This window comes from Brassica napus, chromosome A3 (assembly GCF_020379485.1).
Source record: "Brassica napus cultivar Da-Ae chromosome A3, Da-Ae, whole genome shotgun sequence".
Lineage (NCBI taxonomy): Eukaryota > Viridiplantae > Streptophyta > Magnoliopsida > Brassicales > Brassicaceae > Brassica > Brassica napus.
Genome location: NC_063436.1, coordinates 36,198,432 through 36,270,520, shown reverse-complemented (window position 1 = coordinate 36,270,520; position 72,089 = coordinate 36,198,432). Strand labels below are relative to the sequence as shown.

The following is a 72,089-nucleotide window of genomic DNA, read 5'->3' as shown; positions in this document are numbered from 1 at the left end:
TCTCAGATATCATTGACTCCTCACTTCTCAGATGATGCCAGGATGTCCCGAGTGAGATTACACAAGTCTGTGGGAAAGAAGGGGAGAAATCGGAAGAAGCGGAAACGAACCAAAGGAGGTTCTCAATTACCATTGACTCCTTACTTCTCAGATAGTATCAGAAAATCAAGAGTGCGCAGCAGATGCTTCTCACAGCCTTTTGCAAAGCTCAAAGCACTCCTTATTGCTGAAATGATAGACAAAGGAGAAGGGTATATGGAGGAGGCTTTCACACAAGAATGATAAAGCTTCAAAGAGTAGACATTGAGACTTGATTTGGAGCAAGTTCTCATTCTCATCCGGACTTAATCAGATCTCCAGAAGTCAAGCTAATGACTAAAAATAAGCGCTGAGTGGGAGGCAACCCACTGTTAGGTTTGTTTTAAATATGGTTTAATTTTCATTTATTACTGATTTTTCTTGTTTTCTAATGATTTCAGGTAAAAATAATAATAATAAAAAAAAGTATTAGTTAATTGGTTTTATTAGTTACATATTACTAACTTTTAGACTTTTAGTGTTTTATTTATGTTAGGTACAAGGAAAAGATCCAAGGAAGACGAGTTTCCATAGAAATCAACGATGGCTAGCTAACATCAATCGACAGAGTATCAAGGGTATCGATCGCCACTTAACTGTGTTGGTCAATATTCACATCAAAGTTAGGTACATTGTTCTTCCTTGTTAAATATTGTCCTTATGATTTATTCTCCCACCGATCTTAGGTTGAATAACATTGGTCACAATGTTATTTAAGTCTGGGGAGGTTATATTAATATTAGGTTTAAGTTAGATGTTTAGAATAGGGACCCAAGTAAACGATTGCCATGATATCGACCGATGAGAACAAGTCGATATCGATCGACATTGCTACATCTTCCACGACCGATGACAACATGTTTACATCGATCGACATCCATTCCGGTCAGGTATATCATTCTAACTTGTTAAATTGAGTACTTATGATTTATTTACACCATAACTCCGACTGGATATACACTGGTCACAGCGTTATCTAAGTCTGGGGGAGGTTCTACTGATATTGCGTTTTAGTTAAAAAAAAAAAAAAAAAAAACAGATCCGAGTAGACGATTGCTCAGCACATCGACCGATGACACCAGCTCGATATCAGTCGACAGCGCTTCATATCCAACAATCGATTGTCTCTTCATTGTGTCGAATGATTGATCTAGCCATCGACCGATGAGACCATGTCACTATCAATCGACAACACTTCATCAACATCGATCGATTGTCTATTCATTATGTCGATCGACACTGATGTCGAGCAGGTTATCGTTTTTACTTATTAAATTGTCTACTTATTATTTATGTTCTACCCAGGCCTGGGCGTTCGGTCCCCCGATCGGGTTCGGTTCGGTAGAAACGGGTTTTCGGGTTTTTCGGTCCTAGCTTAGACGCCCCATTCGGATTATATACACTTTCAGTTTGGATTCGGTTCGGAATGTAACGGGTTCGGATCGGACCGGTACTTCAATACATGATCCGCTAAGTTCCGAAGGTACAATGGATCCGGTTCGAGTCCGGGTTTTGTAACCGAAAGTAACTGTAATTAACCGAAATAAACTGCATTGAACCGAAAATAACTCATAAATCCGATCATATCCGAAAACAAACATTCATAATTAAACAACAAAACATAACTTCCTTGAGTTCAAAATGTGGAAATCGAAAACCAAATTGAAAAACAAACCATAGCACTAAAGAAACAGATGCAAGAGTTCAAAATCCAAACACAAAAAAGGGGAAACGAGTACTGCTTGAGCTTCTTGAGCTTCTTGAGAGTCTTGACTTAGTCTGCTTCAGGGACCTGGTCTTCTTGAGGGACTGTAGCTGTTTCATTCTCTGTAAAAAGAAGTAAAGAACTAAGCATTTGAATAGAATCATTTATAACATAGTAAATGGCGAATGAAATATTTTTTTACCTCTTTCAAGCTTGTCAACTTCTTCTAGATCAGACAGAACCTGAGCATTTGTAAGCTGCCTTGACTCCATCTTCAAGTCTTGTTTCATCCATTGCTCAGTACACATAAGAACCTCCACCATATAATGAGTTAGGCAACTCCTATGCGGGTCAAGAATCCTACCACTAGTGCTAAAAGCACTCTCAGAAGCAACTGATGATACTTGCATTGCAAGAACATCCCGAGCAATCTGAGATAGGACAGGAAACTTCAGAGTGTTTTTCCTCCACCATGAGAGCACATCAAACTCCACTCCTATCATCAAATCAGGGTTCTCCACACTTTCTCTGAGGTAAGTTTCCAACTCATCCCTTTTCTCTCTAACACCAATCTTGTTTAGCTTTTGCTTGTACCTAACATCCATCCTCTTATAACCAGCACAATCGTCAACTAGGTCCATCTTTTCGATACACTGGTCTTTTGACTTCTCTTTGGACTGAGATGAACTTTCACCCGGATCACCACCACTGCCATGTCTTGCACTGTATTCCTTGAACAAACTTCTCAACACACCCATCAACGAGTCATGCATCTCCTTGTACTCGACACTGTCTGCTCCATACAACTCCTCAAAACACATCTTTGCAAGCTCCAGCTTGTTGGAAGGATCAAAAACAGTGGCAACCACCAACATCATGTTCATATTCTTGAGACCATCCCAATACTTGTCGAATTTCTTGAACATCTCAGACGCCTTAGACTTCAAATCAGGATCTGAACTGCTGCTGAGACTTATCAGATTGGTTGCTATCGTCACTATCTCACCATAACATTTATGCGCGTTGAGAGAGGTTGAAGCTGATACCACCAGGGTCGAGTTGTAGAAGATCATGAGGAACTGGCATAGCTTATCAATGGCTTTCCAATCCCTAAACTGAGGAGGACCGACCCTCTTTGCTCCATTCTCTATCTCGCCGAAATAATCGTTGTACAACCTGTCTTCTGCCTCCATCTTGTCAAATGCCACCTTGAACTTATTGGCTGTTGTCAGCATCAGATAGGTGGAGTTCCATCTTGTCTTGACATCCAAAGGTAAGCTGCCTCTTGTAATCTTGCCTGAATCAACCTTACACTCAAAGGACCTTAACCTGTTTGTGTGTGACCTGACATATGAGATAGCATTCCGAATTGCAGCCACGCTGTGATCTACCTCAGCCATTCCATCTCTGACAATCAAGTTAATTATATGCGCGCTACATCTCATGTGCAAGAACTCACCATCTAACACAAAAGCCTGGTCAGAAACTAAGGCAAATGCAGTATGAAACTTCCTCAGAGCAGAACTATTAGCAGAAGCATTGTCTACTGTTATACAGAACACCTTCTCGATTCTCCATTCAGCCAAACATTCTAGTAAAACAGAAGCAATGGTCTGACCTTTATGATCTGTGATGTGCTTGAATCCTATGATCAGCTTGTTCAACCTCCAAAACTCATCAATATAATGCACAGTGACAACCATATAACTAGCACCTGCAAAGACGATACAGAGAGATTAATATCAGTGCAAAAGGCTAAGGTAGTGACTAACACGTAAATACATATGGACAGATACAAAGAAGATACAAAGCTATTACCTGTTGTTTGGGAAACCCAAATATCAGTAGTGATAGACACTCGTTGTTTATTACATGAAAACCATTTTTTCAGTGCTTCTTTCTTTTCAACGTACATCTTGACAATGTCTTTTCTCGATGATCTTCTTGAATGAGGAGTGTAGTTTGCCTACAAAAAATCAAATCACACCAGATTAATCATAAGAAAATGAAACACTAGATGAACAACATATATAAGAAGTATTTAAGCTAACCTTGTTACAAAAATGCTTCCAAGCCATGTGGGAACCGAAATTCGCACTGTCGATTTCCGTTTAAATAAGGAAACTAAGAAAACCCTAGTTTCCCAGAGGACCCGGATATCTGTTAATTACCACACGTCAAGCAATCAGAACACGAGAATAACAACGATAAAAATAAGAAATCGAAAAGAGAGCAAAGTAGATCTTATTCCGAATCTGCGTATGAGCGTTACAACAAGGTATAAGCCTGGGCTCGAGAGCTGTCGGCGAGATTCCTAGTTCTAGCAACCCTAAGACGGCTAAACCAAATTGAGTCGCAGCTCGAAATAACAAAAACAGAAAGTTGCCTAAATCGCTCTAAGTGCTAAGTTTGCTCTGAAAAAGTTCTCCTCTCTGCTCCTCGCCTAGGACTCCTTATATACTAGCTCCAAGGTCGGTTTACGCTTTTACTCTTCTGCCCTTAAGCCGTCATAGCATAAAAATGGAGATATTCCATTTTTCCCGATCTTCACAATTATCTTCAAAACTTCCGTATTTATCCGCGGAAACTTGACATTTATCCTTCCTCGTGGGCCAAGCGCGAACCATGCTGTGGTTCACGGGCTTTTCGTTAGGAAAAATCGTAGGATGGGCCTCGAGTCGTGTTTTAGGTCCCTTTGGGCCGTCTTCCGACTCGACACGTTTACTACGAGTTTTCCGCGGTTTCTAATCCGCGAAGTTTGATCGATGAATTAGAATAGCGGGAAACATAGACTGAGCTTGCTACGGTCTTCGGGAGATAGCATTCGAAGGTTTGACGAGAATGCAAGGACTGGTGTCGTATCGATGTTCGGAAAGGTTCAATCGCTACACAGCGACCGAACTTTGGCTCGAGCCCGGTCGCTATGTAGAGACCGAGCGAAACGAGTGCTCGGTCGCTACGTAGCGACCGAGCTTCGGCTTGAGCTCGGTCGCTACGTAGCGACCGAGCGGGACGATCGCTCGGTCGCTACGTAGCGACCGAGCTTTGGCTCGAGCTCGGTCGCTACGTAGCGACCGAGCTTTGGCTCAAGCTCGGTCGCTACGTAGCGACCGAGCGGGACGATCGCTCGGTCGCTACGTAGCGACCGAGCTTTGGCTCGAGCTCGGTCGCTACGTAGCGACCGAGCGGGACGATCGCTCGGTCGCTACGTAGCGACCGAGCGGGACGATCGCTCGGTCGCTACGTAGCGACCGAGCGGGACGATAGCTCGGTCGCTACGTAGCGACCGAGCTTCGGCTCGAGCTCGGTCGCTACGTAGCGACCGAGCTTTGGTTCGAGCTCGGTCGCTACGTAGCGACCGAGCGGAACGATCGCTCGGTCGCTACGTAGCGACCGAGCTTGGCCGAGCTCGGTCGCTACGTAGCGACCGAGCGGGACGATCGCTCGGTCGCTACGTAGCGACCGAGCTTGGCTGAGCTCGGTCGCTACGTAGCGACCGAGCGGGACGATCGCTCGGTCGCTACGTAGCGACCGAGCTTTGGCTCGAGCTCGGTCGCTACGTAGCGACCGAGCGGGACGATCGCTCGGTCGCTACGTAGCGACCGAGCTTTGGTTCGAGCTCGGTCGCTACGTAGCGACCGAGCGGAACGATCGCTCGGTCGCTACGTAGCGACCGAGCTTGGCTGAGCTCGGTCGCTACGTAGCGACCGAGCGGGACGATCGCTCGGTCGCTACGTAGCGACCGAGCCTTGGCTTGAGTTCGGTCGCTACGTAGCGACCGAGCGGGACGATCGCTCGGTCGCTACGTAGCGACCGAGCGGGACGGACGTTCAGTCGCTGCGTAACGACCTGTTTCGAGCTTTCGTCGGACGTCTCGATTCTTTCTTCCGCCAAGCTTTTTCGTAAGGAAGAATCTATTTCGAAAAGTACTCTTCGGAGAAACTCTTATTTTCTTCTTCGGACGTTTTGAATGTTAAATTTGTCGTAACCGTTTTTGACCCCAACAGTTAGCCCCCCAGCCCGTTAGAGTTGTGACTCTAGCGGGCGGATAGATGACTTTGACAAGGTTAAGTGTATTGGACGAAATTTACAGTTAAAACTCCGCGGAAAAAAGTTGTCGAGGCGACATTCCGAACCCATACTTCTATAAGTAGTGAGCTCTTGTCATTCATTTTCTTCACACCTTTCCTCCTTCATTTTCTTCAAAAACCTCTCTAGTTTCATAACTTTCCTTTCAACATGTCTTCCTCCCAAGGTGATAAGAAGGATTCCGACGTCGAGATGGGTGAGGCCACTTCTCCGGCTCCGGTTCCAACTTCTCCGGCGGAAGTGCCGGCTTGTGTTGCCGGTCATCTTTCTTTCCGAGAGAAACTAGTTCGTCGCCAAGCCGAGAAAGAATTGGCTCAGACTGGCTCCGAGTTTCCGTCTTCCTCCGCGCAGGTCGTTGCCCCGTGTCATGGGACCGGCGTCGCGGCTCCTCCCCCGCAAGTCCTACCTGCGGGATCTTCCACGACTCCGATCCTCGTCGAGGACAAAGAGAAGGCCGCTGACTCTATGCCTCCGCCTCCAGCCAGAAAAGAAATCGTTCTGGCATTGCGTGCTCCTAGCGCTGTCCAGGCTACTCAGCCTAAGAGTCGGAAGAGGAAACTGGCCAAGAGCGGTGACGGGGAGACTTCGCAGCGAGGTGGGTCGAGCCTAGCATCGGGACTTCGCGGAAAGGTTTGTTTCTTGTTTGAATTCTCGATCGTCTTTCGTGCATTCTTTTCATGGACTTAGTCTTAAGAATTTTTACCGTTCGCAGTTCATATCGTTGATCGATGGGATGATCAGCGAATGTGGTTCTGAGACCAGTCGTCTTTCCGGGGAGTTGGTGGAGCTTCAGGGCAGATGGTCCGAAACCGAGGCTATGTTGACGGCTGTCGAGGACTCTCACTCTGCGAAAGTGTCGAAGCTCGAGGTTGCGATAGGAGAGCTTGAGAGGGACCTCGGGAAGACGGCGAGTTCCTTGCTTAAGGAAAAGAAAACCAGGAAGGCCAAATCCTCGGAGGTGCGTCGACTCCAGCGTCAGATCGAGAGTGACGCTGGACTAGCGCGCCGCGGGATCCAAGAGGCTACGGATGCCCTTCGTGCGGAGTTTCAGGCTCGCTTGGCGAAGATTTCTGCTTCCCTGGGTTCCCTCGAGTGTATCCGGAGCAGGGATTTCGCTTTGGCGACGATTGAGGGCGGGATGGCCGTGGTTCGGTCGTTCCAAAGTGAGACTCCCCCGACCTTGGAGGCCGAAGAGGCCCGACTGTCCGGCTGCAAGGGAGATATGGCGGCCGAGGATGGCGATTTCGGTCTCATCCTGGCCGACCTAAAATCCGCTTGCTTCCTTCCGACGTGTCCAGAAGACCCAGAGGGGAAAGATCCGATGGTCGGAGAGAACGGAAGCGACGCGGCTCCAGGCTCGGACGAGGCGGCGGGTGAAGAGGGAGCGTAAGTTCTGAGGGTGACTTGGGTTAGATCTCTTGCGAGAGATTTGTTTTTTTTTTTTATGTCTTTATGCTTCGGCCTTGAACGGCCTTGTTTGTATTTCGGGACTGGCCGTGTGTGGCTTTGAATCCCTGCCGCTCCGCGGCTTTATGGTATGATAATCGGATAACGTTTTTTATGAATTTGTGAATAGTGGGGAGGAAGGTGATGAGTTGTCGTCTCATATCCTTCTTCGATTGTGAAATGTTTTATTCGAGACCTGTTTCGAGAGTTCTTCCGCGAGATGTGAACTCTGCGGGGGCGCTGAAGGTATCGAACGTAAACATAGAGGCGTGGTTTAAGAATCTCTTATCTTTCGATATCATGCCTTTGAGATGTTAGAGACCAGTGCGCTGGGTTTAGGGCAAGACCTAGGTTTACTTTCGGTTTAAGGATTGTGCGGTGACTAACCGGCTATCGTTTTTCCTGTCGCGATTTCTTCCTGATTCGTATCGATGTAAAGTCCGCGAAAAGTTCTCGGCTTATACGACTTGTTTGATACGAATCGAGCATCTCTCCGGAGACCGGAAGTGCTAGACCAAAATTTCGGATTTCTTTTATAGCGCTATTATCCTTGTGTCGGATGTAAGAGAGTCATCTCCATGAGATGGCTATGTCTGTTTAGGACGTTTGTGAGTTCGATGTGATCAGCATCGGACTTGGTGGCGTGTGCCGTTGTTTTGATTAATTTGCGCAAAATAAATGTTAATGTGTGCATATATGTGTCTTTTTGCGGAGATTTCGTTTGCTCGGAAGAAACCAATTTTGAGGCATCTTTTGCGACGTCTCGCGATGCTAAAGGTTCGATTCTCCCAAGCGGCCGACCAATTTCCGAAGACCTCGTTGCGATTTCGCGGGTGAGGATGTTTTGATAAGTCGAAAACACCAAAAGTGCGGTAAGAAGTTTTTCGATTTTTTGGGAGTATACGAGTATACGTACCCACTCCCCCCCTTTTTAATAAGGGAGGACAGCTGAATTTGCCTTTCGGCAAACTGCCTACGTACTCCTTGCGGAGATCAAGCCGTCTCGTAGTTCAGTGATTGCGAGTTGGTTCGTTTAGTGATAGTATTTTTTGAGATGCATCGCATTCCAGGTTCTAGGGATTTTTATGCCCTGCATGTTGGCTATTTCGTAAGAACCTGGTCGGACGACTTTTTCGATTTTATAGGGACCTTCCCAGTTTGCTCCGAGTTTTCCCGCGTTTCGTTCAGCGGTGTTTTGGAAGACTTTGCGAAGGACCAGATCTCCCTGATTGAACCTTCGGTTCCGTACGTTGGAGTTATAGTATCTCGCAGCGGCGTGCTGGTAGTTTTGAATTCGGATGAGCGCTCGATCCCGGCGTTCGTTAATGAGGTCGAGATCGTCCAAGAGCATAGCATTGTTGAGTTCCTCTCGTTCGGGTAAGAACCTTCTTCGAACACCGGGAAATTCTACTTCCGCGGGAATCATGCACTCCGCGCCGTATACCAAGGCGAAGGGAGTTTCTCCCGTTGCTCGCCTTGGGGTGGTACGGTGAGACCAGAGGACTCCCTCGAGTTCGTCGGCCCATCTACCTTTTTTGGCCTCCAAGCGTTTCTTCAGTCCGTCGAGAATGGTCTTGTTGATTGTTTCAGCCTGTCCGTTGCACTGCGGATATCTGGGAGTTGACTTGTTGAGTCGTATCTTCCACTTTTCGCAGAATGCCTCGAATCGGGTGGAAATAAATTGAGACCCGTTATCGGTTACGATTTCGTAAGGAACTCCATGCCTACAGATGATGTTTTTCCATACGAAATTCTCGACTTGGACGTCTTTTATACTCGCGTACGAGTCCGCCTCTACCCATTTTGAGAAGAAATCGGTAAGGACTAGAAGGAAACGCTTTTGCTTTGAATTATGCAGAGGTCCGACAATATCCATGGCCCAGCGCATAAAGGGATAAGGCGACGTGATGGAGGAAAGAACTTCGGCGGGTTGTCGGATAGTTGGCGCATGCCTTTGGCATTTTTCGCATTTTCGTGCGAATTTTTCGCAATCTCCGATCATTGTTGGCCAATAGTACCGTGGCGTTTGATTTTCACGGCTAGTGATCTTCCGCCGGAATGGTTGCCGCATGAGCCGGAATGTATTTCCTCCATTACTTTCCTCGCCTTTTCTCCTTCCAGGCACGTCAGGAGCGGTCCGGAGAATCTCCACTTGTAGATTTCGCCGTCCACTGTTACGTAGCGTGCGGCCTGTGTTCGGATCTTGCGAGCTGACCATTTTTCGGCGGGCAGTTGCCCGTCGATAATGTAGTCTCGAATCGTCTGAAGCCATGGGGTATCACAACCGTAATCGGATTGCTCCGATGGTGGTGGTATCGTAATCTCTTCTTCCTCGTCGTCTTGACCCTCTATGAGATTGACAACGACTGGGGGTCCGATACTCGGATGTTCGATGAACTCGACCGGAATTACCCTTTTGAGTCCTGGATCGGAACTTGATGCTAAGGCCGCGAGGGCGTCCGCCTGGACATTCTCGGAACGGGGGATCCGGGTAAGGGCGAAACAGTCGAAGTCTTGAGCTAGACCTTGGACCAGTTTGAGGTACGCGTCCATCCGTTCGTCTCTGGCTTCATATTCTCCGCTGAATTGACTGGCCACTAACTGGGAGTCGCAGTAAGCGTGGAGATTGCGTATTTTTAAGCCGTGAGCCAAACGTAGACCTGCGATCAATGCTTCGTATTCGGCCTCGTTGTTTGAGGCATGGAATTCCAGTCTGAACGATTGTTCCAGGATCTCGCTTGTTGGAGATGTGAGACGGATCCCGATACCCGATCCTTGCTTGGATGAAGATCCGTCGACGTGGAGGAGCCAGGTGGAATTTGGTTCCTCGTTGGTTATTGCTCCCGTTGGAAGTTCGACCAAAAAGTCCGCGAGCACCTGTGATTTTGCGCTCGTCCTTGGTCGGTATTCGATGTCATACTCGCTCAACTCGACCGCCCACTTCGCCAATCGGCCTGATTGACTTGGGCTATGCAAAATTGTCCGTAAGGGAAAAGTCGTGAGGATAACAATCGTGTGGGATTGGAAATATGGTCGTAGTTTTCGGGCCGATGTTACGACCGCGCATGCCAATTTTTCCATCAACGGATACCTAGATTCGGCATCCAGCAAGGTTTTGCTTATGTAAAAAATAGGTTTCTGCTCCCCGCGTTCTTCCCTGATCAGGACTCCGCTTACGGCTGTTGCCGATACCGCGATGTACAAGAACAAAGGCTCTCCTTCCACGGGTTTTGCGAGGACTGGAGGAGTAGCTAAATAACGCTTCAGCTGTTGGAAGGCGTTTTCGCACTCTTCCGTCCATTCGAATTTTTTATTTCCTCGCAGGACGTCGTAGAAGGGCAGGCACTTATCTGTTGATCGTGAGATAAATCGGTTAAGTGCTGCGATTCTGCCGGTCAGTCTTTGGACTTCCCGTTTATTCTTCGGCGAAGCCATCTCGATTAGAGCGTTGATCTGTTTTGGATTTGCTTCGATACCGCGGTTGGTGACCAAGTAGCCGAGGAATTCTCCTGATGCCACGGCGAATCTGCATTTCGTCGGGTTGAGCTTCATGTTATGGGAGTTTAGTTGTGCGAAGCATTCTTCGAGATGTGACACGTGATCCCTTGCTTTGAGGGATTTGACAAGCATGTCGTCGATATAAACTTCCATCGTTTTTCCGAGTTGTTTGGAGAACATTCGGTTCACGAGTCGTTGGTAAGTTGCTCCAGCGTTTTTGAGGCCGAAGGGCATTACCTCATAGCAATAGGTTCCGCGATCGGTAATGAACGCAGTCTTCTCACGATCGTCGGGATTCATCCTAATTTGATTATAGCCTGAGAAAGCGTCCATGAAGGATAGGAGTTCGTTGCCCGCCGTTGCTTCTACCAATCGATCGATATGTGGTAGAGGGAAGCTATCCTTTGGACATGCCTTGTTTAGGTCGGTAAAATCTACGCAAACTCGCCACTTCCCGTTTTTCTTTTTGACTACTACGGGGTTGGCGAGCCAGTCGGGGTATCTTACTTCCGTTATCGACCCAACTTTAAGCAGTTTTTCGACCTCATCGTTTACTGCGGTAGCACGTTCGGGTCCCAGCTTCCGTCTTTTCTGTTTGACGGGTTTGAATGTTGGGTCGATGTTCAGCTCGTGACATGTTATGTTAATGTCGATTCCTGGCATATCTTCCGCAGCCCACGCGAAAGTATTAAGGTTCTTTTTAAGACAGGTTATGAGTTCTGTCTTTAAAGGCTCGTGGAGATTGGCTCCGATCTCGACGCAGCGTTCTGGGAAGGCTTCGTCGAGACAGATCGTTACCACGGGTTCACAAGTTGGCTCGCGTTTTTCATCTAGAGCTGCGAAGATACGAGATTGCCAGAAGAATTCCGCTGAATCCTGACTTCGCGTATCTTTGCTGGAGGTCTCTTTCTCCGCTTTCTTAGGAGTAATTTCGAGGATCGGTCTCTTTCGTTTTAGTTCCGCGGCGAAACAAACCTGAGAAACTCTTGGATTTCCCCAGATTACCTCGACTCCGTTAGGGGTCGGGAACTTGAGGCAAAGATGGTAGGTTGATGGGATTGCGCGCATGGTGTTCAGCCATGGCGTCCCCATGATAACGTTGTAAGATGCGGGGCGGTCGACGACTAGAAACTCTGTGATGTTTGTCACGGTTCCGGCTTTGACAGCGAGTCTAATCGATCCGTAGGCCATGGTCGTTTCCCCCGAAAGCCCTAGCAGTGGGCTTGGGCATTTTGCGATCTCGGATTGACTGATCCCCATCTTTTCAAGAGTGTCTTTGAAGATGATATCGGCCGAGCTTCCGGTATCGATTAGTACTCTAGCGACGTCGATATCTCGAATTGTCAACTCGATAACAAGGAGATCGTTCCGAGGTTTGGCTCGATCGACCGTTTCTCCCCCCCTGAATGAGATGACATTCGCGCACGTCGAATCTCGCATGTCTTTCCTGATCGTTGAGTGGTTTTTGCGGGTTAGATTGATCCGTAAGTCCCCCTCCTTCTAGCGCCAAACTGTGGGAACCGAAATTCGCACTGTCGATTTCCGTTTAAATAAGGAAACTAAGAAAACCCTAGTTTCCCAGAGGACCCGGATATCTGTTAATTACCACACGTCAAGCAATCAGAACACGAGAATAACAACGATAAAAATAAGAAATCGAAAAGAGAGCAAAGTAGATCTTATTCCGAATCTGCGTATGAGCGTTACAACAAGGTATAAGCCTGGGCTCGAGAGCTGTCGGCGAGATTCCTAGTTCTAGCAACCCTAAGACGGCTAAACCTAATTGAGTCGCAGCTCGAAATAACAAAAACGGAAAGTTGCCTAAATCGCTCTAAGTGCTAAGTTTGCTCTGAAAAAGTTCTCCTCTCTGCTCCTCGCCTAGGACTCCTTATATACTAGCTCCAAGGTCGGTTTACGCTTTTACTCTTCTGCCCTTAAGCCGTCATAGCATAAAAATGGAGATATTCCATTTTTCCCGATCTTCACAATTATCTTCAAAACTTCCGTATTTATCCGCGGAAACTTGACATTTATCCTTCCTCGTGGGCCAAGCGCGAACCATGCTGTGGTTCACGGGCTTTTGGTTAGGAAAAATCGTAGGATGGGCCTCGAGTCGTGTTTTAGGTCCCTTTGGGCCGTCTTCCGACTCGACACGTTTACTACGAGTTTTCCGCGGTTTCTAATCCGCGAAGTTTGATCGATGAATTAGAATAGCGGGAAACATAGACTGAGCTTGCTACGGTCTTCGGGAGATAGCATTCGAAGGTTTGACGAGAATGCAAGGACTGGTGTCGTATCGATGTTCGGAAAGGTTCAATCGCTACACAGCGACCGAACTTTGGCTCGAGCCCGGTCGCTATGTAGCGACCGAGCGAAACGAGTGCTCGGTCGCTACGTAGCGACCGAGCCGGAAGCGACCGAGCGGGACGATCGCTCGGTCGCTACGTAGCGACCGAGCTTTGGCTCGAGCTCGGTCGCTACGTAGCGACCGAGCGGGACGATCGCTCGGTCGCTACGTAGCGACCGAGCTTGGCTGAGCTCGGTCGCTACGTAGCGACCGAGCGGGACGATCGCTCGGTCGCTACGTAGCGACCGAGCTTTGGCTCGAGCTCGGTCGCTACGTAGCGACCGAGCGGGACGATCGCTCGGTCGCTACGTAGCGACCGAGCTTGGCTCGAGCTCGGTCGCTACGTAGCGACCGAGCGGGACGATCGCTCGGTCGCTACGTAGCGACCGAGCTTGGCTGAGCTCGGTCGCTACGTAGCGACCGAGCGGGACGATCGCTCGGTCGCTACGTAGCGACCGAGCTTTGGCTCGAGCTCGGTCGCTACGTAGCGACCGAGCGGGACGATCGCTCCGTCGCTACGTAGCGACCGAGCTTCGGCTCGAGCTCGGTCGCTACGTAGCGACCGAGCGGGACGATCGCTCGGTCGCTACGTAGCGACCGAGCTTCAGCTCGAGCTCGGTCGCTACGTAGCGACCGAGCGGGATGAGCGCTCGGTCGCTACGTAGCGACCGAGCTTTGGTTCGAGCTCGGTCGCTACGTAGCGACCGAGCGGAACGATCGCTCGGTCGCTACGTAGCGACCGAGCTTGGCCGAGCTCGGTCGCTACGTAGCGACCGAGCGGGACGATCGTTCGGTCGCTACGTAGCGACCGAGCCTTGGCTTGAGTTCGGTCGCTACGTAGCGACCGAGCGGGACGATCGCTCGGTCGCTACGTAGCGACCGAGCGGGACGATCGCTCGGTCGCTACGTAGCGACCGAGCGGGACGGACGTTCAGTCGCTGCGTAACGACCTGTTTCGAGCTTTCGTCGGACGTCTCGATTCTTTCTTCCGCCAAGCTTTTTCGTAAGGAAGAATCTATTTCGAAAAGTACTCTTCGGAGAAACTCTTATTTTCTTCTTCGGACGTTTTGAATGTTAAATTTGTCGTAACCGTTTTTGACCCCAACAAGCCACGCTTTCAACAAATGCTAAAGGCAGTTGTCCCAAAACAAGCATCTCATTTGTTGCTTCTCTAAACATAGAATCCGTGAATCTAGCCTTCTTCAGCTTCCCTTCCTTGTCAATAACATCCTGTTTATCAGCTTGGCCAGCTTTCCACGCCTTATGTTCCTTGCAAATTTCATGATGCTTCTTCAGGTTTGATGTCCCTGATGAGGTGAGACACGAGAACTCCTTCTGGCAGTAGTTGCATAAGCACCTGTCTCTGTCCTCCTTAGTCCTTGTGAAATGCAGCCACATGTCTGATCTTGCTGGGAGCATCCTTTTACCTTGACTTGATTGAGAAGCCTTCCTTTTCACTCGGTTACTGTCTGGAGTTTGCAAGTCTCCCTCATCATCTTTGTTACGAGTTTCTTGAGTTTCTCGATTAAAAGAAGAATTTGAATCCATTTGTGATTGATTGTTAGAGGATGCGGATGGAGTACAAGACTGAAAGATTGGGATATTTATAGTGGCCATTGTGAAGCTTTTGCAACGCATGCGGGATTGAATCGAGGAGCCTCGTTTGGGAACTAGGGTTCGTCGCACGGTAGAGGAAGAGGAAGGGCTGAAGAGGAGGAGAAGTCGAGGAACTAATGACACCTCAGCAAAATTATTAAACATATAATATCGGTTTTCAACGGTTATTAATATGGATCATGGTTATCCACCGAACCGACCCGATGTCCAAATTCTTGGAATGTAGCACCCAACCGGGTATTTCGCCAGAACCGTTACCGTACCGGTACCGACAGTTCGGATCGGGTTAAGGATCGGGTTTCGGTTATGGTTAATTACGCCCAGGCCTAGTTCTAACCATAACTCCGACTAGATATACACTGGGGACAGTGTAATTTAAGTCTGGGGGGATGTTTACTGATATTTGCTTATCTTATGAGTCTTATTTAAAATATTTTCAAAATCTGTTTTTTTTTATTGAGTCAAAAAGGGGATAATGAACTTATTAGATTCATGCTTGTTATCTAACCACTCTTTAGCACCATTCTAGACTTACTGATAGCAGATAGTACTAAAGATACTAAAGTGGATCAACCTGTCAACTATGTTCACACTTGCTGAGATTGTTTGAAGGAACCGAAGCTGACCTCCAACCTAATTTGACTTAACTGCTTGTCTTGGGGCTTGGTATACACTGGATCGGATTCCTCCTTCAGGCCTGAAAGGTAAAATTCTGAGTGATTTTGGTTTCCTTCTCTCCTCCCTTTGGCATCCTAATAAAATAAAATAAAAGATTGAGATGATTTCTTGCGGTTTAGAGGGGTAGGTACATTACCGATGACCCCATTATTCTACTCTAATAGAATGATCACACATTGTTGGAAGCGAGGGGTAGATACATTACCGATGACCCTACTATTCGCCTACACTTTGTCAAGAAAAGAAAAAGAAAAAAAAATAATAAAAAAATAAAAAAAATCGAAAAGAAGGTGAATAAGATGGAATTGAGATAAAAAGGATTCAGAGAAGGGAGATATAGAGTAAAAGAAACCAGAACAAGATTACCTTTTTACTCAGATACCTGTTGGGGTAAGAGTCCATGTGTCTTGTGATCGATACTCCCAAGGTAAAGCATACACATTTATTTATGTTAAGAAATGAGGTTGGTAGAGAGGAATGTCAGACATGATTTGCTAAGATGTTGGCTAGGTAAATTTGGTTGCTAAGCTAGGATATTGTATAATGTGCTTCTGTGATTAGGACTTCTTAGATGTGGATTGCAATATTGTAGAGGTGATGATTCTAAGTATTAAATCATGTGAGTCCCTGCTGTTTTCAAAACCTCTTTCAGAGAGACTGCCCGTCTGTTTTGCTTGAGAACAAGCAAAAGGGTAAGTCTGGTTGAGTTGATATACCATATATTTTACCCATTTTTAATCATGGTCTATAAGTGTTTTAAGATACAATTATTATGTTTTGGAGTCTATTAGAGTATTTACAGGTTCAGGGAAGTTTAGGAGAAATATGGTGATTTTGGAGTCTTTTGGAGCCTTTGGAGGTGCAGAGTTGCACAGACGCGTCAGATGTTTAGCTATGGATGGAGAGCTTCCGACCGTTAGATTGGGCCCATATTTTGACACAAGATAGAGCTTTGAGTTAGCTTTCCAATGCCACCGGTCTCAGGTCAATCAGCATCCTGTACCAGAGGTTATTCCTGTTTTACTGAAGAGTAGTCAGTCTGCCTCGCGAGAAGAAGCTGCCGAGAAGAGAAAGCCACGTCGATCGATGCAGCACTCTGGACGTCGATCGATGGAGATCCCAGATCGTGGGCCTTGTATATATTATGACTGCGTGAAGCCCAGAAGCCACAAATTACCAGAATGCCCATGGACGACCAGAAACCCTATTTATGTCATTTCTAAGCCATTGTTGACGGCTACGCTTTCTAGACTTCTTTAGCTTTCATTTCCATTGTTTCTCTGAGAGGAAAGAAGGGAGGAACTCCTATCAGAGTCCTCCTGGAACTCTATTGGTTTTCTTAATCATTTCTATTTCAGTTTTACATCTATTCATCTATGATTTATGTGACAAACTTCATGTCTGAATAGATCCACCTGTTAGGTTTAGGGTTCAGATAGGTTTGTAGGATTAGCCCCAAACTATAGATCTACCTTGTTGTGATATTCATGATAGATTTGTATTCATTGCTTGTTTTAGAGTAATTAACTAGAACTTGATCATAGGATTGCATACTCAAGCACCCTTGTTATCCCATCATGACATCTATCTATCATATTAGGACTGCTAGAGAGGGCTAACCGCCAATTTAGTATCTTAATAGGGCATATCATACTCGCGCATAGGCCTGGCTAGAACCCGCCGATCGATGTCCTCAACTGACTATCGGTCGACGTAGGTAAAGGTGTATCGGTCGATGTCCCAATAGGACCATCGATCGACACTCTTTCGTTGTCAACATACTAACCGTTGAGACACGAGATCTAGCGAGTTAACCAGTGAAACATATCATGCATGCAACAAATAGGTACCTATGCATGCAACAAATAGGTACAAACAGCTGATCACTGAGTTAAGCGGTTGAGCTCTAACATATCATGCATGCAACAAATAGGTACCTATAGGAATTATAATCTCCAACACCTGAATAGAAACCCTAGATCTAGCAACCATCCTTCCATCCAACTACTCCTTGCCAAGCTGAACAATTACCTTGTTCATCTTGTTTATTGCTTTATTTATTACTTGCTTTATTTACTGCTTTAAAACCTATTAGCCTAGCTTAATCATAAAACTATTAGATCTAATCAGTTCCCTAGCTCCTAGTGGATTCGATCTCTAAGTACTATAACTCGACCTCTTTTGATGAGAGTAACGCTCTTTAGGGTAATTTGAGTGATATCAATCTCATCACACAACCATCTCATAATTCACTAAATCTGACATGAACAATGTTTTATAAGTTTTCTGGTTTATCATTTAATAAACCAAAAAGTTATTAGTTTATACATATTTTACATATATTAGAATGATAAAGTATTATATATATATATATATATTTATATTTATATTTATCTGTATACTCTTAAGTAACTAAACCTCAAAAACGTAAGTTAATAACATAAGTAATTTATTTTGTTGTTCTAGAATTCAATGATTTTTAGACTGAACTGGTGAATATATACTAGACATACATTATATTTCGAGTATGCACTTATATTCTATAGCAGCTTGATATATTAGATTTGAACACTAATATGTGAATAGAGTTTGCCGGTGATTTTTTCAGAAGTTTGATTCTTAAATATGTATCTGGAGTGGAACTATTTTTTACAGATATTTATTTTTTAAATTGACACTTATGTAATTCACCGAATTTACATAAGAAGTTTAAAAAAAACTGATATCAGTGAGACGAAAACGAGAACGAAAGCACAATTTTATAGAAGTAGAAAATGAAATAACTTAAGAGTCAATAGTAAATAAATCGAGAGCAAAAAACCTAATCACCTTTCGTCATTTTATAATCGATGTTGTTTATATTGTTTTTGTGATTTGTGTCAGCCGCAAAACCTAATTTTGTTTTGAGCATATGAAGTCTTAAAATAACTAAAATGAGTTGTAATACATTAACTCTTCAACAACGATGATACATTTATGAGATCAACATTTGGTTTCGTCATTTCACAATCGATAAAGATTGTAGTGTTGCAAAATGATAAAGTCATTTAGTAAACCAACAATAATATAAAAACTCACACAGCTCATGCGCGCGGGTTATCATCTAGTGTAATTTTATTAGTATAACAATTTATTATTATATGAATTACTAATTGAGATGCAAAAATAATATATTAATGTCCCGGCGATGAATTTTTTTTCTGTAGACAAATATTAATTAACATTATCTTTCTTTCTATATTTCATTTTTGTAACATTTATTTATACATATTACACATATATTCTAGCGTGTTGTGCACATATAGTGTTAAATCGAGCATGTATGCAAATATAGTAAACTAGGGTCGGTACGCGCTACGCGCGGGATATGAGTATCGTGTGATATATATTTCTATATAATTGTATATTTTCATTGTATGTATTTCAAGTTTGGATTTGCAAGAGGATGCATAATAACGTTAATGGTTTTCAAGTTTTTTTGGGTGTAGAAGGTTTATAAATGTTAAGATGTATTGCGTTAAATTTTGATGGCCGTGTTCATATCAAAAAATTGATGCATATACAATACTATATAGTTCACCCATATAGTTCGGGTGAGGTGGTAGGAATCTGAAAATGTAAGTTATTTAATACATTTGATATTAGTGGTAAGCGCTATTATTGTTACTTATTAACTTTGCTTTCATCTTTTTTTCGCTGTAAATGTCTCGCATCGTGCAAATTCATGGTGTTTCACATATGTAAGATCAAACACCTGTAAATGTATAACCACCATGAGCTCACAGAGAATATACAAAAGCAAACAGAAACAATGCAAGCTATACACAACAATGCAAGTTATAACATTTCTTTTTTTTTCATGGTAAGAAAAGTTGTAATCTTTCAAGTACCAAGAAAATTTGACACATGAATCTGAGTTTTTAGAGCCAAAACAATGTTTTCCAAATTTGAACAAATTAGAATCTAACATTTAAAGAAGGGAAACACTTAGATTAGCAGAAGTAGATTAGCAAAACAATGTTTTCCAAATTTGAACAAATTATGGTATATATGGAAAGGTCTGAACAATAAAGTTTATAGTAATCTGGATATTGATCCAAGGGAAACACTTAGATTAGCAGAAGTAGAATCGACACTTTGGGCTGAAGCACAGGTAATCACTGATCAAAGAAGGGAGAGGCAAGTGCAGACCATACCTATATTAGAAACTACAGGACGATGGTGTTTTATAGATGGTTCGTGGATAGAGAAGGAACTATTTTCGGGACAAGGATGGTATAGTACCTTACCGGGTTTTGATGGTTTATTGGGAGCAAGGAATGTAAGGGCGTGTCTATCACCTCTTCACTCGGAGGTGGGGGCGTTGATTTGGGCAATGGAATGTATGAAAAACTTACGACAATTTCAGGTTACGTTTGCAACGGATTGTTCTCAATTGGTGAAGATGGTTTCGGAACCAGAAGAATGGCCAGCATTTGAAAGCTACCTGGAAGATATCAAGCTTTTACGAAGAAGCTTCATCAACTCAGACGTCGTCCATGTACCCTGAACGGAGAACCTAAGGGCGGATAGCTTGGCACGTTGTGCTAGGAAACAACCGTCTTTCGTCGTTCATATGGATGCAGAGTTGCCGATTTGGTTTACAGAGTCAATATGAGTCTGTGAATGTCTTGCTGTCAAAAAAAAAAAAGCATCTAACATTTAAAAAAAAAAAATCTAATGTGTTTTGTTTTATATCTAGTTTTGTAGTTATTTGAATATATTTTTGTGGAATGTTATATATTATCATGTCTGAATAATTCTGTGACACTAAAATTCCGTGTCTCTTGTATCCCTTTAAAAGGTTTAGTTATGTTATATATATTACTAGAGCTTGACCCGCGCACCCGCGGATATTCATTTTTGGTTTGCAAAAAAAAAATATTTATCTTATATAAATGGTAATATATGTTTTTAAAATTTATATATATATTAAATAGTTATTTAATATATTTCTAAGCACAATTATTTTAGAATTTATAATGAATAATTTTATTTTATTTTTTGATCCGTCAACTGTTACAACTTTATTTTTAAAATATAACTCGTGTGTTCGTGCATATGTATTTTTTATGGATCAAAATTTTAATGTAAAATAAAATGGTTATCTATTTTTATATTTGATTTATACGATTAAATAATTCAATATATTATTTAAAATTTTGTTGTTTATATTATGTATTTTTATAACACTTTTATGTTTTTTAGGCGTAGTTAATATACCAAAATAAAAAATAACCACTCTGTAATAATAAAATCTTGTTATATTTTTGACATTGATTAAGTATAATTTATTGTTTACCCAGATTATATGAAACATTTTTTAAATAAATAAACATAATTTGTTATACTTTATTTTAGGAAAATGCATTAATTAAACTATAAAAGACAAGAATACTAAAAAGTAGGTAAATTTATTACTTCAATGGCATTCAAGTGTAAATAACTTTGAAAACTAAGGGGCCATATGAAATATGGGAAAAAAAAACTGATTTCATAGTTTCAATCAGTGAGATAACTTGTTTAGCACACATATGTCTTTTCCAAGCATCGAGAATCTCAAACAAAAGTGACCCACCAAGAATCGTAAGCTTCAATGGCTCTATGAACCATAAAAATTTTAGAATCAAAATTTTGGGGTTTTTGGATGAATATGGAGAGAAAGTGAAAGAAATGTTGTTTTTAGTTCATAAGAATTGAGAAAGAAAGAGTGTAAATCAATTTTTAGGTGCATTAAGAGTGTGGTTGGTGTATTGATGGCAATTGCAATATTGTGAATTCTTGAGGAAGATGAGGGTGATAGAGTAAAATTTGCATGTTCGAAAGAAAAAAGTGATGGCATTTTCGTGAATAATATGAACTTTGAGGGTGAAAGAGGCAAGTCAAAGTTCTAAAAAAACATGGGTTAGTTTTGTGTTTAACTTCAAGTTTTGAGTCATATTTGCAAAAAGCCCATTAAAATATGTGGTATCAAATCACGACTCAAAAATATTATTCTGATCTTAACTAATCTTTATCCAGAACAGAAAAACAGAATCAAATAAAGACCAAAAAAATCGAAACAGAACCAAGAACTGTATGAGTACACCTAATTTTTATAATATAGTTTATATACTTATAATCATCAAATTTTAAAATAATAAAATATTATTTTTAAATCGAAATACCAAAAAATAGAATTACAAAAAAAATTATCTGCAATATTTAAAATTATTTTAATTATAGAAAGTTTTATCCCAAACACGAAATTTGATATTTATCAGAAAAACAAAATTTCTAACTTTTTAAATATTTAACAAATACCGGAACCAAACTGATGCCGTATGTTGCTCCAAACGGGTTTACAAGTGTTTGTGAATAAGAATAAACTAATCTAATGAAGATCAAGATCCAAAACAAGGCCGAAATGTATAGGGAACTAGAGCTCGAGGTCGATCTGTGAGTGTGTATGCGGATATGAATGTGTCTCCCCCTCTTGTTCTCTTATCCTTTTATACTGCTCAAAGTTGTTTTCAAACTTCTAATATCTTCTCGTTTTGGTAACTTGACTGCAAAAATATCGGAATTTCCTTTGACTTGGTTGAGATTGAGATCGAATTTGATCGTGGACCTCGAGCCTATTCTTCATCTTCGGTCCTAAGGCTCATATTGAGTTATAAGCCCTGTTCTTTTGTCAACCGCGGCGGCAGCGGCAGCGTCAAAAAAAAAACGAGCAAAAAGAAAAAGACGGAGTTATCATGTATCGCTTAATTAAGACGCGAGAGACATATTACACACAGAAGATGACGCTGAAAATAATGGTGTCCATTAGAGAAGCCTTGGATAGCACCAGCGATCGTTTCTGGCGGCTGTTTCTATTTCTTCCATGACTATTTTGTTCTCTGCTAACGTTATTTTTCTAGACGCTGCCGCTGACGTCGCGGTTGACAAAAGAATATGGCTATAATCATTCTTGGGCTGAGCTGACCGCAAGATTAGGTCCCAGCAGTAAGGGTTATATTGAATTTTAGTAAATATATATTTTTGTAATACAACATAACTAGTGGTCACTCCCACTTACATCTCAGTCTTTGAGTATGTCTAAATAAACATTTAACCAACAAAACTCCATCTGCTCTTCTCAATCCAAAGCTCTCCACCAACACATAACACCCAAATCTCCTCCATTCTCTATTATTATTACCATTCAAATCTCTAAAATCTCTTCTAGAAACACCAATTTGTTCATCTCTCTCCACTCTTACCACTTTCCTCCCTCCTTCCACCCATCCTCCTTCCTCCATTACCCTTCTCATTCTTTCCACTACCACGAAACTCAGTCCCACCGCAGATCCGGAACACGTCTTCCTCCTCCTCTCCCCCCGTCCCCGCAAACCTTGAACCGGTATATACCAATAAAACCCTCCATTCCCTTCTTTCTCTTCCTTAACCGCCTCTATACCCTTCACATAATTCGCCTCTCTCAACACATTCGCTTCTACCCTCACCAGTCCTTCATCTTCATCATTGTTTTCGTCGTTTGTGTCACCCAAGTTATTGTTTTCACAATGGTAGATCCGTTCCCAGTATTGAGATAGTGTCATCCTATAAAACATCGACTTCTTCATCTGATAACTTACACTACAATTCTCCTTCACAAACATAAATGGGCAATACCATTCTCCTACTATCACACTCCCAGACCGAATTGTTGAAACTGAGAATCCAAATTCAGGCAGACGGGCTCTTAGCTCATCGTCTAGGCCTAGAGCTTCTCTAGGTCTCCTCGGATGCAAGCTCCTAGAGGCTCGTAGTTCCCACCCTTTCTTCTTGAGAAATGAAGGTGGTGTGCCATCTGGGGCCATAGATTTTGCAAAGAACGTCTTGTCATGATGCCGGTTGATCTTCACGGTCTGATAAATGTTTCTTGGATCCAAAGGTTTAGGTTTTTTTTCATGCAAGATATCCGGGAAACAGCATAGACCTTTCTCTATCTCCTTAGAACACACACAAACTTTCCTGCAAAAAAAAAAAAGAGAGAGAAGAAGACTTCACTACACTCGCTCCTAATTTTATTTATGCTTTTTATCACCAAACGGCTAAAGACACCAACTCAAATCTTAATTTAACGCCTCTGACTTGGATTTTTGTGTTTTTTTTTTCTTACCCTTTATGTCTGCCTCTTGCGTGAACAACATAATACCGATTCGAAGACAATGGTTGATCGAGAGCTGGTATGAACAAGACCTTCTTAACCGAAGTATCTCTGTTTCCGGAACTGTCTGTGTGAACAACTGATAAGATCTTGTCTTGAGGGAACGGAAGCTTCTCTATTTTTGTCCTCTTACACATGCCGAAACAGAAGGTATCATCTGTTTCTGCTTCTTCGTCTGTGATAACTAAAACACCGGAGAATGGACCCTCCGGTGACTCCTCCGATAGTGTCTTCTGGTATTTTCTGAACTGCGACAATGTCCTCGTCACGTACATTGTTTGTGCTTGAAGATGTATGGGAATTGTGATTATGTTTAGGTTTTAATATCAATTTGATGGGTTTTATCATAGTATTTTATGAAATTTGGGGGTGAAAACGACAAGATTGTAGTATAGTGGAGTGGCTCGGTGTAACTTTTGATAGTGGAGGGTAAAGTTGAGTAATCTAAGTTTTTGCTGATTGGAGGCAAGTCGTTCCTTTTTTTTTTTACTAAAGAGAAAACAAAAGATAAAGCGGAATATAACAATCACAATCCACTCTCTCAGTCTATCAGACAGGATTTTACTATTTAAACTTCAGAAACTAAGTTTTATCTTTCAAAATATTAGAAAGTTTATTTAGTTTTGTCTCTAATTCTTACGACCAGCTAAGCTCGAAGTGTTATATTCCGTAAATCAGGTTGGAGTATCAGTTAAGGAAAAATAACTTTCTATTAAACTATTAAACGAATTTATTCAGAACAAAAGAAAATCGTATCGATAATCTTTACCCACCCATTCGAAATAGCTTTTGATTTAGTGGATGAAGTAAGAAATGATAAAAATAGGAAAAGAAAAGAAAAGAAAAGAAATGAAAAGAAAAGAAAAGGAAAAAGGAATAAAGTTACAAGACAGCTATTTACAAGAAAATTGTGCAAATAAATCTAAAGTCATTCCATCTTTAAAATTTTATATTTATAAAACTTTTTACCGTAATTTATAATTTTTATTCAAATTACTAATGCTGGTGGTTAAAAAATTTGCTATTTATTATTTTACATGATACAATATAATTTTATATATATTATCTATGAAGTGATTTTGATGACTTTGCCATGGTCTCCATGATTTCAATTAATTTGCTTATTTGTCATATTTTCATAATTTTAGATAATTTGCTTATTTTTTATATCCTTAGTAATTTTAGTTTTTCTTATGTTTCATATTTGATATCGTTCAAATTATCATAAAGAGTGACTTTACTTTCTCAAATAAGAGATTCAGTTGTAATACTTAGCGAGCGAATCCACAAAAAACAAAGATACACAATAGGATCTAAAGCAACAATGATTAATCTAGGCAAATAGGTTTAAAACAGTAAATAAATTAAAACAGGATAAACAAACAATTGTTCACTTTGATTGAGGTTGTAAACACCTAATAGATATAGCTAGATCTAAGGTTTCAGATAATCAATATTATAGCAACAAGAATGTTTAGGTTAACAACCCTAGAACTCAAAATCTAATGCAAAACGTTTCCAGCTTCCGTTGTGAATCAATTCTATTGATTAAGTCCAGTATCTCAGCTGTCGTTTGTTGATACGGATCGAGCGTCGATCGATGTTATTGACTTAGCGTCGATCGATACTTCTTTAGGCAAGCGTTAGCGAGTTGATCGATAAGTTTACTAGTCTTAACTAAATCAGATGCCGCTTGTTTCTAGCAATCATATCTCAAGTGAATCTATTCTAGTGCAGAACCTACCGTCGTAGTTGTCCACATTTCTAATATCAAAATTCTAGTTAGCTACTCTAAAACACAAGCATTACAAGAAATTCCTTAAAGGATGTCTATCACCTTCGCAATTCTATAGTTTTGGCTAATCTTTCATTACCCTAATTGAACCATAAATCTAATAGATGAATTACTCAAACATAGCAAAACAAAACATATCAAATATCTGAATAAACTGCATAAATAGAATAAGGTAGAAAAACTGAAATTCCAATACAAAGCTCTCAAGGAGTCTTGGATCTTCTCTCCAAACTAGTAAAACCCCTAAACTTTGTGGTATGAAAATAAGAAAGCGCGTGTTGCTCAATACAATGGTAGTGCACATAAATATTAGGTCGAAGTCGGCCACGGCTAGTTATGCAATTATATGGAACTTGGGCTTCAAGTCGGTCATGAACAAGCGGCCCGTTCTCGCGCTTTGCTGTCGATCGACGACAAGAGATGTTTGTCGATTGATGGTTGACTCTAAATGTCGACTCTGGCTGGTTCGATGAACAACTAGCTACGAGTTTCTTCTGTCTTTATCTCTAGAATTCTCCAATATCACCACATTGCTCCAAAATGTATCTGAACCTATAAATAGTTAAAAAGACTCCAAAACATAATAAATAGATTGTAAAACACTTATATAGGCTAAAACTGGTAAAATTCATGGTATATCGACTCCCGCAAACTTACCTTTTTATTGTCCTAATGAAAGAGATTTTGAAAACAGCAGTGACTCACATAATTTAAATTCAGTACTCTCACTTCTGCAAATATGAATGGTGGGAATGAATAATTGCTAACCACAGAGATGATTCAATGTACCAAATTTGAGCTTAGTCACTATACAATACATCACATAACTCCATTGATAGCGCATGACGTACCCCTCTACTGACCTCATTTCTGCATAAAGCTAGATGTGTAGGCTACATCTTGGGAGTAACAATCAAGGGACACATGGAATCAACCCAGGCAAGTAATTGGACCTACAGGTAACTATCAGGTTCTTTTCCTTTCTCTTTTCTCTTCTTTGAATCTTTTTCTTTGCTTTCTTTCTTTTTTCTTTTTCGATTTTTTTTTATTTGGCAAAGTGCAGGCGAATAGTGGGGTCATCGGTAATGTACCTATACCTCGCTTCCAACGATGTGTGATCATTCCTTTGAATTAGAATAGTGGGGTCATAGGTAATGTACCTACCCCTCTGCATCTTAGGCAATCATCTCAATCTTTTATAATAGATGGATGCTGAAGAGAGGTGAAAGGGGAACCAGAGACATTAAGTCTAATACCTTCCAGACTCTCGGGGGGACTCCAAACCAATGTATACCATGCTCCAAGATAAGCGAGTTACGTAGATTAAGGTTGGAAGTCAGCTTTGGTTTCTCCAAACATTCTCAGTAATTGTGGATGTGAGTAGTATGTGATATACTGCACTGTTTCTATCTAATACATCATGCAGTCAATAAATCTAGATGGTGCTAGAGAGTGGTTAGAGTAGCAATCAAATTTTAAAAAGATCATTATCCCTTTTCTTGACTTAATAAAAACTTAGTAAAAACTCAATGAATAAAACTCAAAATAAAGCACAATATTAGTAAACCTCTACCTAGACTTAAACAACATTGTCCCAGTGTTATCCAGTCGAAGATTGGTGGATAAATGATGTTAGGAGTTTTCAAGGCTCCTAAGACAAATGTTGTAGTATAAAAGATTGTCGAACCAGTTCTGAGGGATATCAAAGCACCGAGAATGCAAGTACTCACTTAATCTAAGTGCAACCAATGATTTAGATGGGTTTTAAGCTACTACTAAACTAGAAAGCAATAACAGAATGATACTTTCTTAACTAAGGGAAAAGAGAACTCATGGGCATAGGGATTAGACCTTGGGTGATCAAGTATCGAACTAAGGATGGCAAATGATCAATCAAACTATCAACCTTAAGCCTAGACACAATTCTAAGCAAGCTCTATGTCTAGATGAATGCTCATTTGCTAACATATCTCAAACATCAAATGTCTTTGGTTGAATAATATGAAAGCAATCATTACTAACAAGTCTATTAGCTATCTTAGCATCTTTAACAACAAATGTCTTTGGCAAAGTATACTAAAAGCCTAGGAGAGTTGTCTCGGGCATTTCATCGAACACCTTTCGGGTGAGAAATGCCTAAGGATCAACTTTTGAGTGGCCAACTCAGAAGATGCATTATGATTACTCTACTAGCAAGGAAATATGAATGATCTACACTAAAACATCCTAGCTCTAACCTAATCACCCTTAATCTCCCTAACCCATGAATTCAAAAGGTGATTACTCACTAATCTCCATGATTCCTCTTAAACCCATATTGGATTTCAGATTAATCATGTAGAGAAATAGATAAGAAATCAACAAGAACACAAGAACATAACAATCAAAATCCAAAAGATGAACTTCTCAAGAGAGTTCTTGTGTCTTTCTCAATAGATCAAAAGATAAAAGATAATCTGCCTCTGGTGGCTACAAAAGATGTTTAAAACATAGGTTTTAGAAATGTAAAACGTGCATAATGAAATGACCAAAAGGCCCTTAAGTAAAATAGAAATCGAGCAGATAATAGGCGCGGAGCGACCTCGGCATGTCGCTCCGGCACGTCGCTCCGGCCTTCGGGAGCGACCTCAGTGGGTCGCTCTGAGAGGTCGCTCCAGGCTTCGCTTCGTGTCGTCTCGCCATAGAGACGCGAGCGACCTCGGGGTGTCGCTTTGGGAGGTCGCTCCGAGAGGGGTGTGAGATGCGAGCGACTTCGTGGTGTCGCTCCGGGAGGTCGCTCTGAGATCGGGAGCGACCTTGGTAGGTCGCTCTGAGAGGTCGCTCCAGGGTCATCTAAGACTGTTCGGAGTAATGAGAACGCGAGCGACTTCATGGTGTCGCTTTAGGAAGGTCGCTCTGAGAAGTGGGACACAGCGACTTCGTGATGTCGCTCCGGGAGGTCGCTCCCATGCTCGGTTCGTCCAATGGTCACCTTTTCACCTCTTTTGAGCTCCAAATAACCTCATGTGGTACTCCAGTACCTAATAGAGACTCATGTATGCAAAATGCAACCTAAACATGTCTAAATCCTAATCTATATGATGAAAATGCTCATGGATGAATGGATAAAACAATGTAAATATGCAAGATATCAACTCCCCCAAACTTGTTCTTTTACTTGTCCACAAGTGAACTTTCTAGAACTCATAGGGAGAGAGGTTGAAGGAGGGAGCACATAGCCAAAAGAAACACAACTAGCACACTCTCTTATTACACTCTAGCTTCTCTAGGCCTATCTTAACTCTTTTTGTTCTTACACTCATCATCAAGCATCCACACATTCAAATCAACCAACTCTCACATTCATTAAGCACAAAACATCAGGTGAATTCTTGCAAATGGTCAGTTGGTCCAAGTCATTTGGTTGGGTAAGGGAAGGCTTTTATTCAAGTGATTCAAGAGGTTCAAAACATATGATCTTTAAGGTGGTTTACTCTCAAAACAAGTAGCCTTGACATTGCACATAATATATCTAAGAAAGGGATCAACTCATGCATACAATGCTCAATCTCCATTGTTCTACCCTTTTCCCAAACATACAATTACACAATCATTCCCAAATGTCAAACCCAACTCACATCTCTCACCAAAAGATCCTAAGAACATCAACTCTTTCTCTTTGAAATCTACAAGGGATTTTTCACAACCTCAAAACATTTCTTAGCTCTTAACAACTTTGCTAGCCCCCTTTTTTTTTTTTTTTTTTTTTTTTTTTTTTTTTTTTTTTTTTTTTTTTTTTTTTTTTTTTTTTTTTTTTTAGGCTGGGGGCCAAGACTTTTCAAAACTTGAGCTAGAGGCTTCTCTACTTATCCCAATAAAACAATTCACTTAAGCACAAAGAGTCTATTCTTTTCCTTTTCATTCCTCCCAAATCATAATCACAACACTCACCCCCCACCTATAGCTAGACAATAGAGTGCCCAATCTAGCAAGAATGAAGATCAAGCATTGTCGTTCCCGATACTCTCAACATTATGCACATGTAAGACTTTCCGAAAAAGGCCTCACTCATCAAACAATGAAAGCTTAAAAGGAGGGAAGGTTTTGGGAGTGGTCTACCACTAGAGTTTGTCAAAATAAGATTGGCATAAAGGATGTGACAACTCAAGTGTGTATAGCCATGACTCAGTACACAAGGGACCATGAGCAAGAAGCATTAAGTTCGTTCAGTTCAAATAAGGTTGTAGTTGGCTTCAAAGACTGAGTTTCAGCAATCAACAAGTTTCAGGAAGAGTTTTCAAGGCTCGAAACATACAAGTCTTTTTGAGAGGTGCAAAAGCTACTCAGGTGCAACGTAGTGTTCTTTACAAGGCATTTAAAATCATTGCTCCCAATGCAAGTGAATGCAACCTATATGCTCTAGACTCTCCTAGAAATGCAAATGATGCAAACTAAATGATTGATTTTTTTTTTTTTTTTTATATGCAAATAGGTATGCAATGCATGACTCAATGAAACAACATCAAAGCAAACATGATCAAATACTTGGTACCTCCCCCAAACTTGAGTTACACAGTCTCTGTGTTGTCAAGTAGAGAGAGAGATACCGAAAAGAAGACTAATATGCAAAAATAAAATGGTATATACAGGGGAGTGTGGTGGGTTACCTTCTATGGGGAATGAGTAGAGGGAGATGCTCCCTCCTCGTCGTCCTCAGGTGGTAACTCTTCAAGGTGCTCATCAGCAGGAGTGTCCATCTCTTCAATGTAGAAGGCTTGCCCGAACACAGTTGGTTTCCTCATTTTCCTCTTGATGTCAAAGTGGAGGATGTTCTCTTTACCCAAATGGAGATCAATCGTGCCTTCCTTCACATTAACAATAGCTCCTGCTGTAGCTAAGAATGGTCTTCCTAGAATCAATGGATCTTGAGCCTCCTCACCCATCTCAAGCACCACAAAATCTGTAGGTATCTCATACCTTCCAATCTTCACAGGGAGGTCCTCTAAGATGCCCACAGGATACTTCACTGAACGATCAGCTAACACCAGAGAGAGTCTACACTTCTTGTACTGAGTGAATCCAAGCTTCTTTGCAACAGACAAAGGCATCAAGCTGACACTAGCTCCCAAATCGCAGAGACTTTTCTCAAATACCATAGGTCCAAGAGCACAAGGTAGTGTGAAGCTTCCTGGATCCTCTAATTTCTCTGGAACATCAAGCCTCTGGATGATGGCATTGCACTCATGGGTAAGAATCATCATGCCTTCCATCTCCTTCTTCTTTGCAGCTACAGCATCTTTCAAGAACTTGCTGTATTGAGGAATCAACATAAAAGCATCGATGATGGGCATTGCAACCTGAGCTTCACTCATTTGCTTCTCAAACAGAGCCTTGTATTTCTCTAGCAGCTGCCTCTTGAATCTACCAGGGAATGGTAGTTTGGGTTCATAGGGAGGAGGAACAAAAGAACTTTCACTTGCTGGAGTAACAACTTCACCATCTTTTACTGTCTTCTTCTCTTCCCCAACCTTTCCTTTACCTTTGGCTTCCACTATCTTTTCCAAGATCTCGTCATTGATCTTCTCATCAACAATCACCACTTCATCATCTATGTTGATGGCAACCCCCTCACCTAGTTTCTCAGCATCCTTGGTGAGGGTTTTAGGAGGTAACTGCTTACCACTCCTAAGGGTGATAGCTTTGGCCTCCTTGGGGTTTTGGTCAGACTTTCCAGGTAGAGATCCTTGCTGGCGATTCTGGTGAGTGTTCATGGAAGCAAACTGATTCTCTAAATTCCTGACTGTAGAAGCAAGGTGTGAGAATTTGTTGTTGAGCTCATTGTAGCTCCCATCAATCTTGGTATGAAGGTTCTTCAACTCATAACCAACATGCTTCTCACTTCTAGTCTGAGACTCCAAGATTTGTTTCAGTAAGGTATCAGTGCTGCTCTCTTGAGGAGCAGAGGAACCAGACGAGGGGTTTTGCTGAGGCTGATAGCTGCCTTGCTGGTTGTTTCTAGGCGGATAACCACTCTGTTGGTTGTTGGGATAGGATTTCTGTTGGTAGTTGTTGTACTGAAAGTTGGGCTCCTTTTTGTACCAGCTACCATTGTTGTTGATGAAACACAACTCTTCCTGACCTTCCAAACCCTCAACCTCATTGACAGCAAGTGGATCTTCCTGCCTGGAGTTACCAACAAACTTCAGCTGCTCTTGGGTGGCTTTTTCAGCAATGAGAAGGTCGATCTTGTCTTCCAAAGCTTTGATCTCTTTCCTCGTCTGCTTATCATCTGTTCTACTGCCTCTGTCGTGGTCTCCACTGTAGACTGCATCACTCTTTACCATGTTGTCAACCAGCTCTTCTGCATCCTCCTCAGTTCTCCCCAAGAAAAACCCATTGCTAGCTGTATCCAGTCTGGCTCTGTACTTAGGAAGAGCACCACGGTAGAATGTGCTCAGCAAGCTCTCCTTAGAAAAGCCATGGTGTGGGCATTGAGCTTGGTAGCCCTTGAATCTCTCCCAGGCTTCACTGAAGCCTTCCAAGTTCTTCTGTTGAAAGCTGGAAATCTCGTTTCTCAGCTTAGCAGTTCTTGAAGTAGAGAAGAACTTCTCCAAGAATGCTTTCTTGCAGTCATCCCAAGTGGTGATGGAGTCGCTGGGTAGAGACTTCTCCCACTGACGTGCCTTATCCCCCAAAGAGAAAGGGAATAGCTTGAGCTTTAAGGCATCTTCGGACACACCATTGGTTTTTGACAACCCACAGTAGCTGTCGAACCTGTCCAAGTGATCAAATGGATCCTCTAGAGCCAAGCCATGATACTTGTTGTTCTCGATCACGTTGAGGAGTCCTGATTTGATCTCAAAGTTGTTGGCTGCCACAGCTGGTGCTCGGATTCCCAATCTATGACCATGAATGTTGGGGCGGTCATAAGTGCCAATGGGTCGCGCTGCTCGCTGTTGGTTTTGAGGTATGTCTCCCATATCAGTATCCAATCTCTGCAAGTGAGCCTGTTGCTCTTCTTCTCTTCTCTTTCTAGCACACTCTCTCTCTAAAGCTCTGATGTCTGCAGCTATTGGAACTAGGTTTGATGGACCCCTGCTCCTCAAGTTCATACACCTGTAGATTAAAGGGAGGTGAAGAAAGAGAATCAGTAACAAAAGAAAATAAAAATGACTTAGTCTCAAGCAAGTGACTAAATCTCAATGTTCAAATCTACTCAGAATTTGGCAACGGCGCCAATTTGATGTTAGGAGTTTTCAAGGCTCCTAAGACAAATGTTGTAGTATAAAAGATTGTCGAACCAGTTCTGAGGGATATCAAAGCACCGAGAATGCAAGTACTCACTTAATCTAAGTGCAACCAATGATTTAGATGGGTTTTAAGCTACTACTAAACTAGAAAGCAATAACAGAATGATACTTTCTTAACTAAGGGAAAAGAGAACTCATGGGCATAGGGATTAGACCTTGGGTGATCAAGTATCGAACTAAGGATGGCAAATGATCAATCAAACTATCAACCTTAAGCCTAGACACAATTCTAAGCAAGCTCTATGTCTAGATGAATGCTCATTTGCTAACATATCTCAAACATCAAATGTCTTTGGTTGAATAATATGAAAGCAATCATTACTAACAAGTCTATTAGCTATCTTAGCATCTTTAACAACAAATGTCTTTGGCAAAGTATACTAAAAGCCTAGGAGAGTTGTCTCGGGCATTTCATCGAACACCTTTCGGGTGAGAAATGCCTAAGGATCAACTTTTGAGTGGCCAACTCAGAAGATGCATTATGATTACTCTACTAGCAAGGAAATATGAATGATCTACACTAAAACATCCTAGCTCTAACCTAATCACCCTTAATCTCCCTAACCCATGAATTCAAAAGGTGATTACTCACTAATCTCCATGATTCCTCTTAAACCCATATTGGATTTCAGATTAATCATGTAGAGAAATAGATAAGAAATCAACAAGAACACAAGAACATAACAATCAAAATCCAAAAGATGAACTTCTCAAGAGAGTTCTTGTGTCTTTCTCAATAGATCAAAAGATAAAAGATAATCTGCCTCTGGTGGCTACAAAAGATGTTTAAAACATAGGTTTTAGAAATGTAAAACGTGCATAATGAAATGACCAAAAGGCCCTTAAGTAAAATAGAAATCGAGCAGATAATAGGCGCGGAGCGACCTCGGCATGTCGCTCCGGCACGTCGCTCCGGCCTTCGGGAGCGACCTCAGTGGGTCGCTCTGAGAGGTCGCTCCAGGCTTCGCTTCGTGTCGTCTCGCCATAGAGACGCGAGCGACCTCGGGGTGTCGCTTTGGGAGGTCGCTCCGAGAGGGGTGTGAGATGCGAGCGACTTCGTGGTGTCGCTCCGGGAGGTCGCTCTGAGATCGGGAGCGACCTTGGTAGGTCGCTCTGAGAGGTCGCTCCAGGGTCATCTAAGACTGTTCGGAGTAATGAGAACGCGAGCGACTTCATGGTGTCGCTTTAGGAAGGTCGCTCTGAGAAGTGGGACACAGCGACTTCGTGATGTCGCTCCGGGAGGTCGCTCCCATGCTCGGTTCGTCCAATGGTCACCTTTTCACCTCTTTTGAGCTCCAAATAACCTCATGTGGTACTCCAGTACCTAATAGAGACTCATGTATGCAAAATGCAACCTAAACATGTCTAAATCCTAATCTATATGATGAAAATGCTCATGGATGAATGGATAAAACAATGTAAATATGCAAGATATCAATAAATAAATCAAAAGTACTCAATTTAGCAAGGAAGAAAGACATACCTGCTCGTTGGGTATCAGTGTCGATCGACACAGTTAAGTGGCAATCGATTGCTGCGGATGATGAATTGTCGATCGATACCTGCCGGTCCTATCGGTCGATGCTTAGCACAATTTTCTCCTCAGATATTTTTTTATTCTGAAAATAAACACGAAAAATTAGCAAAAAAGTAAAATAAAACTTAGTAAAAGTTTACCAATGGGTTGCCTCCCATTAAGCATTTTGTTATAGTTATTTGGTTTGACCTTTTGGATGGTTTATGGTGTGAATGGAGGTAGTGGAATACTTGTTGGGAAACAAGTATCAACATCTTCTCTGCTCATCTCGAACCATGTACCAACAAAGCTCTTGATTGCTTCTTCACCTCTGGTTCTGTCTTCTTGCTGCCTCTGAATAATCGTATGAGCTGAAACCACTTTCAATTTCAGTGCCTTCTTCCGACTTCATAATTCTACAATTGGGGTTAACAAGAGGAAAATAAACATCATCTATCTTTTCATAAATTTCATCAAACATTATGTTTTTTGATGTAGAGATGTCATTCAAGAGTTCTTCGATGTTGTCTTTGCTGTATGACCTAGCCGGTGGGTAGTGTACTGGAGGACGAACTCCAGGCATCTGAAAACATCCCTCATACTGTAGTAAACTCAGATACTTCCCTCCTGACTTATCAGCCATCTCCAATATTGCTTCTATATCCTCCTTAGAAACATCGATGATCCTCCCATCCATTGTCTGGGCATTTCCATCCTTATCTCTATATACTCCTTGCTCAATAGGTTGCACTACACGGATCTTCCTCTTTGTATGGGTAGCAGTCGAATTCGCAAAGCTCTGTCGGTGTTCTTCGTCTGCCCTGTCGATCGATGATTCAAGATTCATGTCTATTGTGGCCTCAAACCAATTGTCGAACGAAGCTCAGGCTGGGTGTCGATTCACCGTCTGATTTGCGTTCTACTCAAGAATCGGAGTAACAAACTGCTATGCAACCTGGATCATCTCCAACCTCCATTTAGGATGTATGTGGCTTGACAACTATCACTAGGTCATAGTAGACATTAGGGTCTATGAGTGTCAGGTACAATTGTTTAGTCTGCATGTTACAAACTGTTCCTACAGTAGCCATGAAGAATTCTTGAAGCTTGATATCCAGGACATAAAAATCCACTAAAACAAGGGCATTTCATATCTTCACCTCAACGTTTCTGACGATTCCTTCTTAATTCTTTTTAGAGCAATCCACAAAAGTGAATGACTCCTCAGAAGGCTCTATCTGTAAGCTTAGATGGTCTACCATCACCTTAGGAATGATGCTGACTAAAGAACTTGTGTCACAGAGTGCACAAGGGTAATCAATGCCTCCTATCAAGAAGGGATCTACAAACTTTCCAGGATCACTCTTCTTCTTCAGTGTAATCCTCTGCTTCATCTTCTCTCTAACATGATGGAATATCCTCTCAATGTTTGTCCCAGTCTTCTTGGTTTCTTTATAAAAACATCCACAAATATGTGGATAAAGTAAACCTCATCCCATGGCTTGTCCATAAGGATCCTTAGAACCCTTTTTGTGATGATATCCATCGCTTTCTCATTAGCTCCTCTCTTTAGATGCTTGCGAATTGTTTCTCTCCTTCTCCTCAAGGTATTTCCCTCAATAGTCTGGTCAATGATCATTGGATCTGTTCCATCTTCAGATTGTTGGTTGATGTTTGTTGATGTCTCTGAAGGTTAAGATGGGGTTTTGAGTGCATTCAGTCTGGCCACATCGATGCTAGGTATCCACATTCGGTAGGTGAAAGGCGGGTGTTGATCACTGCAGGAGAAATCATGTTGATTGCCTGACTCCTTCTGTCGATCGGTGACTGATTGATGTTGCCGATCGATGTCTTTTGTAGTCACATGGTAGGGCTAGGGTGGATGAGGGTGTCGAGTTGCAAACTCTTTGTGGGTCATGATCTTCACTGTATCGCACGATCCAACTTACTCCATGGATGGTGTCGATCGATGCTTGACAGGATGTGTTGGTCGGTACTCTTCTAGCTTCATCGGTCGATTTTCCTCGCGTAGTGTTGATCGACACCAGTGTGAACTGCCAAAACTCATAGAGCTTTCAACTTCGAAATCACCCTCTTGAAGCTTCTCCTCCTTAACCACTTGCCAGAAGTCATCATCTATGATGGCACTCACGTGGTGCTTCATCTCCTTTGCTCTTTATTAAGGGTTCTTGCCTCTTTAGAGCTTCTCTTGTCTGAACAACCTGGGTCTCCAACTTCTTCACATGTGTGCTTAAAGTTTCAAATTTTGTGTTCAGGTTGTGTAGACAGTATCTATCTTTTCATTGAAATCCACTGTCAGCTTCTGCTGGCTCTCTAGAATATGATCAAGTATCTTATCGATCTTGCTTTCATGGGTCTGTGTTGGTGGATTCTGGTAGTAAGAACTATCATTGGTTCTGTTGTTGCTGTAGGGTTTCTAGTACTGTGAACTTTGGTTGTAGTTTCTCCTCTCGTTGTTGCCATAGGAATTCTTGTTGCCACTCTGGTTCCCATATCTCTGATTCTGTAAACTGGTACCACTGTTGAAGTTCACATTCTTCTCGTCACCATCTTCGTCGCCGACGTCTACAGCTTCTACATCCTCTGCAAAGCTAACCTGCTTCTTAAGAAGCTTGTGAACACTGCCTAGCTTGGCCTTAACATCATTCATCTGTTCTTTTCCAAAGACAGTAACCAATTTCCTTCTCTCGAAGTCAGTGTTTTTGGTACTGTTTCTAGATGCCAAGTTCTCAATAAGTCTCACAGCCTCTTCTGAATTCCTGGTGTTGAAGTTTCCCTCACTCGTAGTGTCTAGAGACATCTGATATGCCATCGCAATGCCTTTGAAGAAAGTATTGAGCAGATGCACTTCGTTGAATCCATGGTGTGGAAAATCTCTCTGATAGGACTTGAATCTGATCCTTGAACTTATGAAAGAGTCTGTAGGCTCTTGTGTGAATGTAGCAATCTTGCTTCTCAAGTCTTCAGCGTATGCTTCATCAAATAAATTACGCAATAATGCATTCTTGATGTCAGTCCAAGATGTAAGAGATCATGGTGGTAACTGCTTAAGCCAGTGCGAAGCATCTCCAGCGAATGAGTACTTGAAGAGCTTGCAGAGAAGGTAGTCGTCAAGTACTCCATCTGCCTTAATGCAGAAACCAGATCCTCGAACTTCTCCTGATGGTTCATAGGATGCTCATGTGGGTGACCATGGAAAGGTGTCTGTCCCAAAAATGTGAAGTATTGAGGCTTCAGCTCGAAATCGTTCCTGTGGATAGCTGGAGGACGAATAGCAAACTTGTTAGTGTAGTATTGGTCTGGACGGTTATAATCATCCAACGTTCTTGGTCGAGCAGCATGAACATAATCAGCATCAGCAATTTGGTTATTAGTTGCATCAGGATCAGGATTACAACTCCTGATCGTCCAACCTTTGACCTGCTGCATTACGCAGATGACCCTCCTGGTCATGCAGGTCTCCAAACATGAGGGCACACAAAAGATCTAAAGGGAAGCGTTAGCTAGTTAATCGATAGGTTCACTAGTCTTAACTAAATCAAATGTCGCTTGTTTCTAGCAATCCTAGCGCAAGGGAATCTATTCTGGTGCAAAACCTACCATCATAGTTGTCCACAATCTTAATATCAGGGTTCTACTTAGCTACTTTAGAACACAATCATTACAAGCAATTCCTTGAAAGATGGCTATCACCTTAGAAATTCTATAATATTGGCTAATCCTTCATAACCTTAACAGATAAATTACTCAAACATAGCAAATATCTGAATAAATCGTATAAGTAGAATAAGGTAGAATAACTTGAGTTCCAATACAAATCTCTAAAGGAGTTTTAGTTCTTCACTCCAAACAATAAAAACCCTAAACTTTGTGGTATTAAAATAAGAAAGCGTGTATTGTCCAATACAATGACAGAACACATAAATATTAGGTCAAAGTTAACCAGGGGTAGTTATGTAATTATGTGTAACTTAGACTTCAAGTGGCCAGCTCTCGCGCTTCACTGTCGATTTACGACAAGAGATAATTGACTGTTGACTCTGATTGTCGACTCTGGATGGTTCGATGAACTGTTATGAATTTCTTCTATTTTTATTTCCAAAATGCTCCAAAATCACCACATTGCTCCAAAACATACTAAAGACCCTAATAAGATTCCTAAAACATAATAAATAGATTCTAAAACATTTATATACCATGGCTAAAAACTGGTAAAATCCATGGTATATCAATATTCTCCATAATCTTAGGTACTTTATTTATTTTTCATGTTCTTAGTAATTTTAATTGGTAATTTTATTTAGATTTCATATTTTAAAATAATTTTAGTTGGTAATTATAAATTATTAATATAAACATGTGATAAGAAATCAGTTAGAAATAATTGAAAACTTTAGTTGGTATTTATTTATTTTATTTATTTGTCATATTTGCTAAGTGATTTCGTTCACATGTCATATTCACTATGATTTTAGGTTATTTTGTTTATTTTTCATGTTATATTGCTTCTTGTCATGTTTTTATTAATTTTTAGAGGGGAAATTGCCAAAAATACCACATTAATAGTACTAATTTTCATGTTTACACTAACCACTTTTACCCTCACTTTTAATGAAGGGTAAAAGACATTTATAACCCTAGAGTTAACTAATTTAGACTTAGGGTTTAGAGTTGAGCGGTGGAGTAGAGTTTTGGAATGTGAAATTAAGGATTCTAATAAATATATAATTTTTTTTTGTCATCGACTTTTACAAACTTATACTAACTCTGTAAACCAAACTGGGTGATTTGCATCCATGTGAACGACGAAAGACGGCTGCTTCCTAACACTGCGTGCTAGTCTATCCGCCTTTGTATTTTGCGTTCATGGTACATAGATAATCTTTGATCGGGTAAAACTCTTTTTCAGGGTCTTGACATCTTTCAAATAATTTGTAAAAGCTGGCCATTCTTCTGGTTCCGAAACCATCTTCACCAATTGAGAACAATCTGTTGCAAACGTAACCTTAGATTGACGTAAATTCTTCATGCATACCATTGCCCAAAGTAGCGCTTCCATCTCCGCATGAAGGGGATAGAGACTAGCCCTAACATTCCTCGCCCCCTACAATCCATCAAATCCTTCTAAAGTACTATACCAACCTTGTCCTGAAAAGGTATCACCCTCTTTCCATGAGCCATCCGCAAAACACCATCTTTCTGGAATTGACGGCAGAATCGTAGCTACTATTGGTGGTATAGCCCTCTGCTCCTTCAATATTTGTGCCTCAGCCCACAATGTTGATTATGTTTCAGCCAATTTAAGCGTATCCAAAGGATCAATATCCAGATTACTGAAAACTTTATTATTCCTAGTTTCAAGATATACTATAGTATCCATGCAAACTGATGATCTTCTATCTGCGGAACCACTCTCCAGAACAGATGATCTATGTTTGTGAAGAGAGCACTTGTCGGAAAGATAGCTGGATTTGATGGTATCTTCGAAAGAGTCCAAACTTGAATTGCTGGAGGGCACTCAAAGAACACATGATTTATGGATTCCTCATGGGATCCACATCTTCCACAACAAATATCCTCTTGTATTCCCCTTGCATGTAAATTATTTTTCACTGCTATACATCATGTCACTAATTGTCATAGGAAATGTTTTAACTTTGGTGGCCAACATATTTTCCAGCAGTAAACCTTCAAGACATCTACGGTGGAACCAATTAATGGTGGCCTTTCCCTATCTGGATAGAGCCATTCTACCTGATATCCTGATTTGACCGTGTATTTTCCATTCTTTGTGAAGCATCTCTATCTATCCTCAGAGTCCTGCTTAGTGGTATACTTTCTATAAGTTTCAAAATGTATAAAAATAAATATATAAATAAATACTTAAAAATATAAAAATATTTTTAGAAAAGCAAAAATAATTCTCGATTTTCAAAAAGAAATTTTGAAAAAAAAATAATTCAAAAACAAAAATTCCAAAAAAATTATAAAAAGTTTGAATTTGAAAAAGTATAATTCGAAAACACAAGAAAATATATTTTTTTATTTCAATAACTATTTATTATATATGTAGAGAGAACAAGGATATAAGAGTCTTTTGCAACTTAATGAATAATGTATTTTTGACAATGTCTCTTTAGTAGTGGTAAACATGAATAATGGTACAAATAAAGTGGTAAACATGAAAATTTCCCTTTTTAGAAGCTTATTTGTCATATTTTCTATGATTCTAGGTTGAATCATTAGTATTAATAAATAACTAGACTTTGATCCGCGCACCCGCGCAGATGTGTATTTTATTTTTAGAAATGAAATATAATTGGTTAATTTTTTCAAATGTATTAAAACGATGTTGGTATCCATTTGGATTCGGGTACCCATTTGGGTTCAGTTCGGATCAATTCAGATATCGAGTTTTTTAGTTTGACGATTTCAACCATATTCATGTTTCTATAAATTTTGGTCTAGGTTCGGTTTGGATCTTTGTGGGCTCGGTTCAGATTCAGATAACCCGTTTAAATTATTTTTTTAAAGTTTAAAATTCATACATACTTTAATTTTCTTAAAATCTAAAAATAAAAATAATATATAACATATCATAAGGCCTTTAATCACGCACATATGGTTGCATATTCCTAGTATGTGCAATTAAATTGTGTATATAGGAAATTTTATCCAAAAAGGAATTCAAAATAATGGAGAATTGCATAAAAGATACTATGAAAAAAATATTGATTAAAGGTTGTTAATAGGAATATTCGTATATGATTTACACTTTGTTAATTGCATACCTAAAAATAGGAATTATATTTCGAATGTCCTTGATTGCATGTATCTATAAATCGGATTCACATTTTGTTTCAATATGTACTTTGACAAACCGGTTTTTATTTCTTATGATAGGTCAATACTTTATTCTATACAAACCGAAAAAGGACATGATTTTCTGAGTGAAAAAAATTAAAGTATTAACATGATAAAGACTTCCTTGTGAGGACGATGGTAAGTAAACTGAATGAAAACATTTTAATCCGAAGACAATAAGGTGTTCTCGTTTTGAATTGAATTTTAGCTAACTGAATATTTTATAATTTTATTGTTTAGCTTGAACATGCAATGTTCAAAAAATCGCTAGGCGCAACGTATGCGGTCGGGTAGGGCCTAGCGCCAAGTATAGATATTAGTTATGTGCTCGTTTAGTGTTATTGTGACATAGCGTAGTGGTTAGAAGTGTTGTTTAAATATATACAAGGTTCTAGGTGAATATGCGCTTATTTGTCAATTTTTTTAAAAAAAAAATTAGGTTAAATGATTTAAAAATGACGAAAATAACCTAATCTTCAACCTCCCACTTTGATTTCTCTGCAACTTCCAGCCGCTTTTTTTCTCGATTTCATATATTTTTCTCATTATTCTTGTAAGTTTTAATGAGAATACATCAAATCTAAGACATATATGCGATATCAACATTAAAATTATGAAAACATTGAGTTTTTTTTCATCTTCGATTTATTGACTGATTATCATCAATCTGCCATGATGTAGTCCTATTTGCATGTCCTCGAGAATTAGCCGGCTGCCTAGCCTGTGTTTTCGAACAGGGGAATGATGGAGCAGTCAACAGCATGAAACATAGATTGGATATGTGGAGTTTTTTCAAATTTTGTAAAAAGTTACGATAGATTTTTTTTTCCAGCAGTTACGATAGGTTAAGGGTTTTTTAACACAAAAATAAAATTAATCTCATGAAAAACAATGGAGCAGAAGATGTTGCTCTGATTATATCATCATTTTTATGCATATAACTTTTTTTGTTTCCTGGAAACCATAATAATATCTTCTTCTATTTTGTTCTTATTTTCATCAAATAAATCTTCTAAGACAATCTTGATCACTTGCTTAATCTCTGTTAAACAATCTGTACAAGAATCAATAGAAGGGTGGAGGTGGAGGAGAAGCCAGGGGCGAATCTAGAAGGATTTTCTAGTGGGTGCAAAATTAAATAATGTACAAAAGGAGCATTGAACTTGGGATATCAGTGGGTGCACAATGCTATTAAACCATTAAATCTAGCTAATTTCCTTGAATTTTTACATACAAAAACGTTAATATTGAAAAATTTGCGGGGGCACGTGCCACCACAGTCAAAGCTCTGGCTTCGCCCCTGGGAGAAGCATAGGATACTCCGATCACTTGCGGTAATGGCCCCTCATATTCAGGATATGGTTATTAATGATGATTTATTATTAAGTTGACAAAGAAGGTTAAGATTACTAATGGTTTAAGCCAGTGGCATGGAATGGTAATTAGTGTGGAAAAATCAGGGTTACGTACAAAATGTACTTCAGTTTTAATAGTTTAGATTTTTTGAATTGTTATTTTTAAACAATTTTAGTGATTATCTAATAAATATTTTCATTATATTAAATAAAATTATTAACATTATTATTAAATTTTAGCAGTAGTTTTGTAGAATTATCTAATAAATATTTTACTTTAGTAATTATAAATTGTATAATATTTTTCTTTATTTATCTAATCTAATAAAATAGGGTCATATTTGAAATTTACTATGGCATTTTTTAAATTTAGACCTTCATTAAAAGTGAGGGTAATATATATACTAAAGTAAAATATATTAATAGTAACTGATTTCTTAGTTATTTAATATATGATTATTATTTTATTATTTTATAATATACAACAAAAATTGCACAAGGCGCAGATCTTAACCTAAATATGTATCTCTTTAATAATTTTAAATCTTAAACATTTTTTAAATCTCATGCCAAAATAAAATAACGAATTAGAATAAACTCAAAAATCAGTATATATCGAGCAATAACCAAAATGAAAAAAAAATTGACAAAAAATGAGAAAAATATATAAGATATTTAAGATTGGCACTTGAACGTAAACTTCTCATAACCATAATTAATTTTTAAATTGTTAAATCATGATATAAAACCGAACTGACATAGTTTCATTGTAACCAAAAAGTGGGCCTGAGATTTTTTGGCATAAACGTTAGGTTTTTATGCGATAAGTGATTTTTTGACCAGAAATATTTTAAAAAATGAAATCAGCTAATCAGTAAGCAAATTATGTAATTAACAAAAAATATTTTAAAAACAATTTAAGGGCCAAAAATATTAATTCGATTAGGAATATAAATTTTAATTTTTCATACAATATTTCTTTAAAAAAATTCCTATAAATTCACTCTGCGTAAGGCGCATGTCTTATCCTAGTATGAGGTTGATTGGAAAGAGCTGTAGTTTTATATATTTTGTTGTACAATTAATGTTGTAGAATTTTTTTCTGTAGCTGTATAAATTGTTGTTGTAGATTTTTGGTTGTAAGTTTGATGTGATTTAATTATTTATTTGTACAATTTATAAAGACAAGACATACGTGCTCTAGGTATTTTGTTTTCTAAAGCCAAAAAATAAAAGAAAGGAAAGAAAAATATATAGGTTTAAAAGATATTTCTAAATCATGATTGGAAGAAATTTGTGCTTTAGAAAATATTTTGGCCGCAAAAGATTCTACAGCAGTTTTAAAATACTTACCAATCATCACCATAGACATTTAACAAAAAAAACATTAATGACAATTTATCAATAATGATTTGAAAATAGTAAATTGGGAAAAAACTATCTATACTATTATTTGCGAAGTAATTTTTAGCAACGAAGCTCCTACGTTAAAAGTTAGAGTGGTTAATATCAATTATGCCCTTAATAAATTAAATATATAAACTAATAAAAAATAAAAACGAATTTGACTTTTTAATAATATAAGTGATTAAAAGTAAGAATTATCCAAATCTATACTATTATTTGCGAAGTAAATTTTAGCAACGAAGTTCTTACGTTAAAAGTTAGAGCAGTTAATATCAATTCTACCTTTAATATAGCAACGGAGCTCTTACGTTAAAAGTTAGAGTGGTTAATATCAATTATACCCTTAATAAATTAAATATATAAATTAATAAAAAAATAAAAACGAATTTGAGTTTTTAGTAATATAAGTGATTAAAAGTAAGAATTATCCAAATCTATACTATTATTTGCGAAGTAAATTGTAGCAACGGAGTTCTCACGTTAAAAGTTAGAGCGGTTAATATCAATTATACCTTTAATAAATTAATAAAAAATAAAAACGAATTTGACTTTTTAATAATATAAGTGATTAAAAGTAAGAATTATCCAAAATCTAAAAATATATTTAAAAATAAAAAGATAATTCATGTATATATTATAATAAGATAATTCTTATTATATTGTGCTGTTATCTTATATATTGTATTGTTATCTTGAAATAATATTTTTCTATTATAAAAATTGAAAATTAAGATATGAAATTATTTATAATTAAATATTAATAAAAAAGCATTTGTATAAATAAAAATATTTGTCATATATAAATAATTTGATGTTTGATTTAATTTTAAAAAAATATAAATAAAAAATTATCATTTTGATTTTTTAATTAATAAAACATAAAATAATAAATATTCACAAAAAATAAGCCCGCTTGTGCGGGCAAAACTCCTAGTTTTCCTTAAAAATAGAAAATTATTTCTCATAAATCTTGATTTATATAATGTCTTTTTGGAAAAATAAAAACAAAATCTATTTTATAACTTGTAATCTACAAATAGTTAATGCCTAACTTTTGTGGCATGAACATTTAACAAAATAATTCAACAACAATTTAACTATAATAATTTCAGAATAGTTTGAAGCGATACTTTGTATCATTGAATCTTTCATTAGTTTTTCAAGTAATTAATGGTTGACATATATCTACTCTAACATATTCTGAATAGTTGCCAACATAAATAAATATATACCTTTTTGTTAAAGAATGAGATTTATGTATCTGTGATACTATAAATGGTATTACATATATAAGTGTACTACCTCACGAAAGAAATAATTCAGCATATACAAGAGAGAAAAAAGAAGACAATGGCTTCAAGGAACCACAATTTCACTTTTATGCTAATCTCATTTCTAATCCTCCATGCAATGATTTTGTTTGCATCTGCAGGATGGTTGCCCTTCTCCGCTAAACATGTTATAATTTTCAACAAACTTGTAACGCGTGCAACATTAGTTGTGCACTGTCGGAACAAAGGTGAAGATAAGGGAGTATTTTCACTTGGACATGGAGATAGTTTTGATTTTAGATTTCGTGTTAACCTTCGAAAAACAACGGTATACACTTGTAGTTTTGATTGGCCTAATAATACAGCAACATTTGATATTTTTAGAGCTGATCGAGATGATAATCCAAAAAGCAAAGTTGGAGTTTGCAGCGAATGTATTTGGAGCATTTACGAACCAGCACCATGTAGAGATAGACGTGATGGAGGTCAACCTTACTGTTTTCCGTGGGCTTCTTAAATTATTATAGAATATTTATTGCATTTTAATTTTGTGTGTTCATTAAATTATATATTAACTCTTTTTCTATTAAATAACTCTAATATTTATAATAAATAAATATTGTGTTTGAAATAATGTTACTCATTTATCAGTTTTCTTTTCAATTTTATTTTAAACCTTGGAAGTATCCCCGATCCATGGAGAGGCCCACACTTATCCCCAAATGTGGTTTGCGGCCCATGGATGGACTCTCACTCCGTGTATTCAAATGAGGCCTAAATCATGACATAATATTATGGCTACAAGGTGAAGTGTAATGGGGTGCCTTCGAACCCGGGTTGCTTTTCACCCCGGAGCCCGCTTACCATTAGACCAACACCTTGTGGGTTTCTTTCAGTGTTAGTAGATGCAATATAATATTAAGAGATAATTCCACACATTGTGCAGATTTAAATTGTGTATACTACAACATAAAATGTTTTGTATGTAAATACACATTTTGTAAATTTCAAAATTTTATTTTGAAAGGTTTTATTTACAGTTGAAGAAAATTTGTGATTTTTCTGTAAATCTCAATATATAAATCATTAATATAAGTAATTTACCAAAATAAAATAATATTTTGTATTATTAGTTTTGGTACATGTAATTTTAAATGACAATTAGTATTAGAGAAGTTATTTTCTTTACAAAGGGTAGATATTGTTGTTTCATATTAAAAGTAAATTGTATGTTAGTGTAACGAATTTGTACTATGTTGGTGATGAAATTTGTGAAAACAATTAAATTATTAATGTTTTCAATAATTTTATATTCTCAAGGGATATTTAAAACATCACTCAAGAGAAATTGAGCATTTTACACAGCGTAGTTGGTTATGTTTTCTGTGTTGACCCCTAAACGTGAGTAAGAAGTGTGCATGAAAGAATATGTCAGACGGTCAAACGAGGCAGCAATACATATCAACCTAGGGATGATCCATATCCAGATCCAAACATCAAGAAATTCTATGTACTACCTGAAGATGCATGACTAGAGTAGAAGTGAAGCAGTTCATGAAACAAGAGTATACATTGGTGAATGAAGTGTTCATCAAAATGCGTTTAATTAAAAATATTATTTGCATTAGAGCATCTTTAGGAAAGTCATAATAGAAGAAGAAGTTTGACTTTTTCACAGAAATAGATTAACTTAATTCTTGAAGAAGAGAACATAAAAGTCTTAGATTTGTAAATCTTTAACTTTTAGGGTTGCCTCTAAGTATAAAGAGGTAGTCGTGAGCATTATATGTGTTTAACACATTGAGAGAGCCTTTAGGAAAGAGAGTTTTGTAATTTTTCTAAAGTGGTTTGAATGGTTAAAGTGTCTTTGTACGAGTCTTTAAACAAAAAAGATTAGAGCAAAAAATCAAGGTGTCTCTTGATCTTATTGAAGAATAGGTTTTAATTGGAACTTGTAAATTCTTTTAAAAAGATTAGTCTAGTTGTATTTTTTTGAAAAGAAAATTCATGTGTTATTGTGTATTCCTGTTCATGTAGTGGATAATTCTCACATTTTAAATTGGTAATAGAGTATGCACTTGTGTTTTAGTTAAACAGGTGAACATCATGTGTAACATATGGAGAGCTATCAAGAGATGGTGTTAAACTCAAAAGTGATTTTGGAAGCTGGAACTGTTGTTTTTGGAAAGCACGGATGAAGGCTATAATCAAGGGTATTGATCCACTAGCATGGAAAGTTGTAGATCTGGGTGGAAGCAACCAGTTACCAAGGATTAGGAAGACAAATGGAGAAGGATTTGAGGAGCTCTGGACTTAGGATGAAACAAAGATTGATAAATACAATGAAAGAGCCCACCGGGTATTCATTGCAGCATAGCAAGGAAACGGCTTGAACTACTAATTCAAGGGTGTGACGCTGCAAAAACAAATCATGGGACATACTCCATCAAAAAATATTTTAAAAGAACTCTAAAGGTTCAAAGCTCCAGAAAAAACATGATCCCTGCCCGATTTCAAGAACTAAAAATGGAATAGCATGAATCGATTGGGGACTTAAACTCTAAACTTAGTTCCTTGTCACAAAAGGCTCTTACTCCTGGAAAGAAATACAAGGAAAGAAACTAGTTAAAAAAATTCTTATATGTATTACATTGAAATACATGACATACAAAGTAGCACTGAGTGTATTCCCCAATACCAATGAAATTGGATTTTGACGAAGTATTTGAGATGCTACATGCTCATGAGATGGAACTGGCTGGTGGGAAGAAAATGAAGGGACTGGCACTCTCTTTGGTTGAGAAAGAAGGCATTCAGATTGAGAATACTGATCCAGTAAGCATGTTTGTCGTCGTTTTGATTGAGCACTTTGAAGAGTAAAATATGGGAAACCTCGAAAGGAAATTCAGTTCAGGAGAACAGACATCAGAAACTGATAAAACCACAAGGAAATTAAATATCAAATGCTTTGAGTGCAAAGGGTATGGACATTTTAAGACTGAATGCCCTACATCCAAACGAAGAGAAGTCCAGTGTTTTTAGTACAAAGGATATGAACATACTCCATTGGAGTGTGAGAGCGATCTGAAAAAAGGAGAGGTAAGTGCTGGGTATTAATGAAGATGAGTCAGAAAGTGAGATTGAGGAAAAAGAAATCTACAACTTTGTAACATTGGTGGGTTTTAATGAATTTAAATCAGGTTATGAATCAGATGATGAAGAATAGCAAGAACTCATTGAAAGCTACAAACAAGTGTGTGAAAATCTCATGAACCTTGGAAAGGAAAATTTGGCGCTTGCTAAAGAGATAACATGTCTCGAATTTGAGCTACTATTGATGCAACAAGATCTCCAGAGAGGGAGAGAATCAAAGCTAGCACATGAGATGTGAATCTTATGAGAAAGAAGCTGAGACTTGCCAATAAAGCAGAAGAATTTTAAAAAGAAATTGAACTGGAGAAACAAGTGTGGTCCAAAATTTAAGAACAACTTGATCAACAGTACAAAATATCAAAATGTTCACTGGAACTTAGCTACTGAATAAGATTTTGAGCTATGGCCAAGACTGAGAAGTCGTATATAGGAATATGCTACACAAGAAGACGGGAACTTATACTGGAAAAACCAACTTTGTCTCAGGAGGATATGCAAAGACTGATGAACTTAAATTGAGAAGTACTTCAACATAAGTCATTGGACGCTTCTACTGTGAAAAGTTTAATCACTACAAAAGGTTCTGCTACAGATATCTTGAAAAGGTTAAGCAAATCTCGAATCAACAGAAATTATGGAGGATATAGGAAAGACAAACCAGGAATGGATGAAGAATACATATATCTACTATGCAGCACCAAGTACAACAAGGTCATGATATCAATGTAATATGGCACTCTCTATAGAGAAATCAGAGGCAAAAGAACCTTGGTACTTTGATAGTGGTTGTTCTCGACTTTTAACTGGACATGTTGAGCATATGGATGAGATAAAGAAATTCAAATAAGACAATGTCACATTCTGATATGGTGACATGGAGTAATCAAAGGAAAAACAACATGTAATACATATGTACCAAAATTAATAAATGACTACTTGTTCAAAGACTGAGACCAAACTTGATCAATGTGATGACGCACTCACTTTTGTGTTTTCAAAAAAAAATTGTCGAGCAATCACTGAGTTTGCAATCACAATAATATAAGGGATTTGATCTCATAACAACTGCTATGCGGAGAAAAATGCTAAATTCCTAGCTGCCAAGTTATTGATTTCAGTCTCAACGGTTGGGTCATATGAATTTAAGAAACTTGACAAACTTGCTGAACAAGGATATGGTTATATGTATACCAAAACTCCGGATAGAGAACAAGATGATATGTTGTGCATGAAATCAAGGAAAATAGGTAAAGATGCAACACAATAAGGTACATGTCATACAGACTAGTGTACCTCTTGATCTAGTTTACATGGATCTAATGAAGCTGATCCAGATCTACAGCAATGCTTGCAAGAAGTATGTTTTGTTCTAGTGGATGGCTACACGAGGTTTACTTGGGTGAGATTCATTCGAGAGAAGTCTGAAACTGCTGAGAGCTTCAAAATATGTGCATACTTCTTGAACTGTTGGAAGCTTGTTTGACCTTAGGATGAGATTAATAAGGTCATTCTAGGTAGGATTGGGAGTAATCAAAAGGGCAAAGAACTGATCTTATTTTCTCCTCTCATTAAGGACAGCCAGATCAACCGAGTTTGGCCACAAGATCTCAAGCTCTGCCCATAAGGATCAGAACTTGCAAAAGTGTTGGGTAAACTCCATGTCTTATTAACTAAGATCATTGATGGCGTTCTTAATTTCAAAGATTAGGCTCAAGTTGGAGGTATTCCCATAAATGTTTTACAAAGTCTTAAGCCTCCAAGATTAATGCTTCTACGTAGCTTTCGATGATAGACAACACTTGTTAGCCCTTTTTAAACCACTTGTCTTCATTCACCTGGACAATCTCCTTGCCATCTTGTTGGGCCGTTTGTTTTGGAGCTTCATATTTAGTTACATGACTCCATAAACCACGGCCATCCAAAGCTATCTTAACCATCCTAGACTACAGTAAGTAGTTTACCGTTATAAGGGTGACAGGAACAACCACTTGCTTTGAGTTTTGCATGGTCAGATCCAGAAAAAAAATAATAGGTTGAATGTTGAAGAGATGAAGAGAATAAGAGCTTAACGCACTACATTAGAATATTAAATTAATTTAATAAAAAATGATGAAAGATTGAAGAACAATAAAGAATGGTTGAGAGAAAATAGAGAAAAGAGAAATTTAATTTTCTTATTCTTTGCAATTGTGGATACAATAATTTTTTAATAGGTTTGGCTTTTTATAGGAAAACAAAACAGACTTAACTTACAAAAAAGAACAAATACAAAAGTATATATGTTTTACTATTCATTCAAGTCTATTGTTATTCACTGTTATTATTCACAGGGACGGCTTAATAGGGAGGGCGGCCAGTGTGACCGCCTCAGGCCTAGTCTAACTGTAATATTATTAGGGGTCTTGATTCTTAAAATTACAATATTTGGTCCAAATTTAGGTGATGATTGTTTCAGTAGTTTTTAGTTTTAGTTTTTAGTTTTTAGATTTTGGTTTTTGGTTTTCAGCTTTTGGTTTTTGGTTTTCAGCTTTTGGATTTTGGTTTTTGGTTTTTAGATTTTGATTTTTGTTTTTGGTTTTGCGGTAATTTTTTTATTTTTCAAAAATTAATTAATACACTCCTTTAAAATAATACAAAAAATAGCAATAAATATTTAGATTTTACAATGAAAATTTATCAAAATACTGTATTATTATTTTAAAATAAAATAAAATAACATATTTTAATTATTATATTTTTATAAAAATATATTATAATAAAATATAAATCATCAAATATATATAAATTACACCAAAAATATTAAATTTGAAACTACTTAGAAACTTTTCTTATATAAATTATTTTTTAATTTTTAAAACTTGAATATCAATAATTTTTCTTATATAAATATTATAAATTATATAAAAATAAAAATACATACAATTTTGAATCTAATTATAAATTTTCTTATATAAATTATTTATGTTTTCTTTAAGTTGAATAACAATTTTTATATTTCAGGATTAATACAATATATTGTATTAATAAAATATATTATGTTTTTATAATTTTCGCCATTCTTAATGTGATTAATAATTATTAAAATAATCCAATTATTTTATTTATAGAAACTAATAACTAAGTTTAAAATTAAATAATATTATTTATAAAAAAATATTTACAGATATGAAACACAAATTAAAATATTTCACATTATCGTTTAAATGATATCTAATGTAAAACAAATTTTATTATATTTTTCTTGTTATGAAAATATTATTTATTAATTATTAATTAATTAAAATGTAGAAGTTTCTACAAAAAAAAATCAAAATTCGTTTTTTTTTTCATAAACACTCAAAAAGTTGGTTTTTGGTTTTTCTTCATTAAATGGTTAAACTTTTCAAAACCTAGTTTTTCTAAATTTTAGGGAATATATTTATTGAAAATCTTGATTGGCAACTCACATAGTTTTTACAAGAACAAAAACTAAAACCAAAAACTTGATTAGATGAACAATGGTTTTTGCAAAAACAAAAACTAAAAACTAAAGCAAAAACCACAAACAATCAACCTTTAGTCAGCATAAAACATGATATATGTACTTCTCTAGTTAAATTACTAAATAGAAATGTGTGTATGTTAAAATGCTCAAATAGAAACATGATATTTGTTATTTCAAAAAAAAAAAAAGAAATGTGTGTATGTTGTGATGCTTGAGTCAAAAAATTCTTAGTTACAAAACTAGCTAATTGTAGGGTCCTAAAAACTTTTTTGCTCAAGGGCCTTGGTAATAATGAGCTGGCCCTGACTATTCATCCAAAGACTTCTTGTTCTTTCATTTTGATACATCTATACTATTCAAGCAGAATCCTTCATAGGATTATGCCCCTGCTTTTTCAAGTTATTTACAAGTTTCTGCCATTGTCTTTTCTTTTTAAAAAAAAATTAAATACGCCATTATAAAACAGCCAATCGAAATCGTGATATTTTTAAAGCCCATCTACGATTTTTAATGCTCTAAAACGTTATAGCCCATCTATGTTTGATTTGTCTTACAAAATTGACCAAACATAAATGATCAAGCCCAATACTGTTTTACCTTGATCTCTATACCATTACAAACCCATCAAATCATCTTCTCTGAAAACCTAAACACTGAAATGAAAACACAAAACAAGATGAATATAAGCCTCTATATTTTGAACAATATCCCCAATATATATATTTAGAAAACAAATTTTACACGAAACATATGAATATAAATTTTACACGAAACATATGAATATAACCCTCTAGAAAATAAATTATAAAACAATAATTAGAAAATCAAATTTGAATTTTTTTAAGATTATATAAATTTATTTTAATTCATCTTGGATATCATATCTATTTCAACTATAAGTTTTCAAATCATCCCCTAATTTTCATAATCAATTAAAAGAGTAATGGACACCTACATTTCAGCAAGTATTAGTAATTTTAACAAGATACATTTTAACTACTTTCACCGTGCAAAATGTATAACCAGATATAGAAAAAGAAGATACGATATAGCTACATTCACAGTTCCACAAAATCACTCTATAATTATACTCACCTAATTTCTAAGCCTTAAAATTGGTAACTGAATTTGACTAGCAAATATCCCCAAGATTTAGAGTATTCCACAAGTCTTAGGTTTCAAATTAGTAACTGAATTTACTAGCCAATATCCCCAAAATCACATTCAAATCTTGCCAAGATTTAGAGTATTCCCCAAGTTTTCGACAAACCTAAACAACTCTAATTATTGCCTCTTCCTATTATAAATAACGACGCCTCTTCCTAAACAAACTCATACCGTCAAACCAAAAAATGGCTTCTAAAGCACGAATCAACACAGCTAATAGTTCTATTGAAGAAATAACCGCCATCAGCTTGCATGAATTTTATGCCCCTTATACATGTTACAAAAACTAAAATATTAACATTATTAAGAGGTAGTTCAAATAACATAAATTTAGTTAAAAAACAAAACGATATTGAAAAAGTACGGATTGCTTACATTCTCATCAGCCAAGACGAATGCTTCTTCTGGTTGGAGTATGGCACAACATCAGAAACTTCCAAGTTAGGCCTGCTGGAGGAGCTTATCGCACAACAAACCATACCTACAAGATTTCAATTAATCAAGCAACAGCCGTTAGTCCGTGCAATTTCATGAATGATGAGCTATATCTTAATTTGGTCGATTTTGAGAGCGTTTTATCTGGAACACTTGATGAAAAACTCCTAATAGGTAAAATCGTAAGATAGTTTCTAGACTTAAATTGTATACTTGCTACATTTAATAACTTTTCAATGTTTGATTAACAGATGTTCTGGGCCAAGTTTTGGATTGTGGTGCTGTTGAAACCATTCAGTGTGCTGGGGGGAACCCGCGTAAGAAACTAGAGTTCACCCTAAGAGACATCAAGTAAGTTTTCTCTCATCTAAATTCAATCCAAGCAATTTTTTTTTCAACAGAATCACAACTAACCTCTATTTAAGTCTTGCGCTGTAGTGATTCAAGAATACCATGCTGTATTTGGGGCAAATTAACCGACATTCTCCATTCTTCCTGCAATCAAGACGATGGAATGGTTACTTTGCTTCTGAGGTTTGCTAAAATTGGCAAGTTTGGAGGTACATATTTTAACTCATATAGATTTCGTTGTAAACAAAATAATATTTATATAAATAAGACTGTCTAATATCTAATCTACAAAATGGTATCCACAACAGGAGAACTACAAATATCTAACTTCTTTGATGCTTCTCAAATGATCATCAACCCTACAATACCCGACGCAGAAGCATTTAAAGATATGTAAGGGGATGATTTATTGTTTATTTTACAGTAGCTATTTGTCTATCATACTAACCTTTAAAAATATTATTTTAAGGGATACTGAAGATGACAAAACTCTAATGCCATATGAAAGTAATGAGGAGAGTCAAGAGTACATCAACAAGCAAGTTGATCAGGCAGATAAGCGAGTACAGCGTGATAAGTGGTTGCTATAGCCCACTAAGAACATCCATGAAATGAAAGCATCAACTCAAGTAAGCAGTTTAAGTCCTTTATATTACATATATTACATTGTATAGCTCGTGTAAGTGGGTTGTAACCATTTTAAACTTTTATTGCTTAGGTTGATAGATGTTTAGTCACTTGAACAGTCTATGAAATTGATATGGATTGGTCCTGGTATTACTTTGGTTGTGATGGATGCCAAAAAGGGTGACCAAAACCGTAACCAAGGTTAAGTTTGGTTGCAATAATTAACCTCGTCACGGTTCTCGTACAACCAAAACTTGAAAACTTCTTTACGGAACAAATCTCGTAAAAATATGTTCGACAACATCTTGCGAAATAACCTTTGCAAAAATTAAGCTCGACAATCTTTTACGAAAATTGATAACATTTTGCGGAATAACTTTCTTAAAATTAAACTCGATATTATTTTTCGAAATAACTTTCATAAAACTAAAGTTGGCAACCTTCGAAAATCTAACAACAATCGTAGAAAAAGAATCTCGGATAAGGAAAGAGATGGAGCAAAATCCGAGAATCAAAATTCGCTCATCCGCCTCTCTCCACGGTGTCACCATCCTTCCTCTCACGCCTCGATCTGTCGCCAAAATCTCATCACCTGGAAAATCTTCCTGATCATCCTTGGCACCTCCTGATCATCCTTGGCACCTCTTGATCATCCCTGGCTATTCCTAAAACGCTAAAAAAGTTTTCGACAAGATGCTCATTCATTTTTGTAAATCCAATGATACTAAGATTGAAACATGGATCACGAAAACCGCAAATATTGGCAGCAGCCTAAACACGGCCAGGAAAGCAGAGAAGTCCAGGAAGAGTCAATATTCTTGCTATTCGAAATGGGCAGACAGACACGAAAAGAGTAAGGGCAAATGAGCAAGCAAAACGGAGAAGACGTTAACCCGAATCTTTGAAAAAACTAAGGTATTTCCGACTTGAAATCAGGCTTGGAATTTTCGTTGGAAATTACTAAGAAATAGAAACGCCTTTGGACTGCCGTAGAACTTTAGGGAACTAAAAACCTAGGTTGATAGTTTAGCGAACTAAGTCTTAGGCGATTTTTCCTGTCCCGGTATATCGTTCCATGACTGTTTAGGCAGATCTTGCAAACCGATCTAAACTCTCTGAAAATCGAGAAACGATCGCCACACATATTCAGATCACTTCCTAAAGAAAGAAAGAACTAGAGACACGAACATCGACTTAAAACCAATTCGTTTCTAGCGATTTTTCTTAAAGCCGACATATCCCAAGTCGTCAACATCCAATTTACAGTCTCAGCATCGTCTTTAAATCAACTAAGACTGTCGATCATTCGAATCCTCGGAAGAAGAAACGTACACAACCCATCAAAGTATCGGTTCAACCGTTTTCTTTCGTAAAAAAAGAGGGGGGAGTAGGTACATATACTATACTCGTATACTCCCAAACTTCAAAAACTTTTGCCTTGTCATCAAGAAAACACTTTCGTCAAAGCAAACTCTCGCAACAATAGGCAGACAAACATTTAGGCAATATGATGCCTCCATAAATCGTCCCACAAAAGCAAACGACAATTTAAAATTCATCTAAACGCTAGCAACATATCCAGACGATCATGAACATATCTCAAAAGACTGTACAACATATGTTGTCGCAATCATGCGTATAGAAAACCTGCACCAATATCAAACTGAAACTCGACGATTAGCCAAAGTCTTGAAGCCCTTTCCGGCTTTATAAAACCATTTTCGTATAAAAATTTCTACGAGAAATCTTCAAGCATCAAAGCATTTCTTTCAGTTTCCGTTGAACCAAGTGAGTCACGGAAAAGCATCGAGAACATTTGTGACGAAGAAAACTCGAGAATAAATGTAGCATCGAGCACATTAAAGGGAACACTTTCTTCCCGATCGTTGGAAAGATCTACCTCTGGTTGACCAATTTTTTCCAGAAACGAATGTGTCATGAGAATCCTCTCAAAAAACCAATGAAAAACGTTTTGCGACTAGATCGTAGTGAAATAAACTTCGGTGACACACCATGAGTAACTCCAAGCAACTTTCACCTAAGATCGAAATCACAGCAGAAATGTTTCTCGTAAAACCCGCAGAAACAACGCTACTTTGACATATGTATACATATCACCGATTTACAACCTTCGTAAGACCGGTCCCCATTCCTTATACAAAAAATCATTCGTACAATCAGACCAAATCTTACGAAGAAACTTTCGAAAGTTAACATAACAGGTTTTATGAAGAAGTATGTTTTGCATAGCAAACACAAACCTGTAAGATCTGATTTTTGATGATCAATCTAAACTTTATCTCTTTGCATTACGATATAATAGATCTCATTTTTAGCCCTACGGCTCGCTGGCTTCTGCCTTTCTTTTCCCTCGGTCACATCTGAGAAGGCAGTCATCCCTCCGCTAACTCCACACTGGTTATGTAGCAAACCTCTTGTGCTTCGTCTTCCTCAGACAAAAACTACTCGATTTTCATAAGACTATAGGTCACATTGTACGAAATATTCGTCGTATAACTGAAACCTAGAGGGGAGAATCGTTTTCTATGACTATCAGCCATATTAACACGGATAACCCCGGCAAACTTGGCCTATCAATCTCGACAAGCGCTCTTTGGCCTCCGTCAATTACTCCTTCCAGTAAAAATCCGAACCAGAATTTGGCATCCCCTTTAAAGACAATCGTAAACTAACATAACCTTAATGTTAACACGAAAGCACCAGGATCAGATGCATGACCTACAACGTCCTTGGCTATCTGGGTGAACACATCCTTCACGCCAAGCCAAAGTATTTGAGAAACCATCGCTCCATCACTTAACGGCTAAACGACTATCTGCAATTTCTCTAAAAAAGTCATGTGACTATTAAGAGAATAATTATCGTATAGCCCACAGTCGGAAATCATCTGATAAATTCTTCGTAACGAAACCCAGTCCTGACAACCAAACTGTTAGCGGAAAACCAAAACTTGTCGACAATCGACCAAGTTTGATACATTCCACAGATCACTTTAAGCCCGCTATGTTTTACCCATATTACGCGGCATGTAAGGAAAAATTTGTAACAAAGCTTCTAGAGCTATACGAAACATCCTAAAAATGCACAAAATAGATTTCGGAAGGCCAAAACTTCACAAAGCACTATGAAGGAAAACGCTTCTTCCCATGGACAAATTTACGCGACCCCTCAGTCCTAATTCCTCGATCGCAAATCAAATTATTAGCATCCAAACAGGAACAACAATTTTGGCTGCGAACATCCGTAGACAAACCAGAATGTTTCTCAAAAGCAGGGCTAAGACTAAACCCTTGCAATATCGCGAAACATCTTCAAGCCCGCGAACATTTCAAGCACGAAACGTGGCATACGAAAAAATTAATCTTCAGCAGTGTGAGACATCGCAGACGCCTGAAAAACCATTTTTCGACAAAATTACCTTCCTCGATAAAGGCACCTTCTTGGAAGACCAAACAGTCATACATACTAACATCTTCTCAAACAAGTATTCTTCGCGAAGATTCAAACACGGTAATATCTAACGATAAGTTTGTTGCTGATCACAACAAACTCTTAACGTCCTAAACAGACTTAGCCATCTCGTAGAGATAGCTCTCGTACACCCGACACAAGGTTAATAGCGCCATATAAAAAAAATCCGAAATTTTGGTCAGCACTTTCGGGAGACTTAAAAATTATCCTCGAAGAGATGCTCGATTCCTACCATACAAGTCACGTAAGCCGAGAACATATTGTGGACTTTAAACCGGGATAGAATCAGGTCGGAAACGATACGGGACCGTAAAGGTCTTACTGGAAAACAGGTCATAAGAACCTTAACTCCAAGATGAACTATGAAAGGCTTGATCCCTTCAACAAGGGTACGTAGGCAGCCGTCATACGGTGCAGCCCCAATCTTATCGCGTTCCACTCTTAGAAGAGCGAGAAGACCACTTACCACGGATCTTTTCAACCATTAATTCCGCCTAACTTGCCTAACTTGCCAAGCAAGTCGCTGGAACCTCACGCTAGAAGCTCAGGGTTCGAACAAGCTTGGGGGTTAACTGTTGGGGTCAAAATCGGTCACGATGGAATCAATGTCTGAAAGTCCCTGAAAATATTTCCCGCAATAAAAACAAAAAAAAAGAAGTCAAGAAAGAGCGGAAAAACTATTGTTGGGGTCAAAAACGGATACGACGAAGTTAACATCCAAATATCTTTAAAAATTCAGCATGAACGTTTTTACGAAAAGTTTTCTTCGTAAAGATTACTTTTACGAAAAATCTTGCGGTGAAATATTGCACCAATCTCGGTTCATTCATCGAAACTAAACACTCGTAGCCCAAAAACACGTTCATGGAACATTGGAAAAGGATCCGAACAATATCGCCACGTAGCGACCGGTTCGCGAACGAGCCGGTCGCTACGTAGCGACCGACCAAGCCACTTAGTCGGTTGCTACATAGCGACCGACCCGCGAACGAGTCGGTCGCGACGTAGCGACCGACCAAGCCACTTAGTCGGTCGCTACGTAGCGACCGACCAAGCCTTCCATTCAGTCGCTACGTAGCGACCGATCCATCACAGATCCGGTCGCTACGTAGTGACCAAACCGTCTCAGACATCGATCAACGGATACGACCCAAATCTGTGCATTCTCGTATGTTCCTCAATGGCAGCTCCCATATACCACGGCCATATCATTTCTCACTCCCATCGATTGGAGTTATCATTTAAACTTTATGATAAAAATCGCGGAAAGTTTGTTTTTATCGATAAAAAAAGTAATAAACGTTTCGAATCGAAAGACGGCCCAAATATGTCTAAAACGTGATTAGAAACCCACTTATGATTTTTTTAAGGAAAATCCCATATATACTATGGCGGTTTATACTTAGTCCGCAAGAAAAGATAAATGTCAAATTTCCGGAGATAAATGTTAAGTTTCCGCAGATAATCATGAAGATCGAAAAAATAGAATATCTCCATTTTCGAGTTATTATGGCTTAAGGGTAGAAGAGGAAAGCTCAAACCGACCTTGGATGGAGTATATAAGGAGTCCTAGGCGAGAGGCACAAAAAAGAACTTTTTCACAAAACTTAGCACTTAGAACATTTAGGCAACTTTTCGTTTTTGTTATTTCAAGCTGCGACTCAACTAGGTTTTGCAGTCTTAGGTTGTTAGAACTAGGAATTTCACCGACAGCTCTCATAGCCGAGGCTTCTACCTTGTTGTAATGCTTATACGCGAATTCGGAATAAAACTCCTTTTGCTCTTTTTACGATTTCTTATTTTTTTGTCTTTACATTCGTGTTCTGATTGCTTGGTGTGTGGTTTAGCAGATATCCGAGACCTCTGGGAAATTAGAGTTTTTCCTAACCTTCCTAATTTAAACGGAAATCGACAGTGCGAATTTCGGTTCCCACATTATATGAAAAATTCATTCAAAAATATACATATATTCAAAAATTGATTTTTACTAACATATTTTCCAATGACCATTATAAAAATGTTTTCAATATATATAAGAAAAATACAATACAAAGCCCAATTTCAAACACCAACTTAATTATGGTTTTTGTATTTCAGATTGAAATTTAAAAATATAATATATTTGATTATTTATTTGATTGTACGTATAAAATATTATTAATTATAAGATTACTTATTTGCTGGTACGTATAAAATACGATTAATTATGTGATAACACATATTTTTGTAACCTATGATGACACATATAGGATATATAATAGTGATTAGGGGTGGGCGTTCAGGTTCGTGTTCAGGTCTGTTTGGGGTTTCGTGTTAAGTTCAGATCTTTGAGGATTCGGCTCGGATTTGGATAACCAATTTAAATTATTTTAAAAAATTTAAAATTTATTCTATGCTTTAATTTAAAAAAAATCTGCAAACAATATAATATATTACATATAAATTTGAATAACATATGTTAGAGTACCTAGTTTAACATATACATTGGTTTGGTTTAAATATTTGGATAGAGAATTAATAATTATTTAAGTATTTTGGGAATTTTGAGTATATTTTAACTATTTTAGATATTTATGTTTGATTATTTTTATACATTTTCAAGTATTTAAATGAACTTAAGAGTATCATATATATTCTGGATGTTTTTATATATATTAGATCTAAAAATAATTAATATACCTATATATATAAGTATATAAATCTATTTTGGATACCCAAAATACTTCGGTTTGGATCGGATTAGGTTTCAGTTCTTCAAATACCAAAATTTGAATAATTCAGATATTTAATCAATTTTGGTTCGGATTTGGTACTACTTATTCGGATTAGGATCGGTTCGGTTGTTTGAATTTGAGTTTTTTTTGCAAAACAAAGCAACATATTTTTTTAAAAATACACCCGTGCGGGCGCGCGGATCAAAATCTAGTCTATCTTATTAAAGTAGAAGCACTTTAAGCTTTTGTTTGGTAACATAGATAGTAGTTAAAAAAAATATATAGTGTTGTTTGGAAACATAGATAGCAATATATTAAAGAAAAAAGTAATGAGCTTATGTTATCATGAAAAATTAGAAATTCATTATATTATGAAAATTATATATATGAGTGAGCTTTCAAATGTACGAAAATGGCTGGCCCAATCTAATTACCTAAAAAATATTGCCAAAAATGACTCAAAACTTGATTTTGAATACAAAAGTGTACCCCAAATTCAATCAAATGCAAAAGTAACCCAAAAGCCTAGTGAAATTACAACAGCCCCCTTATGAACAAACAAAAACCATGTATTCAATTTTACCATTATAATCCTCCGTTAGAGAAGACTTCTTTTTAAGTCTTCTCTACGGTGACTTCTTTTTAAGTCTTCTCTACGGTGACTTCTTTGTAAGTCTTCTTGTTCAGTAGATCTTAAAAATAATTTTATAATTTTATAAAAAAATATTTTGATGGGTAAAAAATTGAAATCATATAATAATAAACATTTCTCAATGATGTAAATTTAGTTCATCTGAAATTGAATTATTTTCAACATATATTGGCTCATGAGTCATTGGTTTAGGGTTTGGTAACATATGTTATAGTATTGTACGTATCTTTGGGGTTAGATTGTGAAATCTTATCATCATTTTTTTTTTCCTTTTCAAATTGACCCATATATGTTTAGTAACACTTTAATAAATTTATTTAAACACTTTCTAAGTTCTTTTTTAAGTTTAAGAAAGTATATTTTTTTTTTGCATAGTTAATTGATTTTAGGGTCTGGAAGACTCACAGAAGACTTAAAAAGAAGTTTTCAGACACATCTCGCCTAAATTTTAGTAGAATTTATGGTTTCCGCCTAAATTTTTGAATAATTTAGGTTTCCTGCCTAAATCAAAGTCTTCCATAAGTCTTCCACGAGTCTTCCATAAGTCTTCCAGGAGTCTTCCATAAGTCTTCCAGAAGTCTTCTAGAGAAAGTCTTCTCATGGATTAGATCTTAAAAATAATTTAAATTTTTTATAAAAAATATTTTCATGGGTTAAAATTTGAAATCATATAATAATAAAATACTTTTCAATGATGTAAATTTTGTTTATCTGAAATTGAATTATTTTCAACATAGATGAGTGAATGTAGATTGGTTCATGAGTCATTAGATTCTGAAATCTTACCTTCAGTATTTTTTCTTTTTCAAATTGACCTATATATGTTTAGTAACTATCTAATAACTTGATTTAAACACTTTCTAAGTTCTTTTTTAAGTTTAAGAAAGTGTTTTTTGCATATTTATATGATTTTAGGGTTTAGAAGACTTACAGAAAATTTAAAATGAAGTCTTCCGACACATCCCGCCTAAATTTAAGTAAAATTTAGGGTTTCCGTCTAAATTTTGGAATAATTTAGGTTTCTCGCCTAAATCAAAGTCTTCCATAAGTCTTTCATGAGTCTTACATAAGTCTTCCAGAAGTCTTCTGGGTCGAAAATATTTAACCTAATTAGAATTTTTGTCTCCGTATATAAAGAAAATTTGCACATTCTCTTTCTTCCTATCAAATGACTGCAACAAAAATGTAATGTTTTTCACTTTAAAACTCTCTAACCTCTCTCTTACCTCTTTGAACATCAAAACACAAAACATTATTTCCATTTCTCACTTTTTCTTATGTCTTCTCACTAATATATCTTCTTTTTGCAGGTTTTTCATTACATGATTCTCATTTTTCACTCTTTCAAAGGTAGTTCTCTAAATTGTGGATATGAATTTAGGTATGTTTATATGTTAGATTCTAAAAAGCTATAGATTCAACATAGTGTGACTGTTTTGTTTATTTTGTAAGCATAAAATTTTCATTTTTGAAGTTTTTCTCTGTTTTGAAGTCATTTGAATGTTTTTGAATTTGCAGGTTTTTACAGATTTGAGAGACTTTGAAAGACTTCTCAGAAGACTCTCAGAAGACTCTTGGAAGACTTCATGGGAAGTCTTCTAGCATAAAATGCATTAGAAGACTTTCTAAGAAGGCTTCTGAGAAGTCTTCCAAAGTATTCTGCCTAAAGTGGTATAAATTTTAGATATGTATTTTGTGTGTTTTATATATTAGATTCTAAAAAATTATAGATCCAACCTAATGTGATTGTTTTGTTTATTATCTAAAAATTTATTTTTGAAGTGTTCTCTATTTTGAAGTCATCTGAATGTTTTTGAATATGCAGACTTTTCAGATCTGAGATAGATTTTGGAAGACTTCTGGGATAATTCTTGGAAGACTCTCGAAAAACTCTCGAAAGACTCTCGGAAGACTTCTTGAGAAATCTTCTAATGTATTTTATGCTAGAAGACTTCCCACGAAGTCTTCAGAAAGTCTTCTGTCAAAAGTGGTACAAAGAGATGATGTGAAGTGGAGTCCAAGCTTATCTATGTTGAGAAATAATATCTAGCTGTGTAATAATTTTGTTTATGGTCTTTTTTATGATTTGTATGTGCAATATTTTAGTTGTGAATTATTTTTTAAACTTTAAGAGATGTTAATAAAAAGAATGGTAAATATGTTTATGTTTTGCCAACAGTACTTGACTTCATTAAAGTTACTAATGCAACATATCAAAAAATATTTAAATCATTCTACCCATACATAAAAAAACACAACAACACAAAAACATAGTAAAATTTGCTAAAACTAAGAGAGAAGACTTCTCAAGAAACCTTAATCAAATTCATAAAATATCAAAATTAAATTTTAAGTGAAAGTTGTAATTTTAAATCTCATGGAAGTTAGTAATTGTATCTCATGAAGAAGACAACACAAAAACATAACATCAACTTAATAAAACAAAATCATCAAAGAAGACTTCTCCATTTAGCTAGAAACATTATTAAACATCAATATTTGTAACTTCATAATTATCACCAATTAAGTTATAAATTCGACTCATTAGTCCCAATATTGACTAACAAACATGAATTAGCAAGAAAATATTAAAAATTTATTTTAATTTTGGATAAATTTAATAAATATTTACATAGAAGACTTCTTTTGAAGTCATCCACGGAAGACTTCAAAAGAAGTCTACTCTGTGTAGATTTCAAAAAAAAGTCTTCTATTTAGGTCATTTTTGCAATTGCAAATTTATGAAGGAAGATTTCTTAAGAAGTCTACTCTACAGAAGACATCTTTGGAAGTCTTCCTTTGTAAATATTGGCTTACTTTTAAAATTGATATTTTATCAAAATTCCCAGAGAAGAGGTTACTTTTGAATTTGACCAAAGTTAGTCAGAATTTTGACTTTTTATACAAGTATTCTCCAAGGAAGTCTACCTGGAGAATACTTCAAAAGAAGTCTTCTCTAAGTCTTCTGGAAGTCTTCTCAATGTCGCAAGAAGTCTGCTGGGTTACTTTTGCAATTGACTACATTTGATTTTTCGGGAGAAGACTTCTTTAAAAGTCTTCCGTCGGATGACTTCTCTAGAAGTCTTCTCTCGCGGACAAAGGTTTGACCAAAACTCAAAATTAAACTCGAGAAGCCTTCTTAGAAGTCTTCTCATTGATATTAAATGTGTGTTTACTATTATGTTTCAATTGCAAAAGTAACCCACATAAACATCTTCTGGCATTGAGAAGACTTAGGGAAGACTTTCAGAAGACTTCTGTAGAAGTTTTCTCCAGGTTGACTTCCTTAGAAGTCTTATACAAAAAGTCAAATTTTTTACCAATTTCGGTCAAATTTAAAAGTAACCTGTTTATCCGAGAAGACTTCTCAAGGGATTTCAAAAAATTTTGTTTACAAAGGAAAGTTAGAAGACTTCTAGAGAAGTCTTCTATTAAAAACACACAAAAGTTCAATTGCAAAACTAACCTATGCATTGATCTGAAGAATAAAATGTAGTTCGCTATTTCATACTTTGAACTCGTGAGATGACTTGCGTGGTTTCCCCAATCACCCAGAACTTCATCACAACAGCTACCTACTCGTTAATCACCAAGAATCGTGAGCTTATGAACCTTACATAATTTGTAATCAAAATTTTCAGTTTTTTTGATGAATTTGGAGAGAAAGTGTAAGATATGTGGTTTGTGTGGATAAGAAATGAGAAAGTATGAGAAAAAAAATCAAACCTTTAGGGCATTAACACTCTTAATTTGGTAGTTCATGGTGGTTGAGGTATTGATATCAATGAGAATATTGTAAATATTTGGTCAACATGAGGATGGTAAAGTAAAAGACTTATTTTCGAAATAAAATAAATAAAAAAGTAATGACATTTTCGTGAATAACTAAAACTTCTAGGGGGAATAGGACAAAACAAATTTTCAATAAAAGCATAAGTTATTTTTGTGTCTTACTTAAAATTTTGAGTCATTTTTGAAAGCACCCCAAAAATCTTTGTCTAAAATAATCATAAAATGAAATTTAAATTTTATATACATATTTCAAATCAAAATTTTAATTTAAAATTGATTTATATCAAAAATTGATTCAAAAATATACATATATTCAAAAATTGATTTACTAAAATGTTTTTTATAACCATTATAAAAATGTTTTAAATATATTTAAAAAAATACATTACAAAGCAATTTCAAACACCAATGTAAATTATGATTTTTATATTTCATATTAAGTTTTAAAAATATAATATAGATGATTATTTATATGATGGTACCGATAAAATACTATTAATTATATGATTATTTGTATGACGGTAGGTAAAAAACACAACTAATTATATCATGACACATTTATGATATTTAATAGTGACGTGAAAAAATAAATAACAACATATTTTTGCAATATTAAATCTTCTATCTTATTAAAGTATAAGTACCTTTGGGAATGTTTGGAAACAAAAATAACATAATTAAAAAGAAATATAATGTTGTTTGAAAATAAAGATAACAGTATATTAAAAAGTAAATAATGGGCTTATGTTATTAAAAAAATTGAAGTCCATTATATTTTTATAAATTATCTGTTTGGACCAGATCTAATTACTTTTTTTATGCATCTGGTCCAATATAATTAACTAAAAAAATATTTTTTCTAAATTAATCATTAAACAAAATTCAAAACACAAGTTGATTCAAAAATATACATGTATTCAAAAATTGATTTTTACTAATGTATTTTCCAATAACCATTATAAAACTGTTTTCAATATATATATAAAAAATACAATACAAAGGAACTAATATATTGAGTAAACCTTCTTTCCAATTTTTTTTATGAACCACCGAAATAGAATTAGATATACAATACTAGAAATAGCTATAAAATTTGAGTTACAATATCAAATAAAAAAATGAAACAAAAAAAATATATGAATGTATTAGTATTCCTTTATTCTTATTACAAATACAATAATAGTCAAACAATAATATATAACGGGACTATAATTTTTAAAATCCAAAAATTACCAATTAGTTATGAATTTATAATGTTCTTACAAATTAAAGCAAACACTTGTGCAAACGCACGGCTCAAGATCTAGTCTATATTATTAAGACTGAAGTACATTTGAGAATTGTTTGAAAATATGGATAGTAGTATAAATGAGGATCGTTTGGAAATATGGATAGGAGTATGAAAAGAAATATATTGCTTTTTAATAATTTCATTAATTGTATTACATTAACAATACATCACAGCATTAATTATATTTACCTTAATAATACATTAAATCATTAATTATATTACCATATTAGCAAATAATGTAGATTTTTATTTACTAGTTAATCAACACTAACTTTGTTCAAATTATAAAAATCAAAAATGTAAAATAACTAGGTTTTGCATATGGTTAATAGTTCGGTTTAATATGTTTTACTAAAACCTTTTTTTATCTTACTTCTAATCGATGAAAAATTACGTAGCCATACTTATAATTAAAACTTAAATCAAAATAAATAAAACGTATTACATTTATTATCACTTAATGATTCACTCCATATTACTATTTTACTAAATAAAAAAATATTTAGTTCCCTTATTTTAGCCAAACATATAAAAATAGTTTTTAAATTTATTTACAGAATCGGTTAGGTATTGACATTCGGGAACTCATTCAGGTACAAGTTGTTTCTTTCGAAATCAATTTTTTGGATTTTTTTAAAATTAGGCTCCGCTTGGATATTATACATTTATGTTTGCATTCGAATTGGGTCCTCGTGGGTCTGAATGATTTTGTTTGATCATAAGGGGGTTGGATTGAATTTGTGATATACTTTGGGAAAATGGGCATTTTACTCCCCAGCTATTTGATATTGGCAGTTTCAATACTCAAGTATCTCTTGCGCAGAATTATTTTCCAACTTATAGTTTACTACTGCGAAAAATTAGAAACAAAATAGTCAACCATTAACAGTTGTATGGAAAATAACAGTTTATGTTAACTTTTTGACGGTTGAATTTGAATCTTAATTTTGCATATTCAATGATTTGTTGGAGAATAAATATGTGCATATAATACTTGAGAATTTAATTTTTTGGTTGAAAATACTTGAGAAATTAAAAGCAGCAATCTTTTTTTTTTAAGTCATAATTTAAAATATTCTCAAGTTAGATGTAACCAATATTACTAAATATTTACCTTTTGAAAGAGATTTATGAGTTTTTACAATGTCGTTTAAAATAATACAAATAACTATATGTAACGCTCCGACCTTCCACGGCTAATATATCATCCACGCCCGCTCAATCGGCATGTATAAAATAAGTATATATAATTATCTCTACTATAAAAAATTATATATTGTACATTAACAATATAATGCAAATGTAAGTTATCTTCTAATATTTTATATGCTTTTAAAACCTTAAAAAAAAATTCTGGTATATATTAATTCAAATTGAGAATCATTTTAACTAGGAATTATTTTATAAATCATCCAAAGTGATTTTATAAACATGAAGTAACAATATGATGTAACTGTAATTATTTTGTATTTGCTATTTCATTGTAAAAACTCAACAATCTCTTTCTAAAGATAAATATCTAGAATAATAATTTTATTTAACTTGAAAATATTTTTAATTATGATTTTTTAAAGAATTAATGTTCGTGACTTTCAATCTTATAAGGAGGAATATAAAGGAAAGTTAATTTTTAATTCCTCAAGTATTTTCAATCGGCAAATTAAATACTCAAGTATTATATGTGCATATTTATTCCTCAACTAATCATTGAGTACGCAAAATTATGATTCGAATATTCAACTGTTAAAAATTTGACGGAAACCGTTATTTTTCTGTCCATCAGCTAACAGTTAACTATTTTGTTCCCAATTTCGCGCAATCAACTTTTAGTTAGGGAATAATTATGCGCGAGCAATACTTGGATATTAAAATTGCTGATTTCAAATACTTGGAGGATAAAATGTTCATTTTCCCGGTATACTTTTACATTTATAAATCAAGTTCTGGGTCATATTTGACATATTCCCTTTCATTATAATCATATACTAGTTGATGGTCTAGACCTTGTGCGAACTAATATATATATATATATATATACCTAATCTTTTTATTTTTAATATCTATTTTTATAAAAAAAATTAAATTATTAAATTAGACACAAATTAAAAATTAATATTGTTAGTTATATATTCATATTGGTAATCAATGTATTAAATTATATTCTTTTGTTTCATAATTTTATTTATGATGTATATTTTGGATCAAAATATTGATTATAGTAGTAATCAAATTATTGTATTTCCTGACTGAAAAGAAATCTAATTGGCAGTTAAAGGATTATAAACAATCACAACCCATAAAACATCAGCAAAAATTACAATAGCCAACATACATTATATATTCCGTATAATTTAGATTTTGAAAAAGTGAAACAAAAACACAAAATAATAATTATAAAACATTATATGTGTATTATCTTATCTTAGATTATATTTATATTATGTCTATTATTGTCAATTTTTAGTGTTATTTAATATTTTACTCTAAGTTTTCATGTTTCCATTTATTTTTAATATTTTTAGTTAATTTTCATTTCGTACTTTATATAATATTTACTATTTTAGTTTAAATATATTATTTTGATAACATTTGTGATTTTACGGATAAATTCATTATGTGCATAAAATCATTTGTGATTTTGATGTCTGTCATGACAAATATAAGTTAATTTATTTTAGGTTAGGAATATGATATTTTAATATTGAATATATAAAAAAAAATATTTAACGTAAGTATATAATTTATATTTTACGACAAATTATCAGTGATGCTTTGGTTTTAATCTTAACTTTAATATTGTAATAATCTGTATTTGGATAAATATTTCCAGTAAAAGTCATAGAAAATAACTATAATACTAGTCATTAAAATCATAAAATAAATATAAGATAAATATAACTATGATATTATCGGTAGATATTTTTAATATCAACTTCTAATATCGATACTTGTAGCCATCACTACTGCAGGTCTTTGATCATTGTCACGAATAGACATTAATTAAATGTCCTGAACATCATGCTAAGTATATATTTTCTTAAAAAAATAGTATATATATATATATATCGGTAGAATAGGTTAATGTTTATGAATTATCTTAAATATAATGATAAATTTAATAATATATATATATATATATATTGGTAGAAATAGGTTAATATTTATTAATTATCTTAAATATTATGATATATATTTATATTAAAATAAAATTTTAAATAGTAAAATTCATTAATTAAACTAATGACTTATCCTAAAATCAGAAAAGATGATAAGTAAGCAAATTCAATTCTCAAATAATAGTATATTAGGTGTTTGTCCGCAATTTTGCGAGTAATTTTATTACATGAAGAAATATATATTATATTTACATTGTTATAATTTTTGAATGATAATTAAAATTTTAAAATTTTAATTTTAAATTTGAAATAGTTGGATAGTTAAATAGAAGATCTATGAGTTTTAAAATAGTTCAACAACATAAACCTTAGTCATTACGAATATTTCTCTTACAGAAAAGCAATATTATAATTAATCAGATAATTGGTTGTTGAATTACTTTATATTTTATTTTAACACATGAAAAAACGGAAATACGCTAGCTTTTAATTAAATATGATCAATTAATAAGAAACAAATATTGAAATGTTATTATTTTGATCATATATACATAGGGTCTGACTGGTTCAAACGCAGCGGTTGCGGAAGTTTGTGGATGCGGACGGTTGCGGTTTCTAGCGGTTTTAAGAGATTTGTATGACTGGTACTGCGGTTAAAAATTGGTGCGTTTGCGGGTGACTTATGACTGGTTAACTACCAAATGCGGTAACAGTCAAATAATAAATTAACAATATTTACATTTAATATAATTATAAAAATATCAAAAATCATAAAATTATAATAAATATAAAATTTATATTTAGAAAGTTATAATTTTAATTTTTGAAAATTTATTGAAATTGTTTTTATTATAAAATTTTATAATATTAATTAAAATATAATAGATATATTTTAATATTTTCATAATTTCAATTTTAAATTTTTTATTAAATATTTTTACTTTTGTATATATATTGTTTTAAAAGCTGCGTTTGCGGGTGGTAGCGGAAAAACAAGTCGCCTCCTTAATATTAATGTGAGATCCAGTATTATATTAAAATAAAATATTTTTAGTTGTATAAAATTTGTTAAAAATTTATTATTGTACATTTTAAAAGTTTATTATACAGCAAAATAAACATCTCACTATTTTAAAATAATTTAGCCTCCATTATATTTTATATCGTTAACTTTAACAATTGTCGAACGGATCATTTTTAGTTATCTTTCTTACTCGATTTATCACAATGTTTAAGAACACATAAAACTAATTAGTTCATATTTATAGTAATGCAAAAATACATGCATCTCGACGAATAAATAAAATTAAATACATAAGAATATGAAAGAACTAAGAAGACAACAAACATATTTTATTATTCTTCCATCATGTTTTTTTTTATGTCTCCTTTATTTTTTTACTAAAACCAAGCATGTTAATTATATTATAATTAAAGCGATATGAATTATATTAATAGAGTATTAACTCTAGGAAAAGCATGTGAAAAATAATTTGATTAATTTAATTTTAAATGACTTACTATATAATAATTTTAAATAAATTACCATATAATATAATTTTAAGTGATTTACCATATAATAATTTTAAATTCATCTGTTTATATTAATAGATGAATTAAATAACATTTCTTGATTAATATAATTTTAAATGACTTACCATATAATTTTTAAGTTTAAAATATAAAAATACTTAATAATTTCTACAAGTTATAACTCATCTATGATATATCACATTGTCATTGGAAAATAATGAGAATTTTTAAAATTATATATTTGACTGTTTTGCATTCATTTGAAACATTGTAAAATATATATATTATTAGGTTTACATTAATTAGTTTTATGGAATCAATGATTTATTGATTTACTTTATTCAGTACTAATATGAATGTATTAAAAATTGTTTTCATAATTGTTTCTGTAGTATCATAGGTATTTAAATGTATTTTATCAATTTATATAATGTAATATATGATATTTAATTGTTTCTATAAATCAATTATATTAATTCATCTAAATTTAAGATGTTTAATTGTATGTTTGGAAACACATATTAGATAGGTAATTAAATGGTTAGTTTCCTTTTTTTGAAACACAGGTTAGTTTCCTTTTAAAATTTTTAATTAATTTAAAAAAAATTAAAGACCATTAACCAATCAAATTATAAACAAATTAATTAGAAAGCTCTTCTATGAGCGACACGTCAGCAGAAATCACTTTAGTGACTTTTCAATTAATATATAGGGGGATATACTAAAAATTGTTTTTATAACTTTTTCTGTAGTATCTTTTTTTTTTTTATAAAGTCTGATTTATTATTTCAATTGGAAATTACATAGTCATTATGCAAAAGCATAGTAATTGTGTTTGGGACATAATGATGAAAACAAAATGTATTATGATTAAGTATATCACTTTTCGCCAGCTTGTCTGCAACTCTATTTCCTTCTCTGTTTATCCACTGAAACTCCACTGATTCAAATTTCTGTTTCCACCATAATGCTTCTCGTATCCAATTATATGAGTGAAAGCATAGACCAATCCTGTTAAGGAGGTGAATAGCTTTTTGACAATCCCCTTCTATGATAATCTTCTTATATCCATG

General features: G+C 36.3%; 3 protein-coding genes and 1 non-coding gene across 4 annotated transcripts; 3 read left to right on the top strand and 1 right to left on the bottom strand.

The window, feature by feature from the left end:
* Positions 1-22,446: 22,446 nt before the first annotated feature.
* Positions 22,447-24,729, bottom strand: LOC106427193. Its single transcript, XM_013867934.3, has 2 exons — positions 23,644-24,729; positions 22,447-23,495 (listed from the first exon to the last, which is right to left on the bottom strand). The coding sequence occupies exons 1-2, from the start codon at positions 23,964-23,966 to the stop codon at positions 22,544-22,546; spliced, it is 1,275 nt and encodes a 424-aa protein (XP_013723388.1). The 5' UTR covers positions 23,967-24,729; the 3' UTR covers positions 22,447-22,543.
* A 7,210-nt stretch (positions 24,730-31,939) lies between these two features.
* Positions 31,940-32,046, top strand: LOC125607714. The gene has a single exon (XR_007338785.1). It is a non-coding gene; the product is annotated as a small nucleolar RNA R71 (small nucleolar RNA).
* Positions 32,047-44,947: 12,901 nt separating this feature from the next.
* LOC111214654 (S-protein homolog 5-like) lies at positions 44,948-45,843 on the top strand. Its single transcript, XM_022717668.2, has one exon. The coding sequence runs from the start codon at positions 45,289-45,291 to the stop codon at positions 45,724-45,726; it is 438 nt and encodes a 145-aa protein (XP_022573389.1). The 5' UTR covers positions 44,948-45,288; the 3' UTR covers positions 45,727-45,843.
* A 7,565-nt stretch (positions 45,844-53,408) lies between these two features.
* Positions 53,409-54,389, top strand: LOC106427191. Its single transcript, XM_013867932.1, has 5 exons — positions 53,409-53,622; positions 53,700-53,799; positions 53,887-54,008; positions 54,108-54,192; positions 54,269-54,389. Exons 1-5 carry the CDS (start codon positions 53,409-53,411, stop codon positions 54,387-54,389), a joined length of 642 nt encoding a protein of 213 aa, XP_013723386.1.
* Positions 54,390-72,089: the final 17,700 nt, after the last annotated feature.

Coding starts and splice junctions, on each gene's coding strand:
- LOC106427193 (XM_013867934.3), bottom strand. CDS start 23,966: ATGTACGTGACGAGGACATTGTCGCAGTTCAGAAAATACCAGAAGACA. Junction 23,496..23,643: donor GCAAGAGGCAGACATAAAGG/GTAAGAAAAAAA, acceptor TTTTTTTTGCAG/GAAAGTTTGTGTGTGTTCTA.
- LOC111214654 (XM_022717668.2), top strand. CDS start 45,289: ATGGCTTCAAGGAACCACAATTTCACTTTTATGCTAATCTCATTTCTA.
- LOC106427191 (XM_013867932.1), top strand. CDS start 53,409: ATGCTTCTTCTGGTTGGAGTATGGCACAACATCAGAAACTTCCAAGTT. Junction 53,623..53,699: donor TGATGAAAAACTCCTAATAG/GTAAAATCGTAA, acceptor TTTGATTAACAG/ATGTTCTGGGCCAAGTTTTG. Junction 54,193..54,268: donor GCAGAAGCATTTAAAGATAT/GTAAGGGGATGA, acceptor TATTATTTTAAG/GGATACTGAAGATGACAAAA.